The sequence below is a fragment of the Cyprinus carpio genome, chromosome B7 (genome assembly GCF_018340385.1).
Source record: "Cyprinus carpio isolate SPL01 chromosome B7, ASM1834038v1, whole genome shotgun sequence".
NCBI classification, from domain to species: Eukaryota; Metazoa; Chordata; class Actinopteri; order Cypriniformes; family Cyprinidae; genus Cyprinus; species Cyprinus carpio.
The window spans coordinates 41538400-41610488 of NC_056603.1; the positions used below are offsets into that span (position 1 = coordinate 41538400).

The 72089-nt window shown below is 37.6% G+C and overlaps 1 protein-coding gene across 4 annotated transcripts; it reads right to left on the reverse strand.

The window, feature by feature from the left end:
• Positions 1-7716: 7716 nt before the first annotated feature.
• LOC109094954 (peroxisome proliferator-activated receptor gamma coactivator 1-alpha) lies at positions 7717-49282 on the reverse strand. 4 transcript variants are annotated; one of them, XM_042728705.1, is made up of 13 exons: positions 49091-49282; positions 45940-46119; positions 29039-29230; positions 27952-28110; positions 26954-27287; positions 25357-25402; positions 25110-25183; positions 18037-19069; positions 16868-16960; positions 15744-15864; positions 12077-12198; positions 11308-11459; positions 7717-8262 (listed from the first exon to the last, which is right to left on the reverse strand). In XM_042728705.1, exons 1-13 carry the CDS (start codon positions 49136-49138, stop codon positions 8159-8161), a joined length of 2658 nt encoding a protein of 885 aa, XP_042584639.1. In that variant the 5' UTR covers positions 49139-49282; the 3' UTR covers positions 7717-8158. The 4 variants fall into 4 exon arrangements, with proteins under 4 accessions (XP_042584639.1, XP_042584640.1, XP_042584637.1 ...); XM_042728706.1 differs by having other exon boundaries at positions 27988-28110; positions 29039-29233; positions 49091-49281; XM_042728703.1 differs by having other exon boundaries at positions 29039-29233; positions 49091-49281.
• Positions 49283-72089: the final 22807 nt, after the last annotated feature.

A 72089-nucleotide genomic window follows, 5' to 3' on the forward strand; every position in this document is an offset into this window, starting at 1 on the left:
TCGCTGCCATGTTGGATCTCTCCTATTATATTACTCTCATTTTATAGCCATAATGATAAATAATCAAGCATTTTGGAGTCAAAAAATCCCAACAAACAAACACAGCAAACCTGGATTATTTTAAATCACAACCACAATGCAATTCCTTTTTTTTTTTTTTTTTTTTTTTTTCAAATTGTGCAGCACTAGACAGCTCTGTTCTGAGTTCTTTCTCTTTCTTGCAGCACTAGACAGCTCTGTTCTGGTTTTTTTTCCTTTCCCCCCATCCTTTTTTCATTGTCTCCTTATGTAAAGCACTGACAGAAGAACACCCCATCCACCTCTCGCTGTGCTAACCCGCTCTGTCAGCGCCGCTCCCCTCGGTCCGTGACTTTCTGCTGATGTCCCAGAGACTTGCGCGCCGCAGCAATCTAAAAGGCCTGCGTTTGCCTCGGGGCATGATGGGACCTCCCTCAGAAGAACCCTCAAACCCCCCCACAGTCCCGCATGCCAACGCGTCCATGCGTTGGACGCTCGCACTTCAGATCTGTCCTTAAAACCCTTTTTATTTTCTTTTTTTATTTATAGATGTGTTGCGTCGGCGCTGTGGACCAGATGCTGATTGACAAAAAAGGCAAGTTGCTCAATCAGCCGCCATTTGTCTGCTGTCATTAATTATCAAGCCAAGTTTACGTTTGGTCCCCAAAGTTGATAGTTGGGAGAAGAGGAATACGTCCCTTCTGTCGCTCATTACACTAGCGTGCGATGGCAGCGTGTGGATGGAGATGGAGGACGGCTGTTGTTGAGCAGCTGGCAGAAAGAGCCAGAAATCTCACACTCAGCTTTTTGCTCATTACTTGCCTAATTATTTGGTTTTGCATATGACTTTATCAGCTTATTTAACACACTTAGTAAAATATTTGATGTAGATTTAAACTAAACATGGCAGTTTTTATTTTCATTTTACTTTGTTTTAGTCAAGTGTCTTTACAATTTTTTTATTTCGCTTTATTGTAGTTTAATAAATGTTACTACTATTATAGTATATACTATTGTATACTATAGTGTATTGGGTAGGATTAGGGATGTAGAATAAGGCATTAATATGTGCTTAATTTGTACTAATAAATGGCTAATATTCCAGTAATATGCATGCTAATAAGCAACTAGTAAAGAGACCCTAAAATAAAGTTACTGTATTTTTTAATGTTTTATTCAAGTTTTTTTCATTTCCATGATTTTTTGTAAATATTTCTATTTACCTTTTTTTTTTTTTTTTTTTTAGTTTTAATAATTTCAGTACTTTTATAATATAGGCTATCACGTACTGCTATATTTTTCAATATGTTGACATTTTTGGCATTTATATTTTCAGTTTTAATTTTAGTTTACATTCTAGTGAAGCTTTTGCATTTTTTTATTTCTATTTAGTTTTAAAGTGTTTTTTTTTTAGTACTTTTATAGTATATACTGTATGTTTGTCATTTATTATATCTCTAATATTTGTTTTTAGCTATAATGTATTTCAGTGTTAATTTTAGTAATTTTAGTACTTTAGTACCTACTTTAGTACCTATTTTACTTATTTATTATTTTATTTTTATTTCATTTCTAATTTGAGTGTTTTCAACAAATTTTTATAATTGTTTTAGCTTCATTTAGCTTTATTTAGCTTAAGTGTATTTTTAGTTTGAATAATTTTAGTACTTCAACTTACCTATTTCATGTATTTTTTCATTATTCTTTTTCATATTTTTATTTCAATTTCTATTTTTAATCCAGTTTTTATATTTTATTTTATCTCAGCTTCATTTAAGTCAATGAAAATAATTTTTAAGAGTTATACGAATTTTTGTAATTTTTTTAGTTAACAGCAACAACAACAACACTATGTCAAAGAACATTTCTTTACAAATGAATTGCACTGTCTGTGTTGAGCACCTAATTGAATTATGCAAATCAGGTGGAAGTTCTAGAACACTAACCTTTAACCTTGATAGCTGCAAATGTCAATCTCACAGGTTTGCCATCTATAGACACAACCACTTTTTATTACTTTAAAACTTTTCCAGCTTTAGCTTCAAACGTAGTAAACAACTTTAATGTTTTTCCACTCCATATCAAACCCTTATAAAAATGTTGACCTTAATCTAGTCCTTTGCCCACCTTACTGTGGTGTATATCCTATGCATTAGACCAAATAACATCATATTTGCTACCCTCAGTGATATTTAAAAGTTTTCAGAGTTAATATTGAGTAAACATCCAACATGTTCCTCATATACTCATTTCTACAGGTGGCGATTGGCTGAACGTCTGGGGACTTGCAGCTGTTGTCCTACTTGAGAAAGTAAATCTGATAGACCTCTAGACAATGGAATTGTGTGGTGCTCATAAAGCTCTCTAAAAATAACCAGAGAGAAGAAGATGGAGCATGAGGCTGGGATCAGTGTCGATGACGCTTCAAAATACCACACTGGTGAGCTCACTGATCCTGAGTATCAGCTCACAGTTCCTTTGATGTTATTTCATCATCACCAATAACAGCTTCTGAACTCCATCCTAATAAATCTCACGGTGAATTCAGCTCATGTTGCTTTACACCTGCTGCCGTTATTTGTTTTCAATGCAGCTGAAACTAGAATATGTATTTTCAAGAGAACTCAGAAAGGTTGGGGTCAGTAAGATATATTTTTGATGAAAATAATATTTTTTTATTAAAATGATCAAAAGTGACAATAAACTTTTAAAATATATAATTAAATGAAGATGATGATAATAATAATAATAATAATGATAATAATTTTCAATAACGGCTGATCTCTTAAAAATTCTACTGGGTTGTTATAGTTAACTGGCATCAAATCTTTTTAAATAATTTTCAACAATTGGAATTAAAATAAAAAATAAAATAAATATTCAAAAGATTAAAAAAATAAAATAAAATAAAGTAAAAAAAATAAATAAATAATAAAAAAATAAAATAAAATAAAATAGCTGGAAAACTTGCCTTGGGAACTAACTAACTGAAATAAAATAACTTGAAGTACTAAAATGACTAAATCATATATATATATATATATATATATATATATATATATATATATATATATATGTGTGTGTGTGTGTAGTGTGTGTGTGTGTGTGTGTGTGTGTGTGTGCGTGTGTGTGTTGTAGTGTGATTAATCGCGATTAATCATATCCAAAATATGTTTTTAGTTATTATTTTTATTATAGTTAGTTATTATAGTTGTTATATAGTTAGTTATTATAGTTATTATTTACCATTATAGTTATTATTTTTATTATATTATAGTTAGTTTTAGTTTAGCATATATGTGTGTTATTTGTATATTTATTGTGTATATAAATACATACACATACATGTATATATCTTGAAAATATTTACATGTATTTACGTCTATATTTCTATTCATATAATTTATATTATAAATAAATATATTTAATTTATAAACAACATATTTTTTTCTGAAATATATAGAAAGAAAAATAGAAATGAATATTGAATATATAGAAATATAAAATATAAAATGACTAAAACTTAAAAACCTGAGAAAATAAAATTTATACATTTATATAATATACATATATACATTTCTACAATATATAATACAAAATAAATGCATAGAAATAATAATAAAAATAATAAAAATGACAAAAGTATATATTAATTTAATAAAAGTTATATATTATATAAATAATAAATTATAAAATAAAATTTTTTGGTCATTGATTGTATATAAATAAATAATAATTGTTTGTGTTTAGTGTCAATAGAATGCATATTTAGTTGTATATATAAATTGCTAAAACACTATCATTATTATTTTTTTCATACTGCAATACAAGACATTTGTGCAATTTCAATTTCGACTGAATTTGAACTGGTCAGTGACTACGATTCAGACATTTGGCTGTTACTGTATAAAAACACCATATTTCAAGAACAGTCATATATTTATGGGTAGCAGGTAGAAATAGACGCTGAAAAACTGCAGACATGGGCATTTTCTGCACTGGCTGTGTGAAATGAAAGATAAGGACGGATTGCTGGAGTAAGTACCTGTATCACACAAAACGACAGAGGTGAAGTGAAGCTCTTGAGCTCCTAGCTTCATTGTGTGGAAAAGGGCAGACGCAGAGAGACCTCCTGCCTGCGCGATTGTGACGGCAAAATGAAAGAAGTGCCTCTTTTCTCTGAGGCTAAACCCAAGCATTAATGAAAAAGATAAATAAATAAATAAAATCCACAATTGGATCCTCTTCTTTTAAAATTTAATGTCCACTCCTGCCATATCCCTCACAGAAGAGAAGAGGTTATTCACCTCCTCTACCATTTCACAGGCTGAATAGTAATGATACAGTATTACATTTCAGCTGGACAGATGTGTCGACAAACCCTCTCGGCCCCATTATAAGCACGAATGCGCTTGCAAAAGCCGTCAGAAGAGTTTATGGGAATTAAGAAACAAGCTCCACGGGATTATCATCACTCATTTTCCAGGTTCGTGCGGAGCAGGCGAAAACACGAGCATCCGGCAAAAATAACTGAGTCTGCAAATGAGTCATCCAAAACAATGTGCTGTGATGATCCTCACAAAACAGCAGGGCTTGCTTGATGTTCACATGCAAGCTTTAACGTCACAATGCAGTACTGCTCAAAAGTTTGGAAACGTTATGATTTTTTAAACGCTTAATGCAGTTTCTTCTGCTCACCAAGGCTGCATTTATTTGATATCAAATATGGTAGAAGCTGTTAAATATGATTGCAATTTCAAATAGCTGTTTTTAATTTGAATATATTTAGGAAAATGTATTCCTGTGATGCAAAGCTTAATTTTTAGCATCATTACTTCAGTCTTCAGTGTCACATGATCCTTCAGAAATCATTCTGATATGATGATTTGCTGCTCAGTTATTATCAATGTTTCTTATTATTATCAATGTTAAAACAGTTCTTGCTGCTTATTTTTTTCTCAAAAGAAGTTCGAAAGAAAAGTGTTTATTTGAAATAAAATCTTTTGTAACATCATACATGTTTTTAATTGTCACTTTTGATCAATTAAATGCATATTTGCTTAATAAAAGCAATAATATCTATTAAAAACCCCTAAACCACAAACATTTGAATTGTAGTATATCATGGTTTCTGCATGAATATGAAGCAGCACAACTGCTTTTAACATTAACAATAATGAGAGATGTTCCTTGAGTAGAAAATCAGCATGTTAGAATGATTTCTGAAAGATCATGTGACACAAAAGGCTGGAGTAATGATGCTGAAAATTCAGCTGTGAATCAGAGGAATTAATTATATTTCAAAATATATTACAACAGAAACCAGTTATTTTAAATTGCAATAATATTGCGCAATTTTACTGTATTTTTAAGCACATAAATGCAGCCTTGTTGAGCATAATCACACAGTAAAATCTTACTGTAGCTGAAACACTCATTTGAGTGACTACTTTTAATTGTATGCAGTTCCGATGCACAAGAAAATGATGGGAAAGAATAAATTAGACACAAATTCCTTTATTGGCATGGTGAGGCTGATGAAAACTACACATAAAAAAAGAAAATTCACAACAAAGATTGTACAATACGTACAACTACAAAGGCATTGGTTAGGACTCAGCAGAAGGCAACATGGATAGGAGACAAATAGAAGATAACAGCCAAACACAGTCCCCTTGACCCCCAGTACACACACACTCTATCAAATCCACACACAAAACCACACACAGCCTCGTTTAGATAGATCTGCTTCTTCATGGAAACACCAAAAAAAAAAAAAAAAAAAAAACTTCCAAAGCGGTGGCAAATCCTTCAGTAGTTTTTACTATGGTAAAAAGTCTGCCACTCCAAAAGATACACCCCGTCAGGTGTGGTAACATATTGCTACAGCAATTTACAAAGCAGATTTGCAACAGGCATGTTGCAATGATTAAAGCCACAAATATAGAACGCGACATGACATCATACCCAAGCTCTGTGCAGAAAATAATGCTCTTTCGATGCCCCTTTCAGTGCAGAAACACTGTCATTCTTTCAATGTGGGTTTCTCATTCAAAAACAGATCAGCACAACAACAAAACCTGTGCTTAATTGACAAAGAAAGGTTACTTTGAGTGTCAGTGACAAGAGCCTGTTGTGTTTGGGCGATTTGAATTATTTACAGTTCCTCTGAGGTACCTTCAAACCACAGCAAAGACAAAAATAGCTCTCGCTTTGGAAAGAGACTCGATCTCACAGATGCAATTTTTGGCTTTTTAACCCTTTAAGTCATTGCTTGAATTAAATTCTCACATCTCTCACACTCACACACACATGAGCTGCATTCACAACCTATTTCTCTTTCCAGTGGCGGCGGTCTTACCATCTGTATCGAGGCACTGGATTGAACAGAGTCTGGGTAATATGTCATGTCTGAAACCATACAACAACATGAGCTAAAATACAGATTTGAAAAATAATTTATTGCTTTTTTTATTTTTTTTTTAATTCACATTTTCATATTCATTATTACTTTTCATTATTTTGAGTTATTGTGAGTAATGACAAGATTAGCATCATCATACAGGTATATATATATATTATTTTTTACATCAAATACATATTTTTTTCTTCTTTTTAAAAAATTCCGGAAAGAAAAATTGTAAACTTTAGTTTGGCATTTACATAATCAAAAGTGTGGAGCAAAGACAGATTTTCTGTGGTACAACAAAATACCTGCAAAATCATTTTATTGCTTCATGTAATAAAAAAAGAGATGAAAAAGAGGGATGAAAGTGTTTCAGAGCTAGAAAAACAAATGAGTTTGGAGCAGCAAAGTTCATCAAGAGCCTAAAATGTGATCATACAATATGTTTTTGTTCTATCGCTGAAGGCATACTGTATATAAAAATGATATTTCTTAGAACTTTTAAATTTACATCCTTTCCAGTGATTCTTGAATAACAAATAATATAAATAGCACAATTTGTAAGGCGCATCACGTGAGATGGCTGCCATAAATATTTTGATTAGTATACTGAGATAAATATATAAATAAGCATGAGTAATTCTGTGTTAGAAGAGTAATCATCTCTTTGTGAAAGTGTATAATCAAACAGGAACAATAACAATGATTTGTGCACACAGAGAAATCAAATAAAAGCTCTTGATTCTTTCAAGACATAAAGGATAAAAAAATATCTTGGGGATTTTCTTTTTTAAATTTTTTTTTTTTACACAATAGTGAACATAAACTCTATCTTACACACTGCATATATATACGGAAAACACTGAGTTATTAAACTTCAAAATTGGATGAAACTGGAGTTTTAAAATGAAATAAAAAACAAAAGAAGAAAAACCAAAAGAAAAACTGAGACAAAAACTGTTGCATGCTCCCCCCAAAAAGAGCGATAAATCTCCATACATATTTTTACAATCAAATCACGTCATCTAAACGCCATGTAGGTTATACATCATCGTAATGACTACAGATCAACATTCTTGATTAAGAAAATTTCATCTTAAAAAGGCTGCATTTTACAGTGCATAGCTGTAACAAACAAAGAACGCTGATATGCACATCAAATAAAAATATTAGTTTTGTAAATAGGCGACTACACCCCCTCCCCACTCGGTAAATGTAGACAATGTTACCTTGAACATCCGAGAATTTTCCCCAAACCCTTCTCAACAGTGTAACTGTAAGTACAAAGTCCAGATTCAAGATTGGAAAAGGAACAGAAAAAGCCCACAAAAATAAACTCCAAACAATAAAAACAGACTGAACGAGCTGCACTCTTCACCTCTCAAAAGTGCCGAGGTTGATGCGGCGTGTGGAGCAAACTCTGACGAAGATTCGTGTCTCTTCCAGAGCCTTACGCGGCACACGGATCTGTGTAGTCCACTAAAGTAGTGTCCGCTACTTCACTGGCTATTCCCACAGGTAGAGTCTCTCCCCAGCATTGCAGCAGCTAGGTTCATGTAAACTTTGCTTGCAGATATACATATATATCCCTTCATATACGTAGAGCTTTTTCATCCACATATACTCTTTCCACTTTGATAAAGTGTAAAACGTTTTGTAGTCTTGTATTCAAAGAACAGAAACAACAGTGAGGTATTGCAAATCCCTCTCTTTGCAGCCAGCTGGTGCAGCTCATTACCTTCTCAGGCTATACTGGGCCTCTTGCAACAAGCTGTCAAAATCCATGGAGTCATACTTGCTTTTAGTGGAGGCTGGATCAAAGTCGTCAGAATGGGAATCTAGAGGAAGAAAATGGTAAATTTGAACATCTGTGGAAATAAGAGACTCTGGCCTTATTTTAAAAGGTGCTACTGTGTGTTACTTGCTTTGCAAGAGCTGCTTCATATGGAAGCCTATTTCAGCCACATGCATGAAAAACATGCTTTGGCGAATCAATTATGTGATAAAATGTCCAAATTATGAGATAATTTTGACTCATGTCATAATGACGACTCTTAATGTCACAGTTACGCATTATGTCATGATTTTGCTTTTTATAAACCTTGACTTTTTATCTCATTGAATTAATGTCAATTATTTTTTTTTTGTCATAATTATCATCTCATAATTTTGATTTATCTTTCAGTATGTCATAATCTTGATTTATAGCATAATTGACATTTTGTCAATTTAGACTTTTTGTCTCATAATTTACTTGTCAGATTCTACTTATTTTTATCTCATAATTTACACTTTTTTAATGCCAGAATTAAATGAATAAATTTTGACTTTGTCATATTTACAATTTTTTATCTCAATATTTAGACTGTCATAATTTCAACTTTTTATCTCATGATTATCATTTTGTATTTCATAATCTCAAATCATCTCATAATCATGACATTTTTTCAATTTAGACATTACATTTTGAATTTATTGTCAGTTATGTCAATTTAGACTCATTTTTATCTCATATTTGATTAAGTATCTCAATCTCGACTTATCTCATAATTATGACATTTTGTCAATTTAGTCTAATCATTTTATTTTTGTAAATATTGACTTTCTATCTCATAATTTGTCAGAATCTTGACTTTTTATCTCATAAACGACAATGTCAATTTCAACATTTTATTTCATAGTTTTGACTTAGTATCTCATATTTTTTTTCTACCATGATTTACCAAAGCAGATTTTATTTTATATAAAAAAGTATTTTGATGATGTGTACACTCACATGAATCACAAGACTTAAACATTTCTAGAAAATAGTATAAAACTTGTTCAAAACCAACAAGAACACAAAGAGCACATTTTTTAAAAAAAACTGGCACTTGTGTTCCATGTTTAAAACCCAACAAATCAGTCTTCTAGGCCTCCATCTTAACCTCTGCTGTAATATACTTCTTCACTGTCTTGAACCACCTAGTTTAATAATTAAACAGTCAGGAGCAAGTTCCCGAAGATGAGAACCCAACGACCATTACACATACAGTTTGATTCACATCCATGATAACAAATACGGCTGTCTTATCTCTAGTGGCAGACAGCTTCACAAATGGTGCCCAACATGCACAGCGGCACAGTCGGAGCGCGTGAGAAATGAGAATGACCGTGGCATGCAGGAGATGCCAGTCGTGATCTAATACTATGGCTAAGGGGAGAATGGTGTCATGCCGTGCACCTTGAAAGATTCAAAATGCCCCTGCGCTCTACTTAGAACTAATGGACGGTGTCTCAGAAAACAAGGAGGAAGAGGAAGAGAAGGACAGAAGATTGAGAGGAGGGTTCCGAAGCCGCATTTTTCTAGTCACTTGCCTCTTTTTCCCGCCATAACTTCTTAATCTGAACCTATCACTGTGCTTTAGCCTACACTCACCGCAAAACCCAGTGTCTAGTGAAAGGCTTCAAGAAAATGAAGGTCAAGCCATCCATCTGCCCCGAGGCGGGGGTAGATTCCCAAAGACAATGACTCTGCTATATGGCCCTTAACCAAAGCTTCCGCGCTCACCTTTGGAGAGCACATTATGTCCACAATCTGAATACCTTTGGCCTTAGTCTGAGCCTTTGAAATACATGCTAATGTCCTCATTATTTGAGTGAAAGTGCTCTTGTTCCTTTCCATTGGCCAGCAGCACTATCAATGCCATGGAGACGGATCATCCCAGCGTCCCGAGCATTATGCGTCCCTGACCTCACATTTTGCGGAAGCGGAGCATTGACTAAATATTGAAGTGCACGCCATTCCCCAGCATCTGTTATAACAGGGAAAATGGGATCCCCGTTTTTCTGCATCCCCCCTTCGCCAACATGTAAAGGTGCTGCCCTCAGGATTCAATTCCTTCTCCTCTTATCTCGTCCCTTCCCCCAAAAGACACTTTTCCCCTTTAGGTGAAGATGATTGCCTATTACTGCCACAATCCTATCACAGGCATCATGGGTAGAAAAAAGCCCCATAACATTTTACAGAGGAATTTGTCACTCAAAGATACATCTATCAGATCTAGATTGTAACCTTGGTAATCCTGGACAGAGGGCTTGGTGTAAATGAAATGAAAGCATGGGTGTCTAAAAGCCTATGGGGAAGAGGGTGATGGGATAAGTGTAAAAGAAAGAAATGCATCAAGATGGAACAGAGACGACCAGTGTTATTTTAATAGTATTTAGTAGTCTCTATCTATCTATCTATCTATCTATCTATCTATCTATCTATCTATCTATCTATCTATCTATCTATCTATCTATCTATCTATCTATCTATCTATCTATCTATCTATCTATTTTTATTTTAAGTTAAAAGACAGGAAAAGACATGAATAAAAAAACTGTAAAATACAATTCCAAGAATATCTATGTTGGTCCAAAACTGCTGATCAAGTGGCATGGCTCAGACTAGGACAGAATATGGACTTGACTGGGGCGCATGAAGATATGTCTGTTTATGAATCAGTCACAGCTGACAGAGCTCATCCTCTCATTTCTCTTTTTTGTCTTTCATCTATTTCTGCAGGCTGCTCACTCCTCAGTGTCATGGCGAGGTCTTGATGCTCTTCAGCATCCCAGCAGCAAGCAGAAGGAATCCAGTTTTAGAAGAGGAACGTGACCTCACTCTCCTACCTATCCTTACTGTTTTTACGACTCACATAAACCATCCAGAGCCCCAATGCATGTACATGGATAAAGCAGAAGTACTATATAGAGAATTCCCACAATGCATCAACAATGCAACTTGTTCTACTACACTAGCAGTGTATTAAGGTGTATTAATTCTGTATTAAGGTGTTGGTTTTTATCTGTTGTGTCTCTTGTCAGTTGTGTAGGAATGCAGACGCCCTTGTACTTACCTAAGTCTGTATAATTTGATTTACTGTACTGCTTTTGTCCACCAAGGCAGAGCTCAAAGTGAGGCTCATTTGACCTGCACAAGGTGTGTCCATTCTCAAGGGCAGCGAGCGCATCACAAGTGTAGCGGTAGGTGATGAAGCCAAAGTTATCTCTGGGTTGACAAATAGAAAATGAAATGTCATTGAAAGAGAGTATAGGAACAATGTGTGATTCTATCAACTGCCATTTAAAATATATAAATGCAAAATTGGATTCAATAAGGGCCAGATTTAGTAAATAGGACAAATAAGTGTTATAATAAGTGTTATATAGGCGCAAAATGGGTTAAAACATGAATTTTGGGGCATTAAATAATAGTGTAATTACCAGTAAAATGACTAACGCAAACCATAGCAAATCACCAAAGACACAAAAATTTTGCATCTGAAATCCTACAGATCCTTATACAATAAGGTCAGCTGCAAAAAATTATATTTTCCATGCCAAGAAAGGGTTTGTACTGGCGCAAGCTGTTAGTAAATGTGGCCCTAAATATGTGACTTCTCGCTTTCTGTTATAGCATAATTCTATTTGTATTCCAACACACACTTGCATGTGCAATGAGAAGCAGTGAAGTCTGCTTTACTAATCACCGTCCAATAGCCACAAGTACATCATTAAATAGATTTAGACGATTCCTTTTATGCTGAAAGAAAATATTGACTCCCTTTAACCATTTGACACACACACAATCCAGAAAAACACACAGACGCAGGCCCATGGTCTTACCCGTCATGTCTCAAGTTGACTGTGCACTCCTCAATCTCGCCGAAGACTTCAAAGCGGCGTTTGAGCTCTGTGCGTGTGCTGTCGGTGCGAAGACGTCCCACATACACCACTCGCCTCTCCTCCTGGTAAGAAAGAGAATGAGAGAGAAGAGATTAGTCTAACATAGTGCTTCTGCTGTTCTTTTTTCCCACTTCCCCCTCTCCTTGACTTCTCTCAACCTCACCCCATGACTGTAATTAACATCCACCACTGTGGGAAAGCCAAGAACAGTCTGGAGGAAATGGCAGGAGGACTCACCTTTATTTTTTTTCACTCTGTTTTGAGTGTGTGTGTGTGTGTGTGTGTGTGTGCATGGACAATAAGTAACTAAACAGAAAGAGTCATATACATGACTGGTCGATACAGCTAAAAAAATCATCCCAATATTTTTCAGTTTTTTGACATATATTATATATAAATCTTGATATTTATGCTTTCATCATGAAATGGTTTAAAGGGTACCTTTTCAACCAAGCAGCATCACTGCCTAGCAGAATCAATCAATCAATCAATCAATCAATCAATCAATCAATCAAGTAGTTAAAAATCAATTAATAAATGAATAAAATAGTTTGTTAATTTTTTAATTTTTTTAATTATACAAAAATATATTTGTTGAACAACATTTAATCAAATTATTGTATTTTAAATATAAATAAAAATACATATTTTAAATTATTTCAAATATCAAAAAAATTATCTTATAATCTCATTTATGAAAAATGCAGTGAACATTTTCGAACATTCTTGTGGCTATTTGAGAGAATCAGATTTCTGAATCACTTAAAATGGATAGGATGAACTATAGTGAATTACAAAGGATTGCAAAACTACTTAATAGTAACATTTTTGTCCCTAAAATAAAATGTTGCCACATTTATTTATAATAAATTTTTTACCAAATAATATTGTTCATATGTCTAAATGCAGGGCGTTTACACAATTGATCAATTGATATGCAGTCACAGGTGTGTATTTATCATCCATTTTAGCCACAGGCTAATATCACTCTGTTCCATTATTCAATGAAGCACAAGAGAGAACACATAGATTGAGAAAACGTAAAGACCCCACCAGGCTGAATACATAAAATGGAGGTATTTAATTTAGTTTGCTAATCTAGAGACAAAACACAAGCCTCAGGCCTTATTACGTGGCATTATTTATTCATATGCTCATGTACCTGCCATTATGTGTGACAAAATATACTTATGATCCTCAACAATAACCAGAGGTCTCTTGTAAGTCATACATAAAATTATGATACAAATCTATTGGCCCTCAACAGAGTCATAATTCACCCGTGTACATGATGTCACCGTGAAACAACAACAACAAAAACAAAAACCTACAAATTAGCCAAAACACCTGAGAGGGCTGTTTCTTTTTTGCATTTCCTTTGAAGCTCCCCTCGTGCTTCCATCATGTACAATATGAGACAAAAGCGTTTGCTGAATTGGTGGTTTTGTTGCTGACAGCTGATAAATGCGGTGAGGTTTTAAAGATGACACCCTGAGACTAGCGCTTCATATGAAGCTCTCACATCCTTTGCCCCCCCAAAACCTCTTCTGACAGCTCAGCCGCCGCTGCTAGTAATTGTCTCGCTGCCGCAGAACATGGAGAAAAGAGAAAAAAGGGAGGAAAAACGTACACTGGGGCCGAGTCATGCGTGCATTATTTGACGTGTGCATTTATCAGTGAACTGAGTTGGAAAGCCGTCTCATTTCACAGTCTGGTCAGGCACAGCGAGAAAGAACAAAACTGATATTCCATCTCAGAGAACTGCATTTCAAATATGTGAGTGTTTGAAATTAAGCTGCTCATTTTGAGTCCAAGTATTAACATAACTTTGATTTGGGGTGGGGGGTGGGGGGTTGGTCTTATTTAAACTTTTCCCTTGTCTGGTCGAAAACATTTAGCCCATGGTGTGATTAATAGAATCCGCCACTGTTCGGAAATGCCATGGAGATGTTAAAAATATACAACTGGGAGATAAAGAGGAAAGGTGTGTAGCCTGAATGATTCAGAGCACCGTCTTTGCATGAGTTCACTTTTTGAGCGAGAGAGAGAGAGAGAGAGAGAGAGAGAGAGAGAGAGAGAGAGAGAGAGAGAGAGAGAGAGAGAGCACTGGGATGGCTGTGTGCTTCGAGCTTTCTGTAGGCAAACACAGTGATGGAGGCAGAGAAAGCCTGAGAGAAGGATAACGTCTGTGCTAATCTACGATTCCTGCCAGCAGGAGAGAGACCACAACTGAAAAACACCTGCAAGCGTAATAGGGTTTTCTTTAAGTATGGGCATGTTTGGCCCTGTGGACTTTTAGAAAATCAACAGCTTTAAAACACATTCTCACTAGATTGCTTAAATTTTTTTACTAATAATGTTCAACAGTGGACAGACTTCTGAAAATAAGTAAATAAATAAAAATAAATTTGTCCTTAATCTGAAACATTTTAAACCCAGTGTCATTTCCTTTTGTGATTATCATTCTGGGATTATCTTTTTTTTTATATATATATAATTTGGCAAAATTACATCTTGAAATTGCACAAAATACTTTTTTTTTTTTTTTTTTTTTAGTTATTTTACGGCTGTTCAGATTACCATGTTTTAATTTAAAAAATAAATAAATCTTATCAAGTATTTAAATATACATTCAGCAACTGTAGATTAGGGATCACTATTCTCTATTAATAAGCTGCTTATTAGCATGCATATTACTAGCATATTTATTAGTACTTAATCTTTAGTACTTACTGCCTTATTCTACAAGACAATATTCTAGGGGCCAGTTTTACTAACAGCTTGCGCCCGCGCAAACCGCCTTTTTATGTTAAAATTGTACTGTCAGGATTTACTAAAGACACGGAGTGACAAATTAGCGTTGAAAAGAAGTGGACACAGTTATTTTTGTGCCTGACCTTATTGAATATGAATTTCTAGGCGTTTACCTTTCAGACTCAAAAGTTTTGTGAGGAGAATATTCAAATGAATCATTCAGCGTGTTTTACTAACGTTTGCGCTCATCAAATTACTTGCATTTGCGCCATTATTTAACATCCAAAAAAGTCAAATGTCTTAAATTATTTTGCACATGAAATGGCTGAAATTATTGTTGCTAGGAGGATAAATCTTCTGCTGAACACAAATAAAGATATTTTGAAGAATGCTGGCAGCCAAACAGCTATGGAAGTCAATGGCTACCAGCAACTATTTGTTACCGACATTCTATAAAATGGAAACTCAAACAGGTTTGTAACAATTTGACAGTGAGTAAATGATGACAAAATGTCAATTTTTGCGTGAACTATCCCTTTGATCCTACCCTATACCTAAATATAACAACTACCTTACTATCAATACACAGCAAATTAGGAGTTTATGGAGGGACAACTCATAGTTAATATTGAATATGTGTTTCCTTATCTAAAGTGTTAAGTGTTTTTTTTTTTAGATTGAAAATCTAAGTTTTATATGCCCTTTATATAACAAACCAGTGGCTCTATTCAGAGTTTAAGCCTGTAAGCTTTAATAAAAAAAAAAAATAAAAAAAACAACCCCAGGGATATAAATGTGTCCATAGTTGAAGAAACATTCAATAACTAAATAAAGTATAGGTGAGTGCACTTACTATTGCTTTTTGCCTTTGTCTCTCCCTCTGTTCAGCCCTCTCACATTCTCGTTTCTCATAGTCACGTCGGTACTCTTCCCGTTTCAGACGCTCATGCTGGTATTCCTCATAGCTGTCATACCTGCAGTTGAAAAAAAAAAAAAAAAAAATGTCAAGTTCTTTCTAAAAACGCAACTATAAGAGGAAAAAAAAAACTGATTATCTTTAGTATCTGAATTGTTTCTCCAAGATGAGATTAGAGAGCAGATGGAGATACTTGTTTAGGTCTCCTGTTTCTCAGATATTTTTTTTTCTGAGGAAAAAGTCCCCAGTAATATTAAGTGTTATTTTTTTTCCAAAGGAACTGTAGAAGAAACATAACTGAAACATAATTGAGAACTTCATTAAGTCTTCTGAGCTGTGAAAGAGCAACCACTGAGCAATAAAACTTTTCTCTCTGAGAACATAGATGTATTGTTTGCTGTTTTGCTCAAGTGGCCTTGGGAATCAGCTTGTTCAGAGCAGACTGCTTTCCATTCTTCTTAGCGTGGAAGACAAACAAACACATTAATAAGATGTCTCATTACATCGCAAAAGGTTACAGCTCCCAATGGTGGGACTCTTAAGGGAATATGGCAGAAATTTGGCAGCTGTGTCTGTCAGCACAACTTCACATGCCATTACTTTTTGCTTAGTTTGAACTTTACGTCCAAAAAGTGCAACTTTTTCTACAGCCATTTGCAACAGAGGCAACATGGTGTAAAAGCACAATATGAGCGAACTAAAGCACCATCAGGGATAAGGTGTAGCTGGGAGGTAGTGGGTCCCTAATGCAAGATGCTCTTGCCAACGAAAGCTTTATTGTAAAAGTTTGAAAAGTTAGGGCCTTGAAATGATGTATCATCATAACTCATCATATCAATTAGACAGAGTCAGCAAGTGACTTGCTTCCTTTGCATAAGGACAGACTCTGAAAGTATTGCAGACACAGTAAATTATCTTGCAGCACTTATTTAAGTCTGTCTCATGAACAGGTCTATAATATCAGCATATATTATTTTTTCTAGCGCAAGTGTCACATAATACATGCACAGTATATTAAAGAGTAACAAATGGAACAGTATTTGCCATGCGCAAACGCTTACCTGGGTCTCTGACCAAAACTAGAATGAGCCTGGGACTGAGGGCTTCTATAAATCCTGGGAATAAAAGTGCTATCGCCCAAATTGTGAGGAGACCTACGTACAAGCAGAAAGACAACAAAATTCTTAGGAAAATAGGAAGCCAAGCCTGAACACTGAACATTGTCTTTACTTCTAAAGGATCACAGACAATTGAAATGCATGTATAATTTTAAACAACAGGCATAAGCTAAAATGGACAGGCATAAGCTAAAATAAAAAGGGGGAAATGATGCTGATGTGACTAAAATCATACGTATAGTTAGATGTTTGTAAAGTGGGGGGGGGGGTATAAAATTGGAGAAATCTTCTGTATTCCGGTTTTAGTCTCCTTCATCAGTACAATCGCTATGTATCTCAAAAGGAGGCACTGTAAATATTGTCTTTCTGGCATGCTGTCTAGATGTAACCCACTTTAAATTGTCCAGGACTTCACTCACTGGGCATTTCTTTCATCTCACGGGGATGGAGCGGGCAATGCTGTCGAGCAAAACAACAGCTGCTACTAAAAACAACAGAGCCCCATCAAAGAGTGCTGGAGAGAAATTAATCTAAAATTCAAGCTAAAAGAATGAAAGTCTGTTGAGGAAACAATGTGAGACTTCCATAAGTTTCTCAAGTGGCACAAGCTTGTTTGCCCAAGAAATGACTCTGCTGGACTTTATTTGTCATCCACGCTGTTTGCGAATGATGAGAGATGAAAAACTTCTAAATGAAACTCCAAAATTCCTCTGAAGGTGTTTCTGCGATTTATAAAAAGTACTGCTATAATAAAGGGCGAATGTCTGAACTCAGGTTTGGAATGGCTCATTTGGTGTAACAGCAAGTGTCTAGATGAGCAATTTACCACCTAAAATACTGTTTATCTTCCAAGCTCATTTTATCTTATGTCTCTCAAAGCCAACGCTTACTGTGTGTTGAACGTAATTTTTCTCTGGTTGTGCAAAATCAGCCGTAACGACTTCACTGGCCATGCTGTGAGACCCAGACTTGCATTTCATCGCAATGACAGCCACAGAAAGATGTTTACCTTCTTTACAGCCCCTCCTGCTGAGACACGTGGATTCATGTCCAAAAAGATAGCTAGATAAACCTGTTTCTGAGACAGGTGGAAGTCTCACACCAGAACTTACCAAGACGGAGAACTGCTGTCTGGAGACTCGGAGCGGGAGTATGGAGACCTGGAGAGGGATCTGCGTCTGTGATGAGATGAGGAATGGGAGCGGGAGATTGAGCGTGGCCAGCGGAGGTGCTGTGGGGAGAGCTGAGTGGAAGGAGGTGAGACGGAGCTCCATGAGAATGAACTGCTGGAAGGGGAGCTGGAGGGCGACCCTTCGAGGAGCAGCTCTAGTGGAGAACCTTCCCCCAAGTAGAGCAGGCGCTCCCGGCCTACCTCCAGGTCCTCAAAATCAGGCAGGCCTGGGTGTATGTAATCATCAAGAAGACCAGGGTACTCGTCCCCAGAGTCACTGTCCTCGAGAGGCCGGATGCCCCTCTGCTCTCCCACTACCCCGCTATAGAAGGCTTGTTGAGGCTTTCCAAAGTGCTTGTTGAGCTCTTTGCGGATCTCCTGGTCCCTAAGTAGTTTCCTGCCAGCAGAACTGCCATCTGTAGACGTTTTGGAGTCCAAAGTGGAGTCGCGGTCCTGTCCGTGAGCATCCGTGTCCGGACAAGCCTCCTGAGCTTTGGAGGAAAGGCTCTGAAGCTGCCTGGCCAGGGAGAAAGATGAAGGGAAGGCAGAAGACAATGAAGATGTAGAAGTAGAGGAGGTCGGCATGTTCGAGTCTTTACATTCCACATGCCGGCCCTCCATTGGCCCAGTTACCGCTGCAGCTATGGTGGTACTGTCTCGTTTTGTGCTTGTAGACTGGCAATAGTCATGATCGCCAAAGACGCGGGGCATGGGCCGCTTGCCCCGACGCTCCTCCAAGCCCCCTAGGCGCATTGTAGAGGAGGCCTTGCTCAACTGGGCATAGAGCTCAGTCTGCTCTGGGCCCTTCCGAATAGAGCCGCTGGTTGGCTGAGGGCAAGAGCCCCCACTGCTCAGCCTGGGCCTTTTGCTTGTCAGGGCCAAGGGAGAGCATGAAGACAGCTTGTTTTTGAGTGATACTTTGAAAGGGTTCTCTTGACTGGCTTTGTGAGGAGGCGTGGTAGGTGGTGTCAGACCTGGAGGGAAGAAGAGACAACAGATTTACCAAACGAGATCCCTCCCGTTCCTTAACAGTGCTCAGTCTGTCTCTAAGTGATTGAATGAGCACGCTCTTGAGCCTGATTAAAATATTCCCTTTCATTTAGACCTAATCCTTATCCGCATTTTATTGCAACCCTGACAGATTTATGTGACCTCAGATTGCACCGTGATACAGACAGAGCTACTCAATTAAACTTCCTCCAGTCCTAATTCATTAGAAAGTTAACAGTCAGATCTTATAATAATACAGGCGCTTTCGACAGATGCATGAATGCTGTACTCCTGGGACTGCGATGAAAGCACAGTGATGTGGGAGCTGTTATCATTCTCTTCATCTTTGCCACCTTTTCTCCTCATGAACCCCCAGCCATCTTGACAGATTTATGTGCCAACAGATGGCATTTATATGGGAAGTCTTGAGATGTGCTGCTTTATGGCATGGTTAATGCACTTGCACAAACAACCAGAGGTAGTTCCTCTTTATTTTCCTCTACTTCTCCCTCTCTCATTCTATTTCGACATCTCTCGGTTTTCTGCTTTCCTGATCCAGTTGCACATTATGACACATAACCTGTCGATAAATTATTTTTCTTTTCAAACTACAGTCATTTTTGGAATATTTTTCAGGACCACTTTCTTTTATGACCATATCCTGAAACTGATATTTCAAACAAAATACTGGTTAGTTGAAAGAATGTCCCCCTTAACTGTATCTCTCTCTTAATCTGCCTCAATCACTAAATCAAAATGGATACAGTACTGCAGCGGGCACAAGCCTGATTCGGCATACAAAACAACAGTGGCCATGACTAAATTTATCATTATGCCAATGCAATGAGCTATGAAAAGAAAGCATGCACTGCCAAAGGAACTTCTGCTGCACCAATCAAACACCATCTGGGCATACAATGCAGGCAGGGTCATAAACCAAGGACCATTATCGCCTTTACATTACATTACATAAATTACATTACATAGCATTACATAAATATGCTCTGTTCAGTCAAAGGCAGCCATGATGAATACACATGGATACAAACACTAATCATACTGTATACCGGTGGGTTCTCTCATCTGTTTCTGGCAGGGTGTGAATTACGCAGGGACCTCTGAACGAATTATTATTAAAAGCTTACAGAACTGATCCCCATGGTAATCTTAAAACGCCATGCAAGGAGCGTAACACAGACTGACCTGGGTGTCATATGATACCATAATTAAAGAAACCCCCGCTCAAGTTAATCTATTAGAGGGATGGGGATTAGGGAATGGTATTAAATCTGGCACTTTCATAGTGCTGGCTATTCCGAAGGTGTCAAGGTGTTTTGCTCTGCAGTGAAATGCCTGGGCATTTTCTAATTCAACAGCACCATAAAAATGGCTTCTCGCACTGCTGTCATGATGGCACAAACCCCAACGGAAATTTATTTTATGACTTCAGAGTCCCATCTGGCTTTACAGTGACTTGTAATCATTTAATCTGGTATGATTGTCAGTAAAGACTGACGAAGAAAGGGAATCAAGAACTTGAATAGCTTGCAGAAGTCATAAAATTCCTCAAAACGTGTAGCTTCACTAAACTGCTATGATATTCCACATTTGAGCAAAAACACCAAAGTTACATTGTACCCTCGAGCTAGGTCAAATCTGTACACTGAGGGCCATTACCTTGTAGTAAGTGAATACCAAATGGCCCATTCACCAAGACACACTGTGAGAGGGAAAGGGCAGCCATTTTGTTTTTATTGACCTGGAATGATTAATCTCTGCACGGGGGGATACAGAAATAATTACCTGCGTGATTTATGCTGAGAGAAAGAAAGTGAGAAAGGGGAGAATTGCTGAAGAGCTGTGTTTCAGCCCCAGCTGACATACACTTTGTCTGGGTTTAATTACTTTTGGTCAACACCAATGTGTTACAAAAATTATATATATATGTGTATATATATATATATATATATACTTATTTGTATTTAAAATATATTTATTTCATGATAAGTATACTAAAAATAGATTGACACTAACTGAAAATACACTCTAAATACATTCTAGCACAAACTTAGTCCACTACAAATTCATTTGTAAAATACTATTTTTTTCATAAATGCATTTGGGGAAAGATGAAATATATATATTCATGCTTAAGAAAGTACACCGGCTAGGTTTTTAATTCCATCTACAACATGTTTTAAAAAAGTGTTTTTCAAAATAGTGTTCTCTGAGCACAATAAATAAATAAATAAATAAATAAATAAATAAACAAACCCTTTAAATACGACCTAAACACACCCATATAAACTAACTGGATGAAACCTTTGAAAAAGGATGCTCACTTCATAACCCCAATGACATGTCCATGCTCACTCAGCCCAAAAATTTGTCTTGGTAAGGGATGAATGAAGCAACTCATCCTATGATCCTGTAGATATAAAGGCCATTTTTATGTATGTCTGTGGGGATTGTTTGTACTGTATGTTGTCATATCACTAGGCTGCTGTATGAGTACTCACCTAAGAATATAACACAAAAGACTATATCACATTCTGTGTATTGATATTTGTTTGTTCCTTCGCCCCTTAAAAGTGTCTTAATAAGTACTGTAATAAAGTGATTTTAAAGGGATACTCCACCCCCAAATGAAAATTTTGTCATTAATCACTTACCCCCATGTCGTTCCAAACCCATAAAAGCACCGTTCGTCTTCAGAACACAATTTAAGATATTTTGGATGAAAACCTAGAGGCTTGAGACTGTCCCATAGACTGCCAAATAAATAAGTGTCAAGGTCCATAAAAGGTATGAAAGTCGTCGTCAGAATAGTCCATCTACCATCAGATGTGCAATCTGGGTTATATGAAGCGACGGGAGCACTTTTTGTAAGCGAAGAAAACAAAAATAATGACTTTATTCAATAATTCCTTTGTCAACGGTCTCCTCTGTATCTCTTCATATCACCGTATGCTGTGTATGCTCTTTTGTGTCATCCTTGTGGTGCGGATGACACTAAAGAGCATATTCTGACGATGACTTTCATACCTTTTATGGACCTTGACACTGCTATTTACTTGGGAGTCTATGGGACAGTCTCAAGCCTCCAGGTTTTCATCCAAAATATCTTAAATTGTGTTCCGAAGATGAACAAAGCTTTTACAGGTTTGGAACGACATAGGGGTAAGTGATTAATGGGAAAATTTTCATTTTGGGCTGGAGTATCCCTTTAACATCGGCCTAAATATAGGCTACAGTTCAGTGAAGGGGGCTTGTCAGTTTCTCCTCACATAACTTTCACAAGCTGTGAAATTCACCAACAATCAGTTTTGCTGTACTTTTGCTAAACATCTGAACTTGGTAGAGTGCACACTATTGGGAATCTGTGTTGCAGACTTGGCACATTTTTCTGAAGAAACCTTTAGTCTAGAAACTCATTCCAGCTATAGACACAAGTCTCACCATGTATTTCAAATCTGAGAATAATGAAATTATTTTAAGAAGAGCCTGTGTTATTATTTTATTATGATTATTATTTTTTATGAGACTTTCTTTTTGGGCAAATCAAAGAAAATGAGAGAAACATCTAGTATGTTTCTGCGAGGTGCTGTTAGGGCAGAATTTCCAAACGCAACTTTTGCCTGCAGCACAAATGTAACAGTGAGCAATTTGCAAATAAAACTATTTAATTTGTTAAAGATTGAAGTAATACTTTAGTAATTTATTTTTATTTACTCCTCTGTTGACCTGTTATGATTAATACACTGTATTTGAGTTCTAATTGTTGAGTATAAAAATAGTATAGATAAAAATAAATGTTTTGATTTATAAAAAATAATAATAATAATTTATATTCATGCAGTACTTTTTTTATATATATAATTATGAACACCTTTACCTTTTATAACAATTTAACCACACTTCACATGTAGTGCTTTTCATAATTTTGCATTGTTGCAAAGCAGCTTTACATACATACAGAAAGTAGTTACAAAAGTAAAGATGTAAACAACGTATAGCTAGTTTGTCTGAAATGGTGAAAGACATTCATAGGTCGTACTTCATCAGAGGGTTTATTTTAGTATATTCCTAATACACTCCAGTGCACCTGTACCAACACACTTTTTTTTCCATTGATGGTCCTTTAATGTCCCGTACAGACAATGGCAACATTGGACTTTGAAATCTGGACTGCAGAACCTAAGGCCTGTCAAAATATTATGAATTACTAAACAAATTGTTAAAAATTATATTGATCATTCCTTAAAATTACCACTATAAATATAATGTCAAATAACTTCAGAGACGTTAACTGCATCAAAAGTAACAATGTAAAAGGTGTTAAAATAATTTCTATTGCTGTGTCACATTCAAATCCGCAGCGTAGTGCAAGACAAACTGCCAAATCCTTTCATTGCGTTTTACATTAGAAACACTTGTGCAGTGCATTGAGAGTTGAAGCGCGTAGAGACAACGGGCAGAGAAATGTTACGGATGGTTTTACTTAATCTGCATTCACTGAAACATAAGCAGTTCTGCATGTTCACATTCTTCCACCAACAAATGGAACTGTGCCACTTACTGTGCCTATATTAAGACTACTCAGCAATTCACAGTCTTTAAATCCATATAATTTGTGCTTTCATCGATGGAAAATGTCTATTTACTTGTAGTATCACTTAGTAGTACAGTATAATCTAATAAAGTGAGTGTGCTTGTGTCGCAGCGACCCAGGTTCAAATCCAGTCCGTAGTGTTCACTACATTCATTGTTCAAATGTCTGTCCCCAGTGTTTCACTGATGTTCTCCGGGTGAGTGAGTTATGTGGTTTGCTGGGAATGTTAGTAAAAGATGAATTGTAAAGCTGTTCCAAAATTTATAAAGATTCATTATTTGCATTAAAAGCACACGTTATTGATGTTATTAACACACTTCAAGTTTACTTTGAATGCCATTGCAGTGCGTTTTAAAGTTACTAAAAGTAGAGGACAGTATGACCTCAGTATGTTATTAGTATAATGTTAATGCACATTTAACACTCTTAAATTGTAACTGTAATGTCAGCAAAATCAATGTGAAGTTTATGCTTTTGAAGTTTATGCTTTAAAATGCTTTCTGAAGTTTATGCTTTAAAATTAGACCTTTGAAGTTTATGCTTTAAAATGCATTCTGCATTTTAAAACTTAAATAAAAGAAGGGATATTTAAAGTGCACTTAAGTATACTTAAAATAGTTCACCTTTAGAACACACAAGTATATTTATTACAATTTTAGTTGTACTTAAGCACCGCTTTGGACTTAACTTAACAGACTTTAAGTATACCAATTTACAGTGTGCCACAAATACATTTAGTTATACTAAAGTACATATGAATAAGTGGTGCTTAAGTATACTATTTTTTCTCTCTATATATTCCCCTTTAAATTACAAAAAAAAAAAAAAAAAAAGGTTTTGGCTCAGTTTCACAAATGGGCCCTTATCATAAATAGCAGAATAAACATAGGAAATTACCTTAATGTCTCTAATCAAATTGCCAGACAGTCTGAAAAACAAGGATCCAGATAATATCGGCAAAACCAAATTGCATGGCAAAGCCAATTAAAACAATAATAATGCCACAACAATTTATCTCTGATGTATTGAAGCACCGAGCTGCCCAGTCAAAAAGCATTAGAGTCTAAATTAGAAAGAGAGAATATTAACTCTTCAAAGGGGAAGAGTGAAACTTTCCAGTAAATCATCCAAAGAATGAAAAAAGTAATCAATGAATGATCCATGTTCCATCAGTTCACTTTGAACCTTTCGCTTTAATTAAACTATCAAAGTAGGCTTGTAGGAGACATTTACCTTTGCCAAAGAAATGTTATCTTTACTAGTGAAGGATAAAAAAACACCCAGCAAGATATTTCAGACTAACAACCAGACAAACAGAGGAAAGGGGGAGCTTTTGCACCATTCATCTGTCTGTTTTAGGTACAATTTTCATTTTCTTTTCTTGGTTATGAGCAAAAACTCTGTTTGTTTACCTGGGGTTCCACAGATCTCCACACTCAATGTGCGTTCAGTGGTTTTGTTCTCAAACGGAGATCCCTTGTGGTCACTGTAACACAAAAGAGAAAAAAATATATATGAGAACAGGGATGGAGTGCTAGAAGTGTTTGTGTGAGCTTACAAATGGAAATGAAATTAACAAAATGCCTCATCACTGTTGTTGTTTTTTTAGTTCAGGTTGTGTCTGCTCTACAAAAGTTGTGTAAAAACTCTCTCACTTACTTTGGAGACTCTGGGGTCAAAGGAAGTGGCAAGATGGTTGGTTTGGCTGCAGAACACAAAGGAGCATGGGTAATTAATTTACTAGTTCACACTGTACCCAAGATATTTCAGGTCCACATCTACAACTAATATCTTAGACTTAATCAGTGACACCAATGATGTAGCAAATCCAACCCTGCGCTGAAAGGCCAGATGACTCTCCAGCCAGACAGAAATTTTGGGAAAAACCAATATTTGGACTAACTTGACCCCATAGTTTTTGTCTTTATCTGACTGCATACTTTGTGAGGCAGGATGGAGTGATGGCATGTGTTCAGTTTCCCCAGCTCATCATACAAGATCCACCACATTACAACAGTCAGAATGAGTAGAAAACGAAAAAACAAACAACAACAAAAAAAATACTATGACATGAAAAAGAATGGCACAAATGTTTCATACTGCTACTAAAATTAACAAGAAGATGTTTTGCATGCAATTGAAACCAAAGCAGAGGAAGAAAGAAGAGTCAAGGAAGCGTGTACAGTTGCCTGAGGCTGCGACCATCTCCAACTGCAGCTAGGGAGTATCTCTCAGTTAGCTATATTACGGCAGCCTGAGAAATAAGCTTTTCAGCACAGACCTGAGTTTGAAATTGGGCGACGTGATAGTTCAAAGTGTTGCAGGCGTTCCCCGTTTTACATTTATAATTAATCTACAGACAAAGGTTTGTGTTAGCGCTGTGGTTAGTGTGTGGTCAAACTGGGAAGCGGTTAAAGGAGGAGAGGCAAAGGAGAGAGGGCAGGGATGCAGCAATGATTACCTAACATTGGTGGGACTTGGTCATCAAGGTGCCTGCGGAGTGCCTGTTTTTGTGAGTCGGAGGGCATGAGCTCTGGAACTAAAGAGTCTGGGAACAATGGGCTTGGCAGGCCCTGTGAGAATGACATGGGGCTGCCTATGACATCATCAAAAACATCCTCCCCAGCTTGGCCCACTGGCGTGCTCAACCAGCACTCTAGGTCTAATTTAAACTCTGCTGAACACTCAAGATTGCTCTGGTCGGCCACGCTAAATGCCTGCTTGTGTAAGCTAGGTGCCTCTCTAGGGCGCTCACGACTAGCTCGCTTTAAGTGTCCGTGGCTCTCTTGGACTCTAGAAGTCGTGTCTGGTAGGTCTCGCCTTTTATTCTGGGCCAACTGCAGGTGAGCCCGGTAACGGGCCGGCCTGGGCCTGGAGGTGAGCAGCTGACTGAGCATGGGGTGCTCTAGCTCTTGCCTCCTTTTCCTAATGGTCACCGTGACGTGCCTATTAGGACGGCCAGCCTCAGTCAAGCCGCCCGCCTCAAGGCAATGACCACAGCTGCCTGCATGACCCGTCTCTCTAGGCGGGAGAGAGTAAGAGTGCATGTACCTAATAAAGCGGGCAGCGGCCAAGCTGCCTGGGTCAACACCTGGCTGCAGGCCTGGTGGCCTCCCCTCTTCGCCGGAGCAGGCATGGCCACAGCCACCTCCGTGGGACAGCGCAACGGGAGCGGAGTGCCCCCCTTCAGTACACCGCCGCCACTTCCCCGCCCCCTCACCAGCCACACTACACGTGCCGGCTGCCTGGCTCTCACCTCGCTGGGCCTGCACTGCCAGCTGCTGCTGCTGCTGTGATGATGGGGAGGCAGAGGTCGTCTTCTTTTTGGAGGCAGTGGAAGAGGAGCAGGACGACAAGGAGGAGAAAGAGGAGGTGGACGAGGACGATGGAGAGGAAGAAGATGAGCAGGACGACGTGCAAGCCCCTCCCCTGTCCTTGCTGCAACCTGTCCAGGTGCTCTTGGCTTCCCTGGCTTTGGTCTGGAAGGCCTCGTCGCTAGAGGTGAGGTACTTGAGCAGCTCAGTGCAAGGGCGTCTCATGGACCGGTTGGGACAGGACCCTCGTGGTTTGCTATTCCAGGGGTTTTCTGTCTAAAGAACAGAAATCAGAGAGAGAGAGAGGGCAGAATTAGCATGGGTTGTAACAGGGTAACATAGGGAGATTAGAACGGGGGGTTGGCGCAGAGGTGGTTTAATCTCCCAAAAGACAACGTGAGTGTACTTTGCCCATCATCTTAATTACGAGGTCTTGGGACAGCTCCAGGAAGATCTGCACGCAGGCAGCAGGAGGAGACAGCGGTGTCCTCTGGGACCCTGCCATGTGCAGAGCTCCAGAAACAGACTAGTCAAAGTCATTATGGAAAATTGACTCCTCAAAGAGAGCTTGCGCATGTGCGTGTGTGAGTTTGTGTGGAGGGGAAGGGAGAGAATTACGTGTGATGTTCACCTCAAATCACTACTCATTTTTCTTCTAGTTTACAACATGACTGGGCCTGTGGTAATAAATCATTGTTTTTGTGACAACGAGACCAACAATGCTAATTCTGTCAAGACATCTCAGCATTTTCTTTTTCATGGAAATGAGATGGTGCCATTCAGAAGTCCTGAACATCATCAAGGGTAACGTAACTTCAGATGAGACACCGCCGTCACACACACAACTCAATCAAGCTTTAGCTCCCTGGAGGGAGCAAACTATTTGTATAATTTCACAGAAAGGAAAAATTACATGGAACTAGCAGATGAGCTCACACACCAGGCCTTTGATGCAAGAAGTGCAGCGAGCAGCTACCTTGGCAACAGCAGGTGTTGGTCTGATCCGTTGGTTGCTGGCTGCATGGTTCTGTGCCTTGCCACCTGGGTATTGATTATAGCTGAGCTGGGAGTTAGCAGGAGCCAGGAGGAGCTTCTTCAGCTACAAACAGAGCAGAGAAACAGATCACGGGGATTACAGCTATGAATTTAAAAACATTTCAAAGATACTGCAATACTTTTGCATTTACATTGCACTTATGCATTTGGCAGATGCTTTATTCAGAGCAACTTACTTTGTATCCAAGGTATACAGCTTATCAGTTTATGCATTTCCTGGGAATCAAACCCATGACCTAGTCATTGTTAGCATACTCTGCTGTTTCTGTATATGGTCTCTTGTAAGCTCAATTTTGCATGCATTGTCTTCAAAGAATTCTCTCTCTAAGCATCTTCAAAGTTGACAAACTAATTTATTGATGACAACAGAATCATGTGCCTGTTTTGAAAAACATTTATGCAATATATGACTGAATATGTGAGCTGCAACATTAAACATTAATTATTTAATTTTGCAGGCTATGAATCAGATATATCAGAGTAATGCTGTGGCAGCATGTCAAGCAGAGCAGGTGCAATGATTTTTCTGAGGTGCTCAGATTGTATCTAATGTTGGACATTAAATTTTCACTGTTTATACTATTGAGGAAATGCAGATTAAAATAGTCACTTTCAAATTCAATTATTTTGGCATATCTTTTGTTGCTTCGGCTTGACAGTGTTGTGCATTTCCCTTTTTGCAGTAATGAAAAATGCAATTAACAACTCAGGAACACTGATCTACTTTGATTTGCTGTTTCAACAGCACCGTAGACATGTTCTCTGTGCAGACATCAATAGGAGACACCAATTTTTGGTGACAGGCCTCCAGCATCTCCTTATCTGGTGCTAGAGAAGACCAGACAGAGGGAGCACAGTGAAACACAGTGGGACCGAAAAAGAATGAGGGAAGGAAACAGAATGAGAGGGCCATGCTTCATGGTGAAATAGGATTGGGTACAGGGCAAGCACGGGTGGGGAGGGTCTCTTACCAAGGAAGGCTCCTCTGGCTCTGGGGTGCGTGGCGAGCCGTCTGGGGTTGAGGGACAGCTCTGATCACTGGCATTGGTCACGTCCCCATCTGCCAGGGCCTCGAACGAAGGCAACCCGTCTTCGTCCACTGGGATACTGTCCAGGGTTTCTGTGAGCACTGCCAGCAAGTTGGCCTCATTTTCCTCATCTATTTTTAAGGGGGGCAAAAAGAAAAGGGGAAAGGGAAAGAACAGTGGAAGAAAATAGGACATTTTAGTTTGTAGTAATGGCAGATTTTGTCTGTTTTCAGGCTGGGTGGAGCGGCGCTCCATAATCGCTAATAGAGGATGGAAATTTTTTTGCTGCATCCATTTTTTTTTTTTTACTACTAAATCTCTTTCAACTACAAATTGCCTAAGCCACATGAGTCAGCACTGTCAGTCATACATTAAACATGCAGCTTACTGGACCAAAATAATATCTCCCCTAAGAAACCCATTAACTGAGCTGACACACATCAACTACTCAGGGAAGTAGCGAGTAAGAGGTAAGAAACAATACGAGGGAAGTTAAGTTCCTCCAATCCCTAACTCAGACATCTCAAATGGCTCATTAACCAAATTCAAGCTGGCAATCCATAGATAAGGAGCCTTATTGTGACTTGAAACAGATGCAATTTTTTGAGCATATGAAGTGTGATTACAGAATCAAATGCTAAATGCTAAACTCTTTGATGTTTCGTCTCTGTCTCTTCTGCAGATGGTAACGCAGGAGGGGCAGTATCCATGGAGCGGTGGCTGTGGAAAAGTCGCAGGCACTGGAAGTTCCAGCACCAAAACCCATGGGACTTAGCAATTGACGAAGATAAACACCAAAATTGCTGGGGGACGTGGCGTATGCAGGCCAACAAGAACAAATCCTTTTATGCACACCACAGGATTAGTATCGCTTGCTGATAGCATTCGGGCATGATGGTGGTGGCTGCAGGGGGACTGTCCTCTTTAGATAGAAGTGTTGCGTTGCTTAGCCTCCGGTCCCACGTGCAACGATCACCCCATTTGATCTCTTTTCTATTAATAGTTTCCCACGATTACACACCAGCATGTTCATATGCTCATGGGAGCTGCTTTTGAGACATCAAAACAAGGCCATTTTACTTATCTCACTCCATTTAAGAGATTTTGGTACTGATAGCGCTAACGTTTGATTAGCCACTGACAGCGAGGAAAATGAGTTTATAATGCCCTCCTTGGGACATATTTCCTAAATCTGAGCTTGAATTGATAACAGATAAAAGATTTGCAGGGGCACCTGAGTTGTGACGTAAAACGTCTAGAAAGAAATCACAGGCTGTGACTTAGCCTGCTGTTTAATGGTTGGCTAACAATGTCCTTTCAATGAGCTACGCCTTTGCTGTCTCCCTGCAATTTGTCTTCTGCAACTTTATAAAAACCCAGGCAGCCATTAAAACAGAGGGCAATAACAATAAGCATTTCCTTCAAGCTAATTATAATCCTGGTTATTTAGGATGACTTCCCATAGATGCTCATCATTTGATTTACAGAGGAAAGCTTTTATTCATTTGGGGATTTTCCTTTCGGAAATAGCTTTCACAGTATCAGCATGCACCCAAATAAGGACTAGAATTTAGTAAAACTAAAGTGTGAACTATTGGTCAGACTTTATCTAGCATGACAGAAGGTACTGTACTCCAGGGTTTATACAGCAATCAAAAGTTCTGCCAAAAACCGCACTCCTCTTACAACATCGGTTATCTCTAGGTATTCTATGAAACAGGCCAATAACCTTTGTCCTCCATTCAGACACACAATTCAAAGTGTAACCAACACTAGCAAAGTACATTCAACCCAGTGCCAGAGTGGCCAGATTTTCCATGCAACCTCTGGAGCCATGTCCGGAGCCATCGATTGCCTCTAAAGAGAAATGGTCTGAGTAAGAAGGGAAGAAAAATAGATAGGACCTTTCCCATTCCGCTTAATGGACCCAACTGAATTAAACAGATCTTAACAATCGTGGGCTAATTGTGGGATCACAATATATTAACCTGCTCTAATTCTAAAGGGTGCCATTCATGGCTGTTTTACCACAAATGCTTCAATTAGCCATAAAACACACTGGCAAGCACTCGGCAGTCACACTCCATCTAGCTCCCTCCCTCCCCTGGTACTTCAGAGGCGCGCCAGTGCTCACCAGTCATTCATTATCAGGTACGCTCTTTTGTTATCAGACAGGCTGTCTTTGAAATTGTCCTTGCTTTAACTCTTTTATTGAGTTCCACCTATGCCATTGTATTCCTGAGATATAACTTATGCCACTGATAACAGGTAGCATGGTCCTTTTCTTTTACTCCAACTTCACGGCTGGAAAAAAAATTGGTCCGATATCATTTGAGGATCTCAACGAATACCCCACATGTAACGAAAAAAAAAAAAAATGTGAGGTTTGTATTTTGATTGCGTCTGCAGCCTTGCATCTCCACCATGACGGAAGGGGAAAAGTCTGCAGGTAATAAAACCTAGAAAGTCAATTACTCAGAGTGAGTTTTACAACCGAAGGTGTGCACCATCACAAGGAAGACATTAAATGACCTAGAATGTGTGGAAAAAGGTTAAAGTGAAGATTGATGTATTCTCTCTGAAACCAAAATAGAGTTTGTTTCCATCTGACAGAATATCGTTCAAAACTCTAAAATAGATTTGCATTATTCAATATTTGTCTATAATTTTACCTTTTCTAGCTGTGGCCCAAACAAAAGTTTGTACACCGTTCAGAATTGAAATGAGAATGTCTTTTAAATTTCGATTCAACTTCTGAATTTGAAATGAATTTGGATAGCAGTATTGGAATTATACGGAATTGGAATTACTACAATTGGAATTAAGAAAAAGAGAGAATACATGTCAACAAAGACATTTTGACCAAATCCAGAACTCCAATAAAAAAATAAAAGATACCTTTAACATATTATAAGTCACACATGATATTGTCCCTCACATTATCAAAAGCATTCCAATTTAAGCCTCCCTCAATAAGCCTAACCAGATTGTGTCACAGTATACAGTGTACATGGCACAGCCGTCATATGTCATACTCAAAAATAGGATTCTGCCAGTGGAATCACCAGCACTATTTCAAACCTCATTTCCCCCACAAATGATCCTGCACGCTGGGCACCGAGGCATGCCTGCTCCAGAGGCAATGATCACAGAGAGACAGAGTGTGGCAAAGATTAACTTTTCATAACCCAAACCAACATTACCACCCCTGACTCTGTCTGGCCCAGAAGCTCGAGCAGGCAGCAATCAAACTCATTATTTTAGCATGCACACAATCAGAATAATACATGAGTGAAGAGGGAAATTAAAATATAATATTGCTAAATTAATATGTGTTTGTAAGTGCCCACAAACAGAACCGCAAACAAACAATTTCTACCTAGAAATAATTGCTCTCTTGCACAAAGTGAAAGATAAAAGGCTAGCAGCAAACTGACATGATCTAAATGGATGCACTGATGATAAAGAGAGGAAGAGGAGTTTGCATGCGTATTTTTTTTTTTAGCTGTGGTGCAACAGATGGCCCCCAGCTCTGTTTCTAATGCAATTAGAATAAACTTAGTTTTCGGTGCTCAGACATATTGATGCACTGCTTATTTTAGAAACTCACCCAATAATGCTGACACTAGGGTGCTCGGATTCCTAAAGAGCTGGAGTCTAAATATTTCAATGCAGCGGAGAAAAGAAAAACACATTGTTATTCCTTTCTGAAACGTGCATGCAAACAGAACTTTGCTGAAGTCTGAGGTGGCAAATCTGCAGAGGTAGGCAATCTCTTGTGAGAATAAACATATACAGGAAGGTGATCATGCTATGATGCGCTAGAAAATACAAGTAAGCAGGAAGGGTAGGATAAAAGGAAACTGAGTCCTGTTTAGTTCCAATGCAGCGGGTACTACCATACATGTGGAAACAAGAAAATATGGACATATAAAGCCGTTAGTTAAGTGTGTAAAGTCACCCTTTTCTCTTGTTAAAAGTGCTTTGTTATCCTCCAGATCCCCCTCTGACCTTTCGGCTGCTGGCAGGCTTATGAGCAGCACACCGGCGGGGCGGCCTGTCATTTGTCACCATGATATCAGCAGCGGGGCACATCATCACCGGCACTGCACCAAACAGCAGAGGAGCGACAACAAAGGAGAAAGAAACTCTTTCTATAATAAAGCATGTGTTAACTGCACAAGGGTCAACTGGCGGAATACGTTTGTATGAAAGAGGAGGGCAAAAAAAAAAAAATGCTTACAGACTGCATGACTGCATCCGTGTGTGTTTTATCATGAACACCTGCCCTCGTACGAGTATCCATGAGGAACAGGTGAGGTTACAGACTCCAATATCAAAAATTGTATGGTAATTGAAACCACCAAATGTGTGTGGAAATGCAGCCAATTTAATTCGGCTGCAAAAGGTCATGCTATTCAATTTACACTCAATGCTGAGTACAGTAACCAGCAAAACACCTGAAAGCAAATGATCTTATCAGACCCCACTGCAACACTTTCAACCCACTGGATAAAAGCTATTTACTGATTACTAAGTAAATGCATTATCTTTTACCTTGACTTCCATCTCCTGTAGGTGAGGGAAGATTTACCAGACCTTGACTTTGTGAGGCGATTATTCCCATTATATTTCAATATATATATATTATAAAATTATATATATATATAATATATATATATATATATATATATATATATATATATATATATATATATATAAAAATACAAGAGGTATTTATAAATAATTTCTAAAATTCTCTGTTGGTTCTGTTAGTTATAAATCATATTATATCATTGAAGTATGTTTTGCAAGAAAACACTATTTTAGTCTTGCTACTTTAGGCTTTCAAGCTAATTTCAGGTTTTTTTCAAAGTGTTATTTGTGAAATTCAACAGCTATTTCAGAGTCTCTACACACACACATTCAGCATAAGCTTAATTAATCAGTAAAGGTACAAGGTGTGATGACCCAATAATCTAAAAAAAAAAGAAAAAAAAAAAGAAAGAAATCTGGATCAAGTTTAATCCATTATTCAGGCATCACAGCTGCCAAAGGGGCTTGCCTGGTAGTTACGTGTAAATATTGCCACAATGATGTAATCAAAAAAAAAATATTGATGGTGTTGTAAAGTAATTGCAAATTACCGTAATGCATATAATCCAAAGAAATGATAAGGATTTTTGCTCCGACTTTTGGAGGCACTGTTTTTATGCATGCATGTAGGCCTAAATCTTTACAAGGTCTGGCTTGGCCTGGGCCACAAATTAAAACACCAAAACTAAATTTGCTTTTGCAATGCACCTCCTTACTTAAAGGCAGAAACGAACTGATAAAAAAGTACAATTAGTTTTTTCTTTTATTTTTTTTACAGCACTTAACTACATATTTTTACCACTGAAACACAAAGAGTGACAAGGATACATCACACTCAACTTATGTTCACACTTTTTTTTATTCATGATAAATACCATGGAAATGTTGTGGGATGAACTACAGATGGAAAGAGGAATGAGACTGTCTGCAACTGAAAAACTGATCCTCAATCAAAACTTTGGGAATATATGTGTTACATCGTTTCATTTTACCTGGCAGACAGAGCTATTAAAAGTGCTCATGCAAGTCTGAGCATGTATCAAATTTATCTTCTGCAATCCAACCAATCGGCTCATTCCCCATTGCAAAAATGTAGCATTTTGTTTGTTAATTTACCCCCTCTGTAAAATTGTGCAGCGTGACGCCACTAAGCTACATCCGAAACACTCTGTACCCTGCAGTGCATAAGCCCTAAAACAACCAGCGTTCCTGGAATTCAGAAATCCAAACTCCCCCTCCCTGCCATGCTGAAGTATTAAATTATCCAGGAATCGCCTGTACCGGGACTCACTTTCTCTCTCGACCTAGAGTTGAGCCAGACACCTGGGGCTTATTGGCTTAGCATTTCCGGCCAGGTTAGAAAGAGACAGGCCCTGAATGGCTCTTAGAAGAGATTATGTCCCAGACTAAAAATAGCCCACAATGGTTATCCCGCACTTACAACTGGTGACACGTTACAAAACGTGAATATTACTGAACTAACTGCGTGCATGTGCGTGTTTGGATGCTTGAACAAATCCATGCAGTCAATAATGCAAAGCTCATGAACATTATTATTAAATTATTATTAAAGCTCATTAAATCCTTGAGTAGTACTGGTTGTACTGTTCATGCAGGATATTTATCATGACCCAGATGAAATTTGGCACCAGATCAGTGCGACTTCCAGCACAAGCCGTCTGAGCCAGACTCATAAAACATGATTTAAGGGGATGTCCACTATGTCCAAGGAAAACCCCATGTGTAACTTGCCCTCAGACATGGAAAAACGGTCACATGTGTGACACCACCTGTGGTGCTTCATTTCTGGGTAGCGCCTGTCAGCTGACACTGAACTGGCAGAACACAGTGTGTCCCAGAGCAAAGGAAGCTAAACCTTGTAACAGCCATTTGAACAGTACCAGCATGCCACACAAACACGAACACACACATACACACACGGGAGATATGTGTTAAGATCCAAGCTTAAGGTAATTCATACCGGTGGCTCAAAGGAATTAGATAAGATCTGTAAGCAGATATAAAGTCTTGGTAAAGAATTATCTACAACATAAAGATGACAGCCAGAATTATTGTGGCTGCAGTATAGCATCAGATAATACTTTTTGGTACTTCATGTACCAAGATATTTACATGATACTTCAGAGAATATCATGGCATCAAGAAATGCATGTGACCACATTGTGTTTGTAGTGTAAATGCTAATTTGTCCTCATATGCTGCAGGCAACAGTAAAAGGCCGCCTACTCAGCTGTCAATCAAGCATTGCGCTAAAACAAGGTTCATTTCATACTCGACTAAAATAACTGAGCAAGTCTGTGGAAAGATATTTTCCGAGAGGGAGTGTGTGCTAAATTTTCTGTGCTTTTTGTGCATTATCAACATACATAAGTAATGTATGCAGTCGTTAATCCTGTGATTACAAACGGTAACAGGAAACAGATTTTAGCTAATGATGCAGAGAAATTTTGGGAACCAAAAATATTTAGACAAAACTGCCAAAAATTAGATTTTAAGTTTTGAGGAAATAGTTTTAGAGGGCTGAAATCATTAAGTTAGCTAGATTTTAAGACTTTGACTGTCGGCATCTAATTTGTGGAAAACACAGATAAGATAAGAGAAACGTAAACTTGTTAGTAGTATACACACTTCACAGCGACCAAAATGAAGCTAGAGTAGCAAAACTTAATCAGCTAAACTATGGTAAGGATGCTTGTTACTGAAAAACTTGACTACACCCTGAACAATATACTGAGTTAAATTACTCAATCATTTGACCCTCGCAAAGACCCCCCAGCACCCACCCCCCCTTAGTTACTGTTGCTATGTCCAACAAGCCATGGTGCACTCACATCATGCATAATGCTCTCATGCAGTAAAAAATACATCACGGAGCAAAGAGGACACTGACAGGCAAGACAGAGAAGGTTACTTTTGGTATGAAACAGAGTGTCAGCTTTCAAATTTTGTCTTTTTGTTAAAAAAAATCAAATAAATGGCATCTTGTGGCTCTTTAATGTGTCGTGACAGATCATTGTAGTGCCTCAGTTCAAGCGGCACGTGAACTGATCGTCTTTTCATATTAACTTAAAGCACCAAAATAAACATAAATGAACATCAGGAGGTATCTTGTTTCAACCGCGGAAAGACGTCAATACTGAGCGGCAACCTCCCGCTCTTTCTCGTGAAGCCAACAAGGAAGTGACTAAAACTGCAATTCATCGACTGGCTGCTAGAGGCTGGCTGCAAAAGGGAGTCAGTCCCATAGACTCCCCATGTTAAAATGCTCAACTTTACAGCAGAAAAAACATATTTATAGCCTGGTTTAAAAAAATTATTTAGGTCTATATAGCAAATTTTGCCCTTCATGACAACTGTGAAGGGGGTGAGTTTTTTAGAACTCATCCATTTAAATTGTATTAAGCCTTAAAGTTCTGCATAATTAAGGGTGTAGCCACTTGAGTGACAAGTGGATTGTCGCTGCTGACACTGCCGTCGAGCTAGGTGGGCGTGGCTTCAGCAACCAACTCCCACCTTTTTGCCCATTTTTGATAATCCGGGAGTGACATGCAGTGACACGCTGCCAAGATAGCGATTGCCAGTTCTGCCCACTTTGTGCTTCAAATACGCTCTTTTCAGTGATAGAATAAAGAACAGGATAGTGTTTGTTTGGGTGTTTGTTAAAGTTTGTGGTCTGTGGGTGACGTTTTTGAAGTTAAGTTCATTTTTCGTTATTTTTATGTTCTGTCTGGTTTGTTTGTCAGACAAAATGGCAGATTCGTCAATTACTCAAGTTTAATTGCCGAAATGTTATTTTAGGTTTTGGTTTGGTTTTCCATTTTTAGTGATGCACTTTTTTCACATAAACACTGAATTAAAATTTCATTTAGCCCGAAAATTTAAACTGAAAAGTAATAATCAATTGAGCAAATTTATGTATTTTGTTCTAGTTGATTAACAAGCTATGAAAATTGAGTGGCCTTGCTGAGGTAAATGCAAAAGTGAAAGAATGACAGACAAATTTATTTATTTTTTATTATTAAAATTAACAAACTGTTCCGGCCCAAACCGAAAATGTAATTTTTTTCTTCAAATATTTTGGTTTGCTGAAATTTCAATGCATGCAGTACTAAAATTAACAAACCATGTCTTTTATGTCAATAAATACCAATAACAGGCCCACAGTGTAAAAAAAAAAAAAAAACACACAGACACAGACTTTGAATTCCCTCATTCTCTCTCCCCTGCAGGGGTGTGTGGGGTGTTGAATTGTTTCTGTGATGAGCATCAGGTGGCTAAGAATCAAGATCAACTGAGGCTACAGGCCCCCGAAGAAAGATCTCACATGCAACTACCACTTTAGACAGCAAGGGATAGGAAAGCAAGCATGAAAGAATATAAAAAGGCTTTGTGGACAGAGGAAGATGACAGAGGCATGGAAATGAATACAGGACAGGAAACCAGAGCCTGAGAAAGAAGCAGAATGTAAGAGTACGCAAGCAAGCCGAGCAACAAGCTTCATGTTAACTTGTGCTTCTCCAAACATGCCCTGCGGGGACTATTTTCCAGCTGCAAGTGATGTTACCCTCACTCTTCTTTCCCTCCTTCTCACGCTCCCTTGCTTTTTCTCCCCTCCCTTCATTGCAAAGTGAATATATTTGCTTATGCCCGCTGGATTTCAGACTCTCTCTACGGTTGTTTGACAAGCTTCACTGCCAAAACTTCAGAGGTTCCTTATTGATGACAGGGATCTGTCACATTTCCAGACTATTGCAACTAAGAATTCACCCTGGTATGGCTACGAAATTGCCCAACTCTTTTTGATGCACTATATATGAGAAACATATTTCAAATGTGTGACGAAACAACCCTTACCAATTACCTGCACTGACCAGTGGCATTGGTGCCACTACTCAAAATACCACCTATTTTCTGCCTAGGTGTCCAGTCCTGTTACTGTAGGGCCACCATCCTGCAGCGCTCAGCTCCAACACTAATTACACACACCGTAACTAGCTAATCAAGGTCGTCAGGATTACTGTAACCCTCCAGGCAGGTGTGTTGCATGAGGTTGGAGCTAAACTCTGCAGGAAGGAGGCCCTCTGGGAGCTGGATGGAGCCGTGACATACAGCTAAATATACCTGCAGCTCATGCAACATGAGAGATACAACCAAGGAAATTCACTTAAGCATTCAGATTTACTCTCAAGTAACAGAATAGCTAATTAATTTAGTTGTCAGGTGACTAAACATCATACAAAAAATGCCAAAATCAATGTTGTTAACTACAAAAAAAGCTGAAATGAAATACAAATATTAAAAATGATAACACCTGCACCTAAAGCAAAATGAGAGACATAACCATGATAATCCATTAAACCATTCAGGTTCACTCTGAAGCAACAGAATAGCTAAATAATTTAGTTTTCAGGTGAGTAAACATAATACAACAACAATTAATAAGAAAAACAGGTAACACTTTACTTAGAGCCTTTATGTATAATGCATTATAAAAGTAGTTGTAATGCATTAATTATGACTTGTAATGGACCTTATAATGCATTGTACAATCTCATGAATAATTTTAACCACATTTAATATATTATAACACTTATCAATTCATTGTTACTCCATGCATTTTAAATTATTTATGGCAAGATATAATGTATTACAATGCACATTATGAATAATTATAATGTGTTATACCCTTTAAGAACACATTATAATGTGTTATACATAGAAGCTTTAAAAAAAAAAGTATAGCCAAAAAACATTAATGGATGTTGCTATTCTTAAATAATTCTAAAACTATTACATCATTTTTGGTAACTGAAATAGAGCTGAAATGACATTAAAATATTAATAGTGAAAGAACTAAGTAGTTAAACTAAGTTGTAACTTATTTATTTATTTATTTATTGGTAATTGAAAGTTAAATTAAAATAAAATAATAATATTAGATTAAAATCTAATAAGGTCATTATAAATTATAGAAACTGGTCATTATATTATTTAACATTGTTTTATATTAATCATAAATACTGGTTTGTAGCACAAAGTCTCATTTTGTTTAATGTTTAATGCACTTTGTTATTCTTCTAGTTATTCACCTATAGTGGGTAATGAATTGGCCAAAAAAAAAAAAATTAATAATAATAAAAAATAAATAAATGTTGCCTTGACAGCTAATTGAAATAAATAGATCTAAGTTCTAAAACTACTAAAACGGAAATAAAAAATAATTTAAAGTTAAAAAGAATTAAAAAAAATAACAAATGCTTATGACAGAATAACAAAAATGAAAACGAAAAATATCAAAAATAAAAGCTAATTCAAAATATTAATGAATACTATAATAGTGATAAATAATACTTGCCAAAAAAATGACAGCAGCAGCTTTAGTGATGCTTTTGATGCCTGACAACATTCAAATCGCCTGCGCTTCGAGAGGCACGGCCAGGAGATAAGTCAAAGTGTCGAGTGTGTGTGTGTGTGTGCGTGCGTGTGTGCAAGTGCGCGTGTGTGAGGGTTTTCACTTGAGGAAATCACATTATACAGCACAAAATGATAATATGCTTGGCCCAGCTGAACTTGTGCAGCTAAACTGATGGCGTGTTTTCAAATGTCAGCATATATTTGCAAATTAAAAATGCAAAGCCATCAGCAGTCACCGTTAACACCATGTGCACGTGTCTCGGTGTAGATGTGCTTGAGTGCATTTTTCTGTCTTCTGAGAGACGTAGGCCTACAGTAAATTTGGACGATTTGATCTGGGTTTCTGTTTGTAGATTTGCAAATTTGCAAAATTACTAGACGAGCAAGAAGCACGTAGGGCCTGTTTACATAGATGTGTTTATGTGTTACTGTGAATGTGTGTACTTGGGTGTGCGTCTGATTTATTTGAGCAATTAATCTCGCTTTCACACTTAGACATCCGAGCCTCCAAACACACACACCTACAAATACACACTTTGGCTTATCTCCAATAGCTAGGTCAGAGTCTGGTCAAAGTTTTGACCGGTCATCGGTAACTGCACTTACCTTACAAAGCACAGCCAGTGCTTTCACTCCATGAACAAGTTGTAATTCCAAACACTCGCTGGCAGCATAGTTTCGTGTTTGGATATAAACATCACACGACCCGACCGAACAGCCTTGGATGACCTAATACAGTACAGTCTTTAACAGGGAGTTATTCTGACTAGGTGTCAAGTGCCCTTAAAATAAAAGGCCGCGGCAATCTCTTGGAGTCAGGGAGTGTTCCATTCCACACATTGTCCATGCAGCGTTGAGAACAGCGAGAACTCTAGCCTGGATTCAGAGCTAAATGCCATCCAAAAAGACAGTATGTTACACTCCGGTCACCTGTTTATCAAATTAGAGAGCTATCAGGACTACATCTAGGACTAGACCTCTGCTTAAAACATGCCCTATAACAGGGTTTAGTCACAGGATTGCTGGAGTTTTGGGCAGAATTACAGTGAACAAATTGCTAAGAATTGATCAGTTCTTATGCAGACAACTACACTTTTTTTATAGACCGTCTTTATATACCAACACCATTTTACTTGGTAATCCAGCCAATTTATGCATAAGTGCATATTCTTGGTTTTCTCTTTAATTTTGCTACTTATTCTCATTTACTGTTCTGCACTAACACAAAACTACAATCCTTTAATACTATGTTTAGACCATGGTATACTTTGAAGTGTGTTGTATAAATGAATAGAAATAATACAAATTTATTTTTTGTTCTATTTATTATCAGTAATGGAAACAGCATAGGCTCATTGGAAATACGTGTAAAACGTTTCCTGCAGAAATGAACACCAACAACTTGTATTCCTTTTTTTACACAAATGATGATTATGTGGCAGATTATTGATTAAAAAGACTTATTTTCATGCAATTCCTTGCACAATATTATGATATGACCACAAAACACTTTTAACATGTTTGCATGAACATGAATGCATGATATGTAAACTAATGCATTTTGAATTTTGCATTTCTGATGTAGTAAACTTGCTCGGTTGCTCACCTGGTACAGTCTTGCACTGCATTGCACCCGTGAAACACAAGCTTGATTCTACAAGTCAAAGACGAGCCACTGGACATTTCACTTTGTAAGTGTCACAAAACAAGCATCACAATATCACTTTGCAGAAATGGTGCTTCAGGCACATTTTTCCAATGAGCCAGAGTTAAATCAAAACAGTGTATAGGAACGTTTATTTGTACATCTGTCAATAATCACTGAATTACATTGTAGCCTATATGTTTTGAAACTGCAGAGCTTTGATCACAAAACTAATCATTTAAATATCATCTTACCAAGACATATTATTAGGAGATATAGAGTGACAACTGAAATTTATATGCATTTTATGTAAGCAGTCTGCTATGCTGTTATAAAAATCTTACAGATTCACAAGCTATCAGAATTTCATCACTTTTCAGCCATATAAATGTCAACATCTAAGTTTGGGAGTCTTTTTTTTCCTCCTCATGTGTGAACTCTGTATTCTCTCTCTCTTTAACATAACGATCTGCTATCATCACTGTACCACCAGAGTACTTTTTTGCAAGCACAATAGCTACAATATTTGTCACAGCAGTCTGATACCAAAGCATCTCCCAGGGATTGTCTTTTTAATAGTCTGTAAATATCCTATAAAGTGCTATCTAACTTGATTTTGCTTTTAAATTTCTTGAAAAAAAAAAAGACAAAACTTGTGTGCAGCACTTATCACTATGCACGAGAAGTAAATGTTCCATTTACGGAATACAAGCAGCTCAATACAAATGTAGCAGCCCTACACTTTCAACCAGTGCCTTAAAGAGCAAATCTATTTGACTCAAAGCATGGTTTTACATGTCTGAGTGCTTCTAACCTCCCCACGGCCCTGTTCCCGAGAGAGGGGCTGCCGGTGACAGGCTGACCATGCTGTCAGGCCCTCTCCCTGGGGCAGAGCGAGCTGCCTGTCGGCCCCCACCTCCAGAGATCCATTTTAGCCCGTGAGATGGGCTTGATAACTAGGGCTGAACTGCCACTGAAAGGCATAAGCCGTCACGTCATACGAAATGCGTTTCCCTGCGCGCCGCTATCGCTCACTCTCATCTGCCTGCCGGCTTGCCCCACACGGCCCTGCAATAATGGAACATCATGTACAAAATGTCAGGAAAACGTAAGACATGAAATAATGAATTATAATCGGGAAAAAAGCTTCATGTCGCGTGTGCCACATGTCTGTTGTGCACATCTAAATATATGTAAGCCTATTTAATGAAGCTTTTGTAGCTGTAATTTTCAGTTTTCTTTTTTTGCATGTTACGGCTGTTTCATATTTGATATGGAAATTTCTAAGGCCTCTAAATTATCAGAATGATCAAAACTTTGCTGAAACCCTTTTGTATGCAATCTGTTACATGCCTTCTGTCGTCTGATTGATAGTTCACACAGTTTTTAGCAACTTTGTAAAGTATAATTCTAAAAAGTCTATCTTCAGGTTGTGGCTCATGTGACTTTTGCTGTGAAATCTTAAATGAAAACATAGTGTTTATTTTCTTAATGTTAGTAATATTTTCAGATGAACACTTACTGGACTGAAGCAACTTTGATTTACTTGATTATCAATACATAATTTACTTGTGGATTTTGATTTACTTGATTATCAATACATAATTTACATTGGCTTTTGAGGAATGTTTGTCTGTTTATACATCTCTCAGTCATCATTTCATTGCATTGCATTATATATTTTGGAAGTACAGACCTTTGAATATAAAACTAAGCATTAAATATCTCACTATGACATATAATTAAAATATTAAGAGTGACCAAATTATATTTATATGCATTTTATGCAAGTAGTCTGTTTTACTGTTATAAAGATCTCTTTGATTTAGCCTAACAAGCTATCAGAAATTCATTTTGCTTTTTTGACCGTATGAATGTCAGAATATCCACCAAATTGCAAATTTTTGTTTGGGTATCTGAATAATGTTTTTCCTCCTTGAGTATGAGTTTCCTATTCTCACTAAATCTTATAATATGATCATAAAAGCAATGTATCAAACATGATACTCAACAAAAGATGCAAATTTCTATATATATTGTCTAGTGCTTTCAAACGATTCATTGCGATTCATTGCATCCAAAATAAAAAGTTTTTGTTTACATAAACACTATATGTGTGTGTACTATGTGTGTGTCAGAGCAGGCTTTAAAGTGTTAAAAATGTGCACTTACTGGACTGAAGCAACTTTGATTTACTTGATTATCAATACATAATTTACATTCAATACATAATTTTACGGTTTTTATGGTGTTTGGGTAGACTCTAAAGAGTACAGGCGGGTTGAGTCTCTGTGTCCATGTGTGGCCTGCTTGTTGTGTGACATCACAGGATTCGCCAGGCCACCCATTAACTATACTGCAGTCAGACAGGTTAAGAAAACATTGCCAGGGGTTTGAAAGAGTGCAACGGGAGGAAGAAAAAGTCCTGCCAACTAGCTTTACACAAGAGCTGGCCATTCATTAACCTGTCTTCACTCGCTCTTGGGCACTGTACTGACCCACATAGGCCAGTATTGGAAATGCATATATAATACACACATTCATCACTATTGACACCTCATGTCCCATTTCACTGAACTAGGATCAGCTGCTTTAGCACATTGTGCTTAAACTGAAATTTTAAATCAGCATCCACAAAAACATTCTGAAACCTTCTATATCTCTAAGAATTTCAAATATGCTTCTATCACATAAGCAGTAATGCATGTAATCTATTGCCATGTTAATTAACATGCACCCACACACAGTATTATTTTTGCCACTCGTAATTGCGGGCCCTATAAAATCATGCTCCCACCACATGGTCTAGGTAAGTGTTTCACACAGTCCTTCAAGAATTCCCTATCACAACATGACACAAACCCCTAAATTGTGTGACACTATATTTGCCAGAACTCAGAGCAATGCGGCATTATCATTTCTCTTCTCTATCTGCCCAGATAAGACATAATGAACTAGCCAGGGCCAGAGCTGCTTTGTTTCAGCCGCCTCATTTCTTTTCTCCTGGACTTTGCATTCTCTGTCAGTGACGAAGAAGCGCGAGTGCAACAGGTTTAAAGTTTTACCTGTTCCGTTTTTCAACATGACAACCCCGGGCAGGAACAAGCCGGTTAAAAGTGGACCCATTAGATCAAGGTGAGGATGCAGACTAGTTGTACAATAAACTAAAACAGCACTGGTGAGTTCAATAGATTTCAGTGAAACTGAGTTGTCCACTGGGAAATGGTACCATTACCACCACAGAGTGTAGAAGTGAAAATGCCATTCATTTTCTCCATAGTGGAATTGATTTTAAACAATAATTAAAAGCCATTAAAGAAAGACCTACTGTGAGTTACTGGGCTTCTAATCAATGACATATGCTTTTGTTGAAGCCTCAGTCAGCATTATTTCAACTTATTTTTAAACTGATAATGTTTAACAGCAAAAACATAACCGTGATTTTACCAATCAGAAAATCGTGCCAGTGAATGATGTAGAGTCAGTTTCCTTATGCTCTCAAACTACTTCAATATTTTTATGCAAAATATGTAGAATTTTCAATAAATGTAAAATATTGTTCCAATAGTTTCATATTTAATTCGTAATGATTCCTGGAATTGTAGATTTTTCCCTCGTTAAAGCCAAACAGTCTTGTCTTTTTGTCTGATTTCCTTCAAATCAAAGTTTGTAAAGTTGTGATTCAGTTCAGTGCTGGACGGTTGGGTTTAATGCTAATAAATCTTAAATTAATACCTTTTTCTAAAATCCCTACAGAAGAAAATGAAGGGGGAAAATAGTTCCAGAACCAAGGCCACTGAAAAAGTGAACGGATACTGCTGCTCTGTATTATTACTGACCATTATTTGACATCAGGAGGAAAGTACATACAAACAGCCATAAATTCCAGCCCAAGATTGTAGAAAAAGGTACAAACGCTGACCTTAAGTATTGGACAAAGGTTGGGTGCTTATCATAATACCTCACCCCAATCAGACAGCATGGATAAATGCTCATTCCCAAAGAGTAAAGCTCTGTTATTAACTAATAAACTGCACTGGCTGACTATCCCAGCTTGTGAAGAATTCCACACTCGCGCAATAAACTGCATGAAGCTGGAATCATATCTAATTTTACAATATACAAGCATGCACATTCAGATAAGAAAACATCGCATGACCCTCTTTACCTCAAACAAGTTCGATGCTTCATTGCCATACTGACTGGAAATGATTTCTGATTGGTCGCTGTACCACTTGAGTCCTCCCAGAAAACTATCTGCATCGAGGTCACTGACATCCAGCTCAGAGAGGTCAAGCTCAGGCAGGTCAGGGCAAAGGGGCTGGTCTTCACCAACCAAGGCAGCACACTGAAAGAGAGAAGAGATGGTTGAGCACATATTTGCCAAGATGTTAGACATCTACATTCAGAGTCTGTGAAGAAATGAGCCCTCAGTTTCTCAAAAAGCCATAAATGGCCTCATAACTATTCAATTTAGTTATGCCAACATGTAATGTAAGGGTCTGTTTGATAGTAGAACTGATCAAATGGAATTCACCATGTTTTACCATTTGTTAACATTTACTTTGCATCATCTATGTGATCTCAAACACAAACAGTATCAACTGGCAATGGTGGGATCAACAGATATTAAATCATTTAATGTTGGGCAGGCTTCACAACACCTTGTATATGGCCAGCAGACTCCATTGAAACGTTACTGGAATAAGCTTGCAAACCCATTTATTTAATTCAAACAAGAGGCCTGCACATTCTAATAATGACAAAGAAAATCAAATGCGAGATAAAAAGCCACTGCTTTACTGGAAAGGCAAAATAAGGCAAACATCTCAAATCTATTTATTTTCCACTGCTTTTATTGATTTTCTTTTAAACCAAAGTCCATTTTTCCCCCCATTGCTTTTCTTTTAAAATCTAATCATAAGTAAAACTTGGCAAATGATGCTTTGTCAGGTTTTACAACACTCATAATACTTAACAAAATGCTTAGTTTCTTAAAGCAACATAGACATGTTTTCATTATCTCATATAAATCTGATAAAAATGAAACCTTTGGCACTATGGCATTTGGGGCAGTTTGGTATTCAAGATGGGATCTTGAGAAATACTGAAAGCAAAACATATTTCCATAAAACAACTATGGAGATAAGACGCTTTCCACACTCAGTTCTACCAGTTTACCTGTTTATAGGCAAAACTTTGACAAATTGTGACTGATGTAGCCAATAACTCTTCCTCTATTTGATTCATAGGGATTGTAACTTTGCTACATAATTGAGACCTGTGTGACTAGCATGCAAAAGCTACTCCTTTCACTGCTAAATTTAGTACTAATTTAGGATGCATTGTTACAAATTAAACATACTAACAACCAAATGAAGCGAACTTAATTCTAACCAATTTGCACATGCTTCAGCTGTGTACATAGCATTTGCAGCATTTAGGAAACCACAACAACATAACCAACCAGAAAACAAACAATTGTGTGATTGGCTGAGGCAGGGGAGGGGCGGGCCGTCGTGGGGAAGAGCGCCACAGCCACGCCCTCTGGTTGGTCAGATACTGTACTTCATATCACTGAGTATGCTGTGAGTAAAATAGAGGCGAAGGGGAAGCTAAACCAACAGCAGCTCGGGGAGAGACTGTGCGCACATGTGGACAGAGTTTTGACAGACGGCGGAGGGTGCTGTAGAGTGATGCATTTTGTGAAAAAGCGATACAGAGAACAGTAAAATGTTTATCATCAAACGTTATCCACTGATACCGCTTCCCAAATCCCATTACTCTGCTCTTTTCTCGGTAGGCTACTACTGCCACAAATGTCACAACAAGTAATCAAAATAAAAAAGCGAGCCTCTGCTCGATGGCATCACGACACAGTTTGTGCCGAAGAATCTCGCACGTCAAACTTGATCACCGGTGTCTGATTTATTTTAGATCTATTTATGAACACAGATCCTGTCGTTCCGCTGTCGCAGATTTATAGACGCAATCGTCCAATCGTGAGCAAATTATAAAATCACATGCATCTCACAGGCATCTTGGTGAAAGCCTTCTCTCTTTTTCTCTCAAAATACGGACACGCTTAATCACGAGCACATGCAGAGAGAGAGAGAGAGAGAGAGAGAGAGAGAGAGAGAGAGAGAGAGAGAGAGAGAACATAGATACTTGTGGGCACCTGGAAATTATATGATTAGAATTTCTAACCGAACAGCAATTTGCTGATTGTGTTTAGATGGATTAAAGCTCCTACTGAGACGCTCAACTAACCCTTGAAAATGAGTATAACAATAACGCAACGTGCATACCTTGCAACACAGACAGGTGCCTATACAGCGCAGCAATATATTTCTATATAGTGAGTAAAAGTTTCAGCTAAGCATGCCGGGAACAATGCTTTATGAATATCTGAAATGATTAAAACTGCAATAAACCACGACGCGACTAGACAGACAGACAGATAGATTGATAGATGGACAGACAGACAGACAGACTGCACTGATAATGTAGCAGACAGACTGCTATGATAATAATAAAAGTGCGACGTTATTGTCCATATCTTACGAGTGAACATGTCAAACACGTTTAAACAAACCTAAAATATCCCGAATTGCAACGATTCGCACTATAAACGATAAACGTCATGAACAGCTATGGAATGGTTATTGATGTATTGCAGTGGAGCAACGCTTAACCTTGCGATGAGGTTTTGATAAATATAAAGTAAACGAGGTTCAGCAGCTTTCCTTTGCTTTACAGCACGCATACTGTCCAATAATAAATCCAGCACGCGCTCCGCATGCATGCAAATAGCCTTCTCCGAGACTGTATCTGTGTTCTAATAGGAAAGTTTCAATGTACAATACCTGACGCGAGAACATATTAGTAATTCCAGCACATCGGCAGTGGCACTAGGCTCTCACTGAAGCAGATACCTGTCTCATCATCACCTGCGTAACAGCGAGCGAGCGCACTCCATCCACGGGCACGTCAACACAATTTCCCACGACAAGACATCCTAAGTAGACTGTCACTGTTCAACTCCGACACAGCTTGAGAAAAGCCGCACGCTATCGCCAGATAAACCACTGCACATACAATTTCTGCCAACAAATTAGACTTTATCACAACCCGGTGTATTCCCGTGCATTCAGAGTCTCCGTGTCTTCCGCGCATCTTACAGGATCGGTCGACTTCACATAACGGGAACTACGAGCGAAGCCAGTCTTGGACGTTTCCTGCGATCCGTCTCCTCATAAAAAAAAAAAAAAAAAAAAGTGCTCCAGCCCTGGGAAAATAAGTTGCACATCAGTTCTCACCTCTAGTTCTCTCCACACCGAATCCTGATTACACCTGTCCCACGCCATCCAGACCCTGAATGACGGCACGAGAAAATAAAAAATAAATCACGGGCAAAAGAGAAAATCCACTCGTTCCCTGCCGCCCCTCACTGACAATGAACCGAGGGCACCTGTCTTACAACTGCTTTCCATCACATGACAAAGCTATTAAAAGTAGGCAGGGGAGTGACTCCCCTTCGCTGTTACTCGCCAATGACGTGCTTTAAGGAAAGGCGGAGTTTGGCACGCGCATAGTAAATCTTCCCCAACTATAAAATCACTCGCTCCTCTCAACATATGCCTCTAGTAGCGGCTGGGAACCAAGAACCCGTGCTGTTTTTATAAATATGGGTTTCATGACTTTTGTTTGCATTGAACGTGCATTTTTCCACCGATAGGGACGGGAGTCCGTGTTAAAATGATCTGGCTGTTCAGAATATACAGCGCGCAAGATACAGTGACCAATGTAGATGGATTCCCGAGCGAATGAATCTTGTGAGCCGGATCCTTTTAGTGAATTAATTATAAAACGCGCGCCCAGCGCAGTGCGATTCCCGAGTAACATCGGTTGTTTTAGTAGAAAAACATTGTGAATCATTTGGAGAGTCTACTGGCAACGGGAATGATTTCTTTCATTATGTCATGCAAGAAATAAACAACTGTCTACTAAAACGTGAAACTTTAGGTGGGATTGCTGTCTCATGTAGTTCAAACGACTGATAAGTAGCATGCCATTAAAGCCGATGAATGAAGTGCTCAATGAATTTAGTCCCCGCCTTGTTTGTTGAGTATTTTATTTAGGAATCGTAAAAGAACCGGGATTGTTACTATTCAAAATGAACTGACACAATGTAGCTAGCTCATCTTTAGTTAGAAAATCCAAATAAGAGAGAGAGAGAAAAAAAAATACATAAATGCTGTCTGTTTAGATACTAATAGGGGTCTGTGCAGTCAGAGGGATAATTCACGACTCTGACGGGACTTGTACCCATCAGTTCATCCAGATATGCTATTATTTTTTTTTATTATTATTATTATTTTCTTGCGAACAGCTTTCTCATTCGCCATATCAAATGTAATTATATTGGTGCGCTTAAGAAAAGCTTTTAATCCTAATTACTTTCGTTCACGAAGTAAACAGTTGCTCTAGGCCTCTCTATTAAGCAAATCTGCGGCAGTATCGTTCATCTCCGACCAGTGCGGACGGAAAATAATGTAAATAAAGACAGGATAAATGGGTTGGTTATATGAGAACACGGTCGATAAGTTGTGAGGACTGTGGTGGTTCACAGAATGCTTTGAATCTATATAGCCTGAGGCGTTTTCTTGACTCGAATGCGAGAGGGTTGCTGTGAGCTCAAATATATGTTTCATGGCGCATATACGGCGGCTGACTGAGTGGGGACTGGCTTCTTCATCTCGAGCTCATTGGATGTCGTGTCACATTTAGCACCCCCACCCCTCTCCCTCGCGCACGATTTATACTCTCAAGCAATGTTTCCATACATCGAGGCATCGCAAACGAAGCAACATCATCGGCTTGACTGCTCTGGAGAGCCATAACGACTTAAAGACAGTGTGTAATGCGCTCATCACGGGTTTTCTTCCTCCCTCAGACGCCGGGAAGAAGCAGGTGATGAGGTGTACAGTGTCAACAGTTCATGTATATGCAACATAAATACAGAGAAAACCAAAACACGAGTTGTGTAGACAGTCAAAACAAAACGCAGCTCGACCACTGATGACCGCCCACTTTTACGAGCTGCAAACCCACTGTTTATCAGGTGCTTCTTCAATTTTCATGACCAAAACATTGAGGAAAAGAGTTACAGTGGTGGCCAAAATTGTTAGAAAACCTGACAGATCTGAAAAGAATATTGACCTTTTTTTGCCTCCAAAATATGATTTCATTTCATAATGTTCGTGAAACATGCAGATGGTTGCTCTGAGCACAACAAATAACAGATGAAGTGAGCCGTACTGTTTTTATCTGCTTTTAACTTTAATATTTGGTATGTCCACTTTTTGCAGTAATTACTCATCTCTCTGGCATAGTGTCAATATATTTCCTGAGAACTTCAACAGTAATGTTATCCCATGCCTTCTGTAACTCAAGCCAAAGGCTTTCTTTTCAATGTAGCCTGCAATAAATCTGTCCAGTTTATTTTACAACTCTCCTCACATTTGCTTGATGGGGTTGAGGTCTGGACTTTGAGGGGGCCAGTCCATCATTTTCAATTTTCCAGCAGATTCCTTCCGTCGCAGGTAGTTCCAGCAATAGTTCATTTTATGGGTATTGTAATGGTCAGTTCAACAAAAACAACCGAAACCTCTTAAGTATGCCAAGTGTTCTAACAATTTTGTCCACCACTGTATGTGGTTGGTGAGATATGAACTAGTGGTTTGCAATAGGCCTACTGGTTTGTAATGATCAGAACCCTAGTGCAAAAATTTGACTGCATTTTGTATATTTTGTGTGTATGTGTGTGTGTGTGTGTGTATTTCAGGAAGCTGATCCCATGTCAGTGTAATAAAGGCATGTGCAATATCCACAGGCGACCAGTCTTATCTCAGATGGTTCTCAGATGGTTCTTACATGGTAGCGTAAACACAATACTAATGCAACACACAGATGACACACTGATGCCATATTGTAATCAAGGCTGGAGCTGGAGGGATGAAAATAGTTGGTTGCTCATTGTATAGTAGTAAAGGCACGTGACTCCCTCTCTGTCCCTTTGCTTTCTGCTCTCTCTCTCTCTCTCTCTCTCTCTCTCTCTCTCTCTCTTTCGCTCTCTCTCTCTCGCTCTCGCTCTCTCTCTCTTACTCACACAGACAAGCTGCAAGCCTTATCTGATTGTTCTCTTTATGGCAATTAAGAAATTGCGAGCTAAAAATATGGCTCTGTTGTGATTTCCTTTTAAATGGATTTTGATTTGTTTTCATTTTTCTTTCTCGTGCTGGCAGCTGAATGTTTCCGAGAGGAGAAGATGTTCAATTCCAGAAAGAACTAGTGTACAACCTGTCACGAGTCTGTAGTTCATGGTGGCATGAAATATGAACGTAAATGAACAGCCAAACTGTCAATGAACAAATGTCAAACAGACACATTCAGCTAAACCGAATGTATTCTGGAATTTTATATACACAAATGTGCATTTGTAGTGCACTTAAAATTTTAAAAGTATATTTAAAAAAAAAAGAAAAGAAAAAAATACTCACAGGCCATTTAAGTGTACAGTACTTCAAAACTATACTTTCACTATGCTTTTAAAAAGTGCACTTTGTGATAACGTCAAATTAAAAGTTTTACTTCAGAGCACACTTTAAATCACTGTTTTATTATTCTTTTGATATACGGTCTTGGAATGTGCATTACAGCTATGTTGGATATGGCTTAGACACACCAGCTCTGTAAAACATTTATTAACGTGGACTCGGAGGCAGATTTGGGGCAAAGCCCTGGGAGCTTACCTTGCAGTTTGAAGGCATCTGTGCTTATATTTGCAAAACTATTTTGTGGATATATATACTTCTCCAGTGTTTCAAATTCGATTTAAACATGGAGAAACAAAACAAATGTATGCATCCAACTATTTTCTTCATATATAAGATTATTTTGTTTTATAATGATACTTTTGAATTATAATATACCGTAGTGTTCATATATGCTGGTAGACACAGATGGATGATAGAAACACAATGCATATCTGGTAGGCAAGTATATCTTGAAGCAACAAATGAACACATGACAAGTTCACTCCAGCTTTTTATAGTTCTTATCATTAGATCTCCTCTGCAAAATAAGAAAAGCAGATGAAAGCAAACTGAGAGATAATACGAGGGCCTCTGAAATACACTTAACACTTAAGATGCATCACCTCACCACACAACGTACCATGGATACAATAAAACCCCAAATAATAGCAGCAAATGGAAGACAGTTCCTCTGAAAGGAAGTCATCTTGAGAGTGGAATCAAAGAAAGCTATTCAGCCTAGTCAATCAGAACAAAAGGCTTTCTATTGACAAATTCAACCATTTCACAGGAGGTTTGGAGTGTGGCCGATTGCTACCTTGGAGGGCCCGGTGTGTATTATTGCAGTAAATGGCATGGCGAGGCTGGGGCGTGCTAGCCAGGACTCGGCTATGAAATTGGAAATAACAATGGCAGGACACAACAGCATATCCACACCAAGGACATAACTCAAGAGAGAAGTATGGGCTCAGTGGGAAAGCCCTGTGATATTTTTTTGAAGAGAAAGCTTGACGCACCAAAGCCTCCTGTGCACAAAAATACCACGGTCAAGCAGAAAAAAAAAAAACCCGGTCTCCGTTTGCTTGTCAGAGCAGCATATCTGGAAAAGGCTCCCCATCTGAGGCAGTTATTACGGCATGTTAGAATCACTATGCAGTCATGAAAGATGCATGGAGAAAAACATGAGTCTGGCAAGAAGAATAGCACTAGCAGGGATGTGTTTACAAGCTCCGTATGACATGCGTTTGCATACGGGCGAGATATTATTATGACTTTCTCGTGACAGAATGTGACGCACTGTTCTCAAATGACTGGAATTAAACTGATTGAAGCCACAACATCAAAACGGTCATACTTGTTATTGGCATTAAAACGGAGGAGTTGAAACGCATTAGCGGGTGTTCTTATGTAGTCCTGGTATGATTAGAACTCCAACTCCCTTTGTGAGAGAAGATGAGTTTGCCTCGCTTTCTCTCTCAGCAGCGTATGCATGCTTGGGAAGAATTAGGTCACTATTTGAGTGGTGCGCCTGCAAGAAACTCCATGTTAAAATCGTACCATGAAATGGTGAAAAATGGGGGAGGGGGAGGCGCACAGGTAGAACGTTTTAGAAATGTTATCAAAATGCGGCACACTGCTCGTGGCCAGCCTAATTGCTCTTAGAACATGTGAGGAGAGAGTGAAAATGACATGTAAGTTGTTGGCTTGCATACAGACGAAAGCCCTTACGGCATCATAAAAAAGGGTGTATCATCATCTTTTTTTCCCCTTACAGAGGGAGTTTCTTCTATATGCCACCCCTTCCCCCAAATTACTGTGGCGTCCCTAGGCTGCAAGTGAAGACACGCAGATTTAGTGCTTCCTAATATGCATACTGTAGATAGATCATGGAGACAGAAAATTACATGAATTCATAAATGGCCAAGAGAGAGAGAGATGGATGGGAAGATGTCTGTGCATCACAGCCAAACAGTGGATTGATAGAGTTAAGGAAGATTCTAAACAAAAACTTTGATGTCGCTTTTGCTGGTTGCTGATTCTTAAACTGTTCTGTGTGCGTCCATCACAGAAAAGACTGTTCTGGGCTGGAAAAACTGGTTCTGCGCCAGTGTCATGAACAATTGAATGACATTAGAAATCCTGCAAACCTGCATTCTAAAAAAAATAAATAAAAAAAGATATATCATTGTGAGTTTCATTAGATGAGCAATTGTTGAGCTTTTAAGTAATGGTGTTAAAAACACTAACCATTCTAGGTTGTAGAATGCATGTATGAATTACTACATGAGCCTGTGGTTAATGTTAAATCTTTCCCCAAGTGGTCGACCACAAGAACCATTTTCATGGTGAGATGGAGTTTCTTTGACTTCAGTTTCGTTCTACACAGCAGTTCCCATGCCTTGGTTAACGAATATCTCTTAGGCAAGCCACTAATGTTGTGACACATGAAGTCTATGGAGGATAGTTTGGTACATTAAAGTAGTGGAGGAAAGAGTGGTGGCCCAGTTGGCCTCAAAAGCAGTCATGCAGTAAAGTGCCAGCTCTACAATTCCTGTGTAATTAAGGTAGAGATGGTTGGGTGATTCAATGGAAGTGGTTTTCAGTGAATTTTTTGAGCTGAAAAAATGAAGGGAGCTTAAATGAATGGATAAACCCAGGAAATGTTCTTAATATAGCACTTCTGTGATTCAATAACTGACATTTGATACCCAAATGTGTAATCTGCCTCAAAGTGTCTGAAAGTAGTGAGGCTTCTTTAGGATTTAGATTGGCTATATACTGATTCTGGTCAGGAATTGATCACGGTTCTAAAATGAAGATCTATCACATGTCTAACCATATGAAACAATGCTTTGAACAGCAAAGAGTTATTTTAACAGTCTTCTTCATAGGCGATTCAAGGATTTTAGTCTTAATGTGGGCTCAGACTGCTACCTGAGCATGAGCTGACTTGGTTTAGAAAAATATTTCTTGCCTTAAGTGCAAATGATTGTCAGTAAATGTATATCAGCAATCCATGGAACCTTATCATTCACCAAAGGCTCTTCAGTCTTAAAAATAAAGGTTCTTTATTGGCATTGACGGTTCTTGATGGAAGAAAAGTATGGTTCTCTGAACCACAAATGGCAACAGAGGACCTCTTCAGAGAACCAAAGTATGGTTCTCTGAACCACCAATGACAACAGTGTTGTGAAAAGTTACTTTTAAAAGAAATGCATTACCATATTGGGTTACTCCATAAAAAGTAACTGAGTTACTTTTTATGGGAAGTAATGCATTATGTTACTTTTGCATTACTTTTGTCACCTGGGCTGGACTTGCTTGTTTGTTTTTAATAACCAAAAACAAACAAACAAAAGTTAAATTCTTGGTAACTGTAAGGGCCCTTTCACACCAAAAGTGAAATTAATAATATTGCGTTCATTTACTTGTGTTACTTATTTAAAAAAGTAATTCAGATATTTTGTTGTAACTTAAAACATTATTTTACTAGTTACTTGGAGAAAGTAATCTGATTACGTAACTCACATTACTTGTAAAGCTTTACCCCCAACACTGATTTTTAAGACTGAAGAGCCTTTTTTGGAATGGAAAGGTTCCATGGATGTTCAAGGATCTTCATTGAACTACAGATGCCAACAAATAACTTTTTTTAAAAGTGGAGAAAAAAAAGAAAAAAAAAAAAAGGTTCTTCTAAGAACTTTTCACTAAAATGCTTTTTTTGGAATCCAAAATGCTGTTTCTATGGCATCGCTTTTGGGTCCTTTATTTTTAAGAGTGTATTGAAATAGAGAAATGTGAAAGAGCTATAGTAGGCCTATGTGCAGGCCCACCCTATGCCATCTTTGACCAAAATCAACTGGCTAAAGAGAGGATAATACTGAAATGTAAAAACGGGTAAGGATGGCGTTAGAGCGTAATGCTATATTTTAAGTAGTGAATGACGTTAATGGCCTATTTTGATGAAAGAGATCAAAAAGAAGACGTCTATTATCCATGTTTAGGCTTTTCAGATAAAGCTGCATGCCAGTGAACTGTGAATATTGTTTACCCAGCCCTTAACACAATATTAAACTCTGTTAGTAATCATTCAGATGCAGTCATTGGAGCTAAATTCAGAAACAGCCCCTGCTTGATCTACAGTTCTCGCCATCCTCTTTGTGGAGGTCCATCACTTCACCCCTCTCTCCAGAGACTGCTGCGACCACCGGGAGGCTTGTCAGTACGGTAAACAGGATTTATCAGCCAGATGACGCATGTAATTAGAGAGTAATTGGCACATCATCTGGACACGAGGAAAGATGATATACGTTCAGCAGAGATATGCAAAAACAGTTACAATGACTGGTGAACACAGAAAACAATGGTAGCGCTTTTTTACGAGAAGTCTGATTTGTTAACATTAATGCAATTTGTTAACATCAGTTCATTAACTCAATTCAGTATATTCAGTACATTATATATAAAACAGAAAGCTAATTTGAAATTGTTACTTTTAAAGTGCAAAAATGTTCCAGATGGAGATGTTTTCAGGACAATTAATTAACTTCTAAAAACCTCTCGAAACACTTCAGCAACCGTATAGTATCGTAGCAGTGTGTTTTGCATGGACGAGCACTTATATTTTCTTCCACAAATGTGAAATCTAGTTTATTTTGCTTGATGCAGTTTAAAGCTGATGGGTGTAGAACTAATCGGTAAGCTCTCACTCCTTTGAAATGCAATAAGTAGTTCATCTTATAACTCATTCACTCGCTCATTACTCATTCACTCGCTCGCTCCCCGGCTCTGTCCCACTCCTTTAAGTCGTACATTTATTCATTTATTTACATACTAAGCTATTTATTTACTCCCTCCACACTTTTGCACCCATTTACATACAAACCCACTTACATAACATTTTTATTCATTTATCTCTTCATCTATTTCCATTCTAATTCACTTACGCTCTTGGTCACTTACTTATGCTCTAATTTGTGTACTAAATGACACTTTTCCTTGCAGTAACTCGTTGGGTATTCTTAATTTCCAGCTTAGTTATTTATCCACTTATTTAGCCACATCCCCCTGTGCCTTGTGGCTCATACAGCTCTTAAAACAATAGTTCATTAGAGCAAACCTCAGATGGCCTCCAGTTGAGGGCAAGGGGTGCGACAGTAAATTAGCATATAAGAGTAGAGCCACAAGCGGTTCAATCAGACTGTGAACATGGTGTTAATAAGAAGAAAAAAAAAACTACCATAGGGCACCAGCTACACAGCCCTGGACATGTATAGTCACATTTTATTGTACATGAAATATACTGAAGGGGAAAAAAATGGTGAAGAAACAATTTTCTCTCAGAAATTGTTAGTAGGTTTCACAAGCAATCAAGCAATTACAAAGAAACAGCAAGTTACACAGTGAATTAAACGTGGATTTTTTAAGTATAAAAATCTAAATTGTTTTTAAACATATTTCAATAATCTTTGTTTCATTGACAACCTTGAAAAATCATGTTTACAGTTTAGGTGACAGCTCTGTGTTATTTAATTTAGTTTAAAGCATCTGGGTCAATAACAAGTGTAAAAAGCAATATCATACTCTCTTTACATATTGTTTAGTGTACATATTTTTACACAATTTTTGTCATTTTATATAAGATTTTAAATATATTTTTAATATATATATATATATATATAGTATATATATATATATATATATATTACATATTATAACATTTTAAAGTTATTTTAAGCATCATGAATACCATTCACAAACACTCTTAAATATTATTAAAAAAATCATATATTGCACAAATTTGCACACATGATGTTGTTTCCTGTTCATCTCTCTCTCTCTCTCTCTCTCTCTGCATGTCACGTCATGCTGGTTATGTTGATTTTGCAGACCGACAACATTTTTCAAATATTAATAACCAGTGCAGTAGTTATATATATATATATATATATATATATATATATATATATATATATATATATATATATATTTTTTTTCACAATATGCATTGTTTCAAAGCAGCTTTACAGTAAATTATGTGAAATTTAAGCCTTGTTGTTGAATTTAACAAATTAGAGTTGATTGATAATATAGTTCACTATCTGCAATGCTACAAGCAACCAAACATTGGAGATATGCTATATATTATATATCACCCTACTGTCCAAGTAATAAAGCATCACTAGGACTGTGTTTTAACTCTGAACTACCAGATCCTGTTCTGTTCTCTCGAGGGAGTCAAAAGGTGAGCCCTGGATCAAACAGAACTGAGAAATACTCAGACAGTCTAAGGGAAGAAAGTAAAAAGTGTTCCTTCTTCACTGAAGCCAAAGCCTGGACAACAGAACTCTGGAGGCTCAGGGCTGGTTTTTCAGGAAGGGGGTCATCGTTGTGAGGTGCTGATAACCTATGATAGCAACGGGGTAATTTGCACTGGGTTTCCCATCACAGCGGAGGTCCGGGGACGTGCTGGGGTGCAGGCCACGTAGCCGTGATGGTGTGGAAAATGGCTGGCAGAGATAGGCCGGGTGTTTTTTTTTTTTTTTCATCACATCAGTCAAGAGAAGGATGGAAAGCAGGGAGTTTGGGGATTAGGAGCAAGAGAATACTTGGTTTCAGGGCCGCTTTCTTAACCTCGCAGTCTGAGACGGCAGAAGACGACGGAGGCGAGGGGGAAGGGAAAATAAGGAATAATTCTTTAGTCAGAGCCCATCAGTGGTTGGGTTTATGTGTGTGAGGGGGAAAGAGATAGCGGTGCGTGAGTCAGTGCGAGAGAGACCTAGAAAAAAATGTGTTTGCATATGTGCTGGTGAGGGACAAACTAGGTCAGGGCTTCTTGATATTTACTGGAAGCATTGCGACGCAAAACATCCCATTTCACTTGTCCTTTCTATTTCTGCATATTTATTTTGCATTAGTATGTTAAACTGGAACGATAAACGAATTCCACCCGATTCCAGGCAAGGAACCCTAATTTAAAGGTGAAGTGAAAAGAAGCGTGTGAATCCACCCGAGGGACATTATATCTTTTTGTCTGTGCATATGGAAACAGTGTCGTCATTCCTTGACAGCGTGGAAAAATAAATACCTTACGCGAGGGCATTTTTCCTGCCTATTTTAAGCAGCCAGACGCGTCATATCTTTGAGAGAGTCTGTCATGCCATGTTCCTCTTCAATGGCATCACAAACTCTCGTGATCCCTTCATCTCACCCCCGCCTGAGTCCAAAGTTTTCCCTTTCACCGACTGTCTGTGAATCACTTGATACCATCGGATCTGTAAAAGGTCTTGCAAGTTCAGTGGATCCCTTATGATAAGGAAGTACACTTTAGCATACTTTATTAGTATTTATTATGTAAATCACATACTGTAAAGCAGTATACTTAAGGGCAAACTGAATGTAAGGTTTTCAGACAACTGCAATTAAACAAAACTGTACTATAGTTTAAAATTATATTAAATATAATTTTTTGACACACTTAAGTAGGACTTAAGTGTATCTTTATATGCAATTTCATAATTAAATTGTCTTTGAAGGATAATACGGATAAAGTGTATTTGCAAACATACTGACAAGCAATTAACTACTTTAATTTAATTTCAACTGGTCACATTTTTAAATCTGTTTGTAATTTTCACATATTATATTGAAATTTAGTACAATTAAAAAAAAGAACTCTGAATGCAATGTCAAATAACACTACAATAATATTTTAAAGTACAACAAGATTATTAAACAATTATAAATTAAATTACTTTATTTTCTTTTTTATTACATTTGATAATTTTACTGTGACTTTACATTTTTTTTTACATTTACATTATTACAAAGTGCACTTTTAAGTGTACTTAAGTGGCTTTTATTTAATTTTATGTTATGTTATGTTAATTTTATTATCTAATTAGTTTTTTTTTAAGTTATTACAAAGTGCTCTTTTTAAACCTTTACTTCACCAATTAATCTCAACAAATTAGAATACTTCATAAGACCAATAAAAAATAATTTTTAGTGAATTGTTGGGCTTCTGGAAAGTATGTTCATTTACTGTACATGTACTCAATACTTGGTAGGGGCTCCCTTTGCTTTAATTACTGCCTCAATTCGGCGTGGCATGGAGGTGATCAGTTTGTGGCACTGCTGAGGTGGTATGGAAGCCCAGGTTTCTTTGACAGTGGCCTTCAGCTCATCTGCATTTTTTGGTCTCTTGTTTCTCATTTTCCTCTTGACAATAACCCATAGATTCTCTCTGGGGTGAGTTTGCTGGCCAGTCAAGCACACCAACACCACGGTCATTTAACCAACTTTTGGTGCTTTTGGCAGTGTGGGCAGGGGCCAAATCCTGCTGGAAAATGAAATCAGCATCTTCAAAAAGCTGGTCAGCAGAAGGAGGCATGAAGTGCTCCAAAATTTCTTGGTAAACGGGTGCAGTGACTTTGGTTTGCGGTTTAACACAATGGACCAACACCAGCAGATGATATGGCACTCCAAATCATCACAGACTGTGGAAACTTAACACTGGACTTCAAGCAGCTTGGGCTATGAGCTTCTCCACCCTTCCTCCAGACTCTAGGACCTTGGTTTCCAAAATGAAATACAAAACTTGCTCTCATCTGAAAAGAGGACTTTGGACCACTGGGCAACAGTCCAGTTCTTCTTCTCCTTAGCCCAGGTAAGACGCCTCAGGAGTGTCTTAACAAGAGGAATACGACAACTGTAGTCAAATTCCTTGACACGTCTGTGTGTGGTGGCTCTTGATGCCTTGACCCAAGCCTCAGTCCATTCCTTGTGAAGTTCACTCAAATTCTTGAATCGATTTTGCTTGACAGTCCTCATAAGGCTGTGGTTCTCTCGGTTGGTTGTGCATCTTTTTCTTCCACACTTTTTCCTTCAACTCAACTTTCTATTAACATGCTTGGATACAGCATTCTTTGAATAGCCAGCTTCTTTGGCAATGAATGTTTATGTCTTACCCTCCTTGTGAAAGGTGTCAATGATTATCTTCTGGACAACTGTCAGACCAGCAGTCTTCCCCATGATTGTGTAGCCTAGTGAACCAAACTGAGAGACCATTTTGAAGACTCAGGAAATTTTTGCAGGCATATTGTTACCATGTTACCATATTCTGATTTGTTGAGATAGTGAATTGGTGGGTTTTTGTGAAATGTGAGCCACAATCATCACAATTAAAAGAACCAAAGACTTAAACTACTTCAGTCTGTGTGCATTGAATTTATTTAATACACGAGTTTCACAATTTGAGTTGAATTACTGAAATAAATTAACTTTTCCACGACATTCTAATTTATTGAGATGCACCTGTATATATAGTAAACTATACAAGTGCACATTTAATACAATTAAGCACACTTCTGTTTCACAAGGCATGTGTGCATGCTTTCTGTATTGAAAAAGCTGCTTTTGAACTCTTCTTCGAAAATAGCCTCAGGAAATTTGTTTTCACAGTTTACAGTTGTTTTCTGTTCATCAAATAGCAGCAACTACCATTTCCAGACAAAGAAAGTGGAAAAGCCCATTTTCCAGCTTCATGTATGATAGTGATGGAGATGTGTTGGTTAGAAGAAAAGGCTGTCAATAATATGCCATAAGAAAGTCCCGATAGAAGATGCATATTTGTTTCTGAATGTAGAATAATTATTGGAATGGATTTAAATATGTAAAACTGGGTTGAGCTTATTTCACTCATATTAGTATCTAAACGCATAATCAAATGAGTCAGCCATTTCAACTGAATTTTATGTGGGCTTGGTTAAAAATTATATTCCAATAGCAAACTTGTACCATACATTTTTTTTCTTCCTCCCACAAAAGGACCCCTATGTATTGCGTTCAAAAGTGGTGTGCTACAAAAATAATGATGGCACATTTTTAATAAGCCCACATGTGGAAGGCACTACGGCGTTTGTTTATTAATTCCTGCTGATTCCTATATGAACACTGTTAGGTTAATGACACAGGTATTTTACATAATAGGATTTTTATTACACCCCATAAGCATATAGATATTTGTAAAAAATTAAGCACCCCATCCACCATCACAGGACATCATCAATTAGTCCTTAAATAATTCATAATACAAGATATTTATGGGAATTTTTTAGCTACACAGGATAGTGTTATAATTCAGTGGATGTAACACTCACACGTACACTCCTTTTGAAGTCAAAAGATCAAATAACCAAATTTCTCGTGAAAAGTTCAAGCAGAAAATGTACACTTTTAAAGTGCTTTAACTGGTCACAATTAAATAAATAAAGATAAAGTGAGAGAGAGTTGATAGGAAGTCATCCCTATTCAAGAAATACTATCAAATAATAGTGGAAAGATTTGAACGCCTGTCATGTTGAAGGCTGAATCTAAAGTTAATCTTCTATTCAGGATACAGTCATTTTGAAATGAAAAGTAAATGCAAAGCCAGCGAAAAAAGACTATACAGTGGTTCTGATTCAGAGGATTGTGACAAGACAAAAAAGGTGAATATAAGAGCAATATGCAGATTTCGGCCATCGTGAGGCCACTTTCTTTGCAAAACTCTTTTATGCTAATGCTGCCTAATTGATCCGGACGTCAGCAGGGTCCATACATATTCTGAGTCAGTGGATGTGTTGGGTCTTTTGACTTATACTGCTGACCGTCAGCTGTTTTTTCAGTATATATTAACTATATTAACTTTAGATATAGTAACTGTGGCTGTCTGTTTCTGCCACAGGATAAAAAAAATTAAAAAAAAAACATTAAAATTCCAGCTTTTCTCACAATTCTAAGTTTATATCTCAATTCAGAATTTTTTCAGAATTGCGAGAATAAAAGTCATAATTGCAAGTCTCTTATTTTTTTGTGTGGTGAGTAGTAAGTAGTATATATATATATATATATATATATATATATATATATATATATATATATATACATATATACATATATACATATATGTAAACTGTGAGCTATAAACTCAGAACTGCAAGATATGCAACTTAAAAAAATCTGAATTGTGATGTGTATATATTAAATTTTTATCCCATCACTGAAACTATCTACCATAAATATTCTATAATAGACCACATTTCCAATTATGATAAAGTGCCTTATGCTTTAGTATGTTAGTCAACATATAAAAATAAGTGTACCTATTTAAAGTATGTCCAGATTATTAAAATGTACTTTAAACTTAAACTTTTACATTATTACAAAGTAAACTTTTCTGAATGTGTACACTCTTTAAGTACACTTAAGTGGCCTTTTATTAAATTAATATTATATTATCACCATACACACTGCTTTGGAAAACTTCAAAGGAAATGCAGGAAACTTATTCCTGTTCATCAAACAGCAGCCATTTCCAGTCAAAGAAAGCGGAAAATCCAAGCACTCAGTCTGTACCAGTTTTACTACAAAATATGAATGCCACGAATGTCCATGAGGGCTGTCATGTCATCCATATCATAATGATTACATGAAGTGTTGTCCTTAGGAAAATGAAGGAATAGCACGTGTGTGCAGTGGCATATTGCAAATCGAGACGGACAGATTCTTTCCATTGAAACGTTGCGGTGCATATGAAGAGGCATTGCATGGCCAGCAGAGCTTTACTGGGCATGTCAGTATACTTGGCATCACGTGGGAGCCAGCTGGCATCTCATTCTGTGCCAGTCTCTAAAAACCTGTGGGGAACAGAACTTTAACCTATATGAGAGTAACCTGGCAGCTTCAAACCCCATTATAAAAATACCAGTGCCTTGAGTGACTGTTCTATTTAGTGATCTTTGCCTTGTACAGTGTCTATAAACCCAGGCAATGAAAACAGCCACATTAAGCCCTTCTGGGCTGGACACAGTGTTGTGCGTATAAAGCGATTGGCAATTAAAAGGAGCGGGTAATGTGAGATAGTGACAGAATAGATTGTCAGTTTAATATTTTGGATGCCTGAAAGTTCATTTAGCCTGTCATTAGATATCGCTGATGTAAAGTTCATCTCTTGCACTTTCAGAAACAACACTTTCCCATCTTCCATTTCTGTGCAAGGCATTGATAATACAATTGGACTGGGCTCAAAACTGAACTCTCTGTTTCAATCTGAGCTTATTCAAACAGTCAGGACAAGGAAATAATCGACAAACCAAACATCACTGCCATGCGTCACGCTTGCCTTACAACATATCGGCGGGATAATCGTGTAGAAAAGCCAAGAAGTTTAGCCAAGATAGCTTCAGCTTACTTGCACATTGTTGTTGTTTATTTTTGTATTCCCTTGCGAAAAACAAGTGTATTGAATGTGCAGTTGTAGTGTACTTTTAGATCTTATCTAAGAGGGATCGAGGGATGCACCAGTGATTTGGCCAATAATCAGTATCTGCCAATGAAAGCAATTATTTTTACTACTGACCTTTGTCCAATGTTCAATTACGTATATCCCACTCATACTGAGTGTGAAAAAATCTCATGGTGAATTTAGGGCTGTTGAAGTTAAAGCAACAGTAACACAATAAAAGTTTGACCCTAAAAATCAACCGTAGTTCAAGACTGGGTTGCCAGATCCATGGTTTTTCCTCTACACCAAACATCATTTGTAGCGCGCTCACATCCAGTAATCACAAAGAGCTTTGTGCTTTGTTACTTCTGATAAGAAACAAAGTATCATCTTTCAAATTCTGTCCATTCCATCACAAAAGTTTAACAATAAATAGCATGTCGACGCTTTTAAATTTAAGGTAACCTATTGCTGTAGCACCTCAGTTCAAGCAGCAATTTTTTTCTTCCACTTTAATAAAAAAATGTAGCATGAAAAAACATGAATGAATATCAGAAGGTACATTGACAGATACAGTACAACACTGCATTTACCTCAGGTAAGTTATCCAGTGTTCACAGTTGGTTAGTTAGCCATGACAAAAACACAGAAGAAGAGCATATTCACTTTTAATTAAAATTTGAGTGTGACTATTATAACTGAAAATAATGTACCAATTGAGAAGGCTCCTTGTATAGTTTACAGCATTAGTTAGGAAAGGTATTTTTTCCTTGGGAAAATCAAACTCAGTATCGGCAGATATCATTCTGAATAATCGGCTATCAGTATAGGTAGAGAAATTAACACACACACACACACACACACACACATACACACACACACAAATAAATAAATAATAAAAAAAACTTTAACAAAAATAAAAGCGAAAATAGAAAACATAACAATAATGACCATAACCATATGCAAATTATTAATAAAAACTCCACAATCTTAAATTTACACTGACTTTCCCAAATGTAAAAATAAATGTATTTGCAGCACAAAGCAAATATAACAACTAGAACTACTCTTCCGTTTGCAAATGTCAGCTTCACTCCCTCCTCAGACTCTTAAATGTCTTTCTCCTTTTCCCTGGTTGATACCTTAATTACCTCTTTCAGGCCCTCATCCCTTTAAAACCTCTAGGCTGTCATTATTACATATTCATTCTGCCAACACTATTATTCAATATGATTCTCAATGGCCATAAAACAACAACTGCTTGTGGGCTCATTGTGACATTCTCACTAGTGCGCTAAATGCGAGGGCCGGTCTGAGCGCAGCCTCTCCTGACACCCACTTATGGCTCCAACAGGTGGGCTCAGCAAAAGGGCAAAGGATGGAATGTTGCCTTTCAACTAAGGCAACCTTGTGACGGCACGTAGCCTTGAAAACTGTCAGATATATCAGCCAACCATTGTCCTCCTCTCACACCTTGCCATAAATAGGTCAATGTAAATGGAAGTTTTTAGGGAAGCAATTTCCTTTTTAGGAGCCAGAAGAAAGGAAGGGTGCAGAATGTCGTCTTTTGTCATACAGGAAAAAGGAATAATTCAAATTCACCCGGTGACAAGCTGCTACTATTCTTCGCCTTGCGGATCTTCTCAAAGTCTTTGCTTGCTAATTATGTTTGCGTTCCCCATTGAAAATGACTTTAAAAACAGCACACCAGTATGATACCACGATAATACACTAATATCCTCCGCCTGCCTCAGAAATTAGTATGATTCATCGTTTCACAGTTTAGTGACTGGGGGAAAAAAAGAGTTTGTTCATTGGCTTATGAGTCATATGCAGCCACTGTACTCTTCCCCCAACCAGAAATAGCAAAACTGCCTAAACACAGAAAAGAGGACACGGTTTGTGTGATGTCAAAACTGTTGTCGCTGTGGATGTTCTTTGCACTTAAACATTACAGAGTAACGTGACTGTTGTTGGTCAGTACTGCGACAAGTTAACCTTATGAAATTACTTTACTGGGACCAGTGCCACTCTTACATTACATCCATAGACTGAAATGTTTAATGTATGCAGAAAATACAATTTGAAATAACTTTAAAAATAAACAAATACACTTTAGAATTTATTTATGGAATTAATTGAATTTAAAAGAATATACTAAAATGCAAAGTGAATTTAATGTTTTGGACACTTAACTGCATGCTAATTGGAAAAACATAAAAGGTTACTCAAGTAATTTATATGTAATTATACTGTATAATTATTACTTAAATTGTTTTTGAAATATGGTTAAAGGTTTTTTTTTGCATTAATGTATAGTAAATATACACTAAACTATTTTAAATATACTGAATTATTTTAAAATATTTATACCTTTGGTTTAGTTTTAGTTATTTTAGTATATCAAATTAATTCAAAATATGAATTGTTTATATTATATTATATTTATATTATATTTATATTATTTATATTATATTGATTGGCCAGCTATCCAACGTGTTGTGATTGGCTAAATGCCTAAAGCATGTGACAGAAATGTTACGCCTCTTAACATATTGTGATGCCTTGTGTGGCCAGAGCGATGAGACATAAACATAAAACCCATTATAAACATGATATAAACATGATTTCTAGTCGTGTCTTCTTTTGGAAGGCAAAAACAAAGTAATTTCGCTTTCTCAGCGAAACAGCATCACACACCATGGCCTTGAGTGAGCAGAGGCCGGAGGCCTAGAGTGAGCCGCGGTCGGCGGCAACAGCAATACTACAACGGGAATAAAAGGTACGCCTTCTTTCTTTGCGTGAACATCTGGGCAGCGTTATGATTTTCCCACATACTGACGTAGATATGTGGGGGCGTGTTAGAATTAGCTGTTTCAGGGGGGCGTGGACAAGTCTCAACTTTTATAAAGAATATCTCTTTGGATTTGAGACTTTAGTCTTTGCAACTTCACAGATCTTCTTTATACACCAAGAGCTTGTAACACTCCAAAGAGAAAGGAAAATTTGAAATCGCATCGTATGATCCAGTAATATATCTAGTAATACATCAAGTTAAACTAAATCAAAATGAGATGTTTCCAAGGTAATAAATATATATATTTTTATTACAAGTTTTTTATTATTACATTTTTGCTTTATTTATTTAACCCCATGGTTTTAGTTTACTTAACTCTAGTAACCCTTAGTATGGAAGGTTAGTACGGTTTGACCACCGAATGCCCTCGGTTTAAATGGCAGCGGTGTGACTGCCAATGAGCCAACACTCAGTGATGCCACATCAGGAGACCGTGAGGCATGCTGGCCATTAAAAATAACCCTTGCTGTATAAAGAGTACAACATTAGATTCCAGATAGTGGCCAGCTGCCCACAGTGAGATCAGTCCGCCTTCAGGTCACTGTCTAACTCTCACAGCACTGCATCTGAACCCGTTTATATCGGCAAACTCTGAGGACGCTGATTCTGGGAAAATCTGAGCAGCGGTTTACATATCACTTTTATAGCAGATGAATCTGTCTGTTCAGAAAGAAACAAGTGGGACTATGATTCCAGGAACATGTTCTCTCGTTCAAATGTAAGCTTACTGTCATAACATTCAATAGCATCTCTGTTCACTCAATTATTTATTAAAGTAAAGTTGAACACACTTATGCAATATGGATATACCAAGCAAAGCCTTCTTAGAAAGACAGATTGTTATGATTTGCAACTATTAACCAGAAAGGCTGCTAGTTTTGTATTTGGCTTTTTCTTTGGTTTGGTGAAAACATTTGATTCATTCATATTCATAAATATGCAAATTAATATTGACTCCTAAATGAGTTTAATTGCAAAGAAAACTTTTTTTTTTTCTCCAGGTGTGCTAACAATAATATGTTTCGATTAATAATACAATTCTGGTCTACTTTTCATGTACTTTTCAGAGATATTGAAATTATACTTTTAATAAAATACAAGTGTACTTAGTTTAAACTGAGATGTATAAAGAAAAGCCCACTTGTACAAGTATGGCCTGCTAAATATTTAAAAAATGACTTATTTTAGGTAGTACTACAGGCTGTTTCATTTACTGTCTTATATACTTACATGTTCAAGTTTATAGCAACAAGTCAGCTTTGAGCTGTAATATCTTGGAGTAAATAGTACATAGAAATTAACCTGATCTTTTTTGTACACAGTGTTATCAACCCACACAGAAACAGATAAACATTTGGCTGTTTTTATTGACAATTCTTCCATTGTATGAGTAAACTAGAAGTATAATTCGAAGTTCTCTGAAAGAAAACTTTAGTTTTATAGTTTTATAACATGCTCATGTTAAAGTCAAGTTTTTCTTAAGCAGAGCGTTCGTGTGGTGAGAGCGTTCCAAATCAGTCACTTCTAAGTTCCGTGCCAGTTAGGATGCTTCCTTTGTTAGGCAGTGAGCAGCTCACTGGGTTTTGGAACAGATCTCTAGTCTGGCACCGAGCAAAAGGAGGCAATTTGGCACAGGTGGACACATTCTTCTCATTTTGCCTGTGCAATGAGCTTCAAGATTCAGATCTTCTCTCTTTTGCCCCTCAATAGTCTTTGTCTCCATTGTTAAGCCTTTGCAAAACAAGTCGGACCACTTGCAGTCAATTATCTGCCGAGGTGTTTGACCGCCTTCATTATAAGCAATCCCAGCAGCTCGGAGAAGGCTTAGAATGAGCTGGAAGTGAATTAACGCTGAACAAAACCCCCAATTCAGCAGAAGCCAAAGAAAGAAGTTTTAAATAAAAATCGGTGCAAAAAAGAGCCGACACTCACAGATAAAGCCAAATCCAGAGCCCTTTTCACTTGCTTTCTCTCCATCTCATTCCTCCCTATCATATGGCCGCTCCTTTACTGTGCTATAGCTGGGATTGCGAGTGCGGTGCTTCCAATACCTTTTTTGTAGCGAGGTTAATTACTGGCGAGGCTTGAGAAAATTACATTCTCAAAATAAAGTATTATGATTGGCTCTCCACTGGCTATTTTAAGTTGTGCATGCTTTTTCATGTGAGATTGCTAGGAAACCAGATTTGCGGACTTGTCCAATATCAAGTAACCTCATTTACAGTCCCTATTAAACGCATCATTCTGACATGCAAATTGCCTTACTTCCTATCCCCAAAACACCATTTCATGCCACCAAGATTAAGTTACTCCAGCAAATGCGGCGTTTAACATGCTTATTTTACAAAAACAGTCTAGGCTTTTTTTGTTCTCACAGTAACTCATGGTGTGTCGCTTTCACACAAATTAATCTAGAAACTTGACATTTCAAGGTGGAGTGGGACTTCTTTTATTAGCCTTAAGCAGCAACACTAATTGTTAATGTCATATTATGGCTTCCTTGAACTTGCATCTGTAAGGCGAGCTTCAGTCTGTCGTGGCAACGTCCAGGAGAAGAGAGATTGTGGAAAACAGTGATATGAGTTTATGTCAAAACAGTTTGTGCAATTTCCTTTTCGCTTCCTGTCTTTTCTGGCTGATGTATTCCACATGAGCAGCAAATGTCTGATATTGTATGTTGCACTTGCAGTCAAATGCAATGAAAACATTCACACAGACATCATGATTCAGAGCTTTGTAGGCATCATGTCCACATAACTCAGTCTTTCATACAACACGTTTTATATACACAACAGATTTAATATGCTTGAAGTGAAAGCCCTTTTACATATAATGCAATTGATGGCCCGCATGCAGCATATATGCATGGCTTCCCCTCCCCCGTCAAGGAAGAAAATGTCACATGCATATATTTTACATGAGTAATGATCCAGTGCAGGCGAGAGTCGTTTGTTTGTACAGTTTAGCCTGAGCACTGACCTGAAACTCTGGCCTATGCTGCGCTATCTGATTTGGATTCGATAGCATTGCACTTGGAACATCCTTCATATATTTCTGAGACCTGGGTTTGCATGTAGAGAGCTTAAATGGTTGCACTTGTTTAGAGGTTTGTCTGAATAACTTGTTTAGAGCCGTCATGTGAAGCCTGCACATGAGTGGTTTTACAAGTGCAAGAGGAAATTTGTTAATATACAAAGATTAATGAATCCTGGCTTAACATTCGATGTGACTTATGCCTCCTTTCCTACAATGCACTGTGGCAAACCTTGTGAAAACGAAGTACACTTTAGCATATCTTTAAAAATAGTACTTATTACAGGAATAATATACTTTAAAAGAATATACTTAAGCGTGAACTGAATGTAACTTCTTTGGACACTTAACTACATTTTATCTGAAATTAAATAAAAATGTATTAAAGTATTCAAAATCTGAAGCCATTTGGACACAGAAATGGAAATGAGGGCTAAAACAGAACTGGTATCTTGTAAAAAAAAAAATAATAATAATAAGGTGTGGGCTATGTGCTAAATAGCTAACTAGTTAATTCACTAGTTCATAATACTACATAATACTACACTCTTTAAATAAAGGTTCTTCATTGGCATTTATGGTTCCATGCAGATCTTGAAGGTCTTTAACATCCATGGAATCTTTCCATTGCAAAAAAAAAAAAAAAAAAAAAAAGAAAAAGAAAGAAAAGGAAAACTTTATAGTGGAATTTTTTATTTTTTTTTTAGATTCTTGAAATCATCTAATACGAACTGTTCACTGAAAGATTCTTTGAGGAAACAGAAATGGTTCTTCTGTAGCATGGGATAGTTATATACCTAATGCAATTCTCTAACTCTTGTCTTTGGCCTCAGATTTATGTTTGCTGTGTTGTAGCAATGCAACATTGGCCACTTGAAGAGGAGTTTTGGCTATGAGAAGGAAAAGTGGGGAAGATATGGTTCTCAGAGCCCCATTTGCCTGAGACCACCCTCAGATCACGCCCATTAGCTACTGTTTGACACTTGGGATGGTTGACACCTCATCTTCTGTACCTCCTGGAGGGTGTCATGACCACACACCAGCCCAGACAATCCTAATAATGACTTCTAATGCTCTGGTTCCTGACTTTCAAACAAGCCCTCTCTAATGATAAAGGCTGAGTAATTGGTGAGAAAAGTAACACTGTGTTGAGACACCAACTTCTTTGTGGATCGCAAGAACAAAGTTTCTGCCTCTTATATTTTAACACTTTAACACCGCACTCTTAATTACTCATCAAAGCCATTTATTGGATCATTAAGACTTAACTTGCAGTTAATCATTAGCTTTTGCTGTCAATTCCTTTTTACGATGGTGATGAAACCATGCCAATTCTTTTCTAAACTAGCCTGTTAAATATAGTGAAAACCATATATATTATTTTTAGAAACTTCACATTCCAATCAACCGCACGCATCTCAAACAAAGTAACACATTAACTTTTCAATCAGGAATTCGCTCTGCATAGTTTCTAAGCACCACTACCAAGAATCAAAGCAGCTTTGCATAAACATAGTTCTGGGAAGTGTAGACCATTTCAGTAGCTTTTGCTTGAAATCTCGAGA

Excerpts from the sequence above, each read along its gene's own strand:
- LOC109094954 (XM_042728703.1), bottom strand. The coding sequence starts at position 49,138 with ATGGCGTGGGACAGGTGTAATCAGGATTCGGTGTGGAGAGAACTAGAG. Across the intron at positions 25,403-26,953 it reads GGCAGTGCAGGCCCAGCGAG|CCAAACCAACCATCTTGCCA; the intron begins GTGAGAGCCAGG and ends TGTGTTCTGCAG. Across the intron at positions 16,961-18,036 it reads GACAGCAGTTCTCCGTCTTG|GTCTCCTCACAATTTGGGCG; the intron begins GTAAGTTCTGGT and ends GCTTGTACGTAG.